The 62597-nt window shown below is 44.9% G+C and overlaps 1 protein-coding gene and 1 pseudogene across 2 annotated transcripts; one reads left to right on the top strand and one right to left on the bottom strand.

Moving 5' to 3' along the window:
• Positions 1–1936: 1936 nt before the first annotated feature.
• Positions 1937–37632, bottom strand: LOC148683052 (endoplasmic reticulum disulfide reductase DNAJC10-like). Of its 2 annotated transcripts, none has more exons than XM_088660214.1 (23): positions 37143–37632; positions 33477–33835; positions 33157–33322; positions 31392–31442; positions 28323–28405; positions 27078–27209; positions 25717–25810; positions 25403–25480; positions 23898–23941; positions 23480–23617; positions 21124–21213; positions 19999–20112; positions 19311–19425; positions 18061–18188; positions 14840–14956; positions 12934–13035; positions 11790–11945; positions 11432–11565; positions 9872–9925; positions 9313–9460; positions 6783–6902; positions 6399–6512; positions 1937–5084 (listed from the first exon to the last, which is right to left on the bottom strand). In XM_088660214.1, exons 2-23 carry the CDS (start codon positions 33681–33683, stop codon positions 5073–5075), a joined length of 2397 nt encoding a protein of 798 aa, XP_088516340.1. In that variant the 5' UTR covers positions 33684–33835; positions 37143–37632; the 3' UTR covers positions 1937–5072. The 2 variants fall into 2 exon arrangements, with proteins under 2 accessions (XP_088516340.1, XP_088516341.1); XM_088660215.1 differs by lacking the exon at positions 37143–37632 and adding an exon at positions 36968–37032.
• LOC148683053 (microtubule-associated protein 1 light chain 3 gamma pseudogene) lies at positions 6998–7384 on the top strand (annotated as a pseudogene).
• Positions 37633–62597: the final 24965 nt, after the last annotated feature.

Below are 62597 nucleotides of genomic sequence, written 5' to 3'. Positions count from 1 at the left end.
AGGCTTTTAATGTTTAATAGATTATTTTATTTCATTTTTCTGTTGGAAGCCACCCAGAGTGGCTGGGGAAGATTATTGTTCTGGAAATAAAAATATATCTCACCCTTGTGGAGAAGAAAGGGAGAAGACGTGTGCCTGTTCAGGTATTAACTGTATTAACAAGGCCCCTTACTGTAACCTTTCTGTAAGGTAGGACACATGCCCACCCTAGTTTTATTTGCACTAGCAAGTTATGCTAGCATACTAATTTCATCATTTGCGGGTGACTAATGGGTTTTAAATAAGGAATTATAACCTGCTTTTGGTGGAGAAACTCAACACAACTATTTAAAACTTCAGTGCTATTTAAAACTTCAGTGGTCCACATGATGCTTGCAAACCATTTCAAAACCAGCCCTTGCACTGCATTGTTGCAACCGAGGCAAAACGTGATGAACAAGTGTAATAAAAACTGTCCTCCTGTACCTGTTTTTGTTGGAAATGCATCAGATGCCTGACTTCAGCAGCACATCTGGCTAGAACATCTGCCCCCAGGAGTTTGGCTTTGGGGAGCATTTGTCCTTGCACAGAAGGAAGCCTTGGATTTCTTTGGCTGGAAAGCTTATTGGAGAGGACAGTATTCATTCCTGGATTTCTGCAGTCTTTGCCTTGAAACGAGCTTCTAAGACAACAGTAATTGCAATCTTTTGGTTGGTTATCTTAACTCCAGAGAAAGGATCAAACACCTCAGTCAGTTCTTTTTAAAGAACATTTTGCTTCTGCTTCCTTAGCAGAATATTTGTGTTTATTTTCATGTTTCTGCTGCTGCAGGGATCTGTTTTGGATCTGGATAACTTATGATTCTCTCTCTCTCTCTCTCTCTCTCTCTCTCTCTCTCTCTCTCTCTCTCTCTCTCTCTCTCTCTCTCTCTCGATGTGATATGGGAGCAATGGCATTCAGGTTTGCTGGTGTGTTTAAACTGCATCCCCCCCATGCTTAACCTGTATACTTGTAGACTCAAATATGACAAAATGCCAAAGTCCTGCAGTAACCACCTTTTGAAGGAAAGGTGTTGTCTTATCTGGAGAAGTTGGCTGAGCATAACAGTACAGCATTTATTATTATTATTTCTCCTTATTGCACATTCCCAGGTTGACTATAGGAGCTATTGCAAACGAAAATGGTTCTGGTCCAGTCCCCAAGAGATGACTGTTCCATTTGAAAGTGACTTGTCTCTTCAGCTAGGGAAACTAAAAAAGAAAATACAGTGGTACCTCGGTTTAAGTACACAATTGGTTCCAGAAGTCTGTACTTAACCTGAAGCATACTTAACCTGAAGCAAACTTTCCCATTGAAAGTAATGGAAAGTGGATTAATATGTTCCAGACGGTCCATGGAGTACTTAAACTGAAGCGTACTTAACTTGAAGCGAACTTTCCCATTGAAAGTAATGGAAAGTGGATTAATCCGTTCTAGACGGGTCCGCGGAGTACTCAACCTGAAGCATACTGAACCCGAAGTATGAGTGTAATTGATTCTAGAAGTCTGTACTTAACCTGAAGCGAACTTTCCCATTGAAAAGAATGGATAGAGGATTAATCCATTCCAGATGGTCCGCAGAGTACTCAACCTGAAACGTACTTAACCCAAAGTATGAGTGTAATTGGTTCTGGAAGTCCGTACTTAACCTGAAGCGAACTTTCCCATTGAAAGTAATGGAAAGTGGATTAATCCATTCCAGACAGGTCCGCGGAGTACTTAAAACTAAAAGTACTCAAACCGAAGCGTACTTAAACAGAGGTATGACTGTATTGAATGGGAATCTAATGTAGACATCATTTAACATTAGTTTGCTTTTTTGGGATGCTAGTTGCTTGTTTGTTTAGAGCTTCAGAAAACGGAATTTAAAGGTCTTGAACCCAGAACCACAACATGAAAGCTGAAGAGGAGGACGATGTACTGGATGAAACCATTTATTACTGTAGTATAAAAGTTTAAGAGGTAATTAGACTGCAGTTGAAACTGACACAGCAGCATCTACAGCTGCAATATTTTCAAAAGGAATACTGTGTTCTGATCCTATCCACTCCAGTGTTCTTGCATCTGCTAACGGGAAGAACCAGAAGGTTTAGTAACTCCCTGTGTTACTAAATTATGTTCTTACCTTTAGGGGGGGGGAAACAGCTGGTGATTCAGTAACAGAAATGTATTCATAGCTGAGCTAATTACTCTGGGCACTTGAACATGCAGGCTTCACCAAATAATCGTGGTTTGTGGAAGTGTCTCTCTGCTGAAAAATAAAACCTGTTCTCCACAGGTGCAGAATAATTCTTACATAAATACACAGGAAAAAACTGTAGTCACTCATAAAAGTGGGTGGTTGCAAAGTATATCTACCTTTTTTTTAAAAAAAAAACCCAAACAATATTCTAGATGCCCAGTCTTTAGCGAGAGGAGGGTTATTATTCAAAATTCCCAGCATGGGATTTTCAAATAAAAATTGGGGGCAGTACAGTACAGATACTAATACAGAAAAACAATTTAAGACTTTGGCAAGCGCCAACATTGGTTGGTTGGTGGGTGGGTGTTACATTAGGTTGGCTTCTAGAGATGATATATAATGAAGTCATACTCGGGAGTAGACCCACTGAAATCAATGAAATAGGAGCGAAGGTCTGCTCATACGGTAAGTGCACCATTTAGAGGAGAAAAGAGCGATATTTTTTTTCCAGAATCTGCTGTCTCTCGCCCTAGCCCATCCTTGGTTGGCAATCCCCTGGAACTGCATGGCTCTCCATCCTTTCCGCAAACAGAAAGGTAATTCTGGATCAATTCCAATGTATTTGTTAATTATTAAGTCCACCCCCCTCACATGGACAATCTAGTGAGAAAACTTAGAAGACTAGCACATTTTTCATGGCGCAAACTTTTCACAGGCGCAGTCGTCAAATGGACTGTGAAAATCTCTGCCATGATAAGTGCATCAAGTCTTTAATTTGCTTTGGCACTTTCATTACTGAGCAGATCAAGGTTCAGAAGGCACTTGGAATACTGAAAATAGAAAAAAGAAGAAGAAGAAAGCCAGTAGTTACGTTTTACAACTCTGTTTAAAGGGCTGGGAGCAGGCTAGTATCCAAACAGATGAAGCCGGTTGCTAGAAACCGCAGGAGCATAATCTGATTGGCCGCTTTGAGAACAGGATGCTAAACTAGCCGGGCTCACTGACTTCATCCAGCGGTTTCTTTTCACGTTTATGCCTCCAACAGTGACTCAAGTGCCCCGCTTTAAAATCAAACAATATTTCCTGTGACACAAACTAAAAAGTAAATAAATAAACTGTACTTTCAATTCTGCGGAAAATCACGACGGTGCAACTCAGCATCTTATCTGCTTGGATGTGGGAGAAGCTTCACCTGCATTTTATAATCATGTTTACCCGGAAGCGAGTCCGACTGAAATCAGCTTAGGTAGAAGAGCTTGGGGGTGGGGGGCTCATTTACCAGGAGTAAAGTATTGAGCGTCAACTCTGGGAGTGTCGACTTGATTCTGTCCAAACTAAGCCTATTAGAGCAGAATATACATCAGGAGGTTTAGTTTGGTCAGAATCAAGTGCACACTTGCAGAGTTAAAGCTAAATACCGTACTTTTCCGTGTATAACACGCCCCGGTGCATAACACGTCCCCTATTTTGGGGGACTCAAAATTAAGAAAATGGGGAGGGGGAATTCCCCAAAATTGTTGAGATTTATTGGGGGGGGATTGCCAACAGTTGTTGAGCTTTTTTGGGGGGGGACACAGAGTTGTTGAGCTTTTTTTCGAAAAAAGCATCAAATCACCCGCCCAATTGCCACAGCAACAGCCAATCAACAACAGCCGTTGCAGCAGCCACCAATAAGAATCTCGAACTCATGGCAGCAACCAATCCCACAGCCCCATAATGTACTACCCATGTATAAGACGACCCCTAATTCTGAACATGATTTTTTAATTAAAAAAACCATAGTCTTAAACACGGAAAAGTACGGTACGTCACTTCTCATAAATAAGCCGCCATAGCTGCGAGAGGGCCATGAAAATTTGTGTCTTCAGCTTTTTAGACTCGTCTGCCCATGTACTATCCGAAACCAAAGGGCATTGGTTGCCAGGTGTGACATATGTTGGCATGATTTTCAGCTCTCCTAGCTCACTAAGGTGGCCATTGAAGAAAGTCTTGCTTGTGTCGGCTCTCAGCTGCTGCAGTCCATAGCAAGCAATCTTGTGTACGCACTGCCACCTTCTGGTTACAGTTGCCTGTACATCACGAAAGACAAACAGCAGCGCATCGCTCTTCTGAGCACTTGCAGGGATGTTTCCAGTGTCAAAACCTGAGCATGGCGGCTTAGCACTCGCAACTGGCGGACCGCAAGTGGGGAGGCAACACAGACAAGGTCCCTTCCACCCTTTGACTGCCAAGCACTGAAGCCATCGTGCTTGCTCACAACCATTTGAGCGCTCTTCAAAAGCGGCTTAGAAACCGGGATGTAATGCGGAACATTCTAGAATGTAGGTGGGCTAAGAAGACTGAACTTCTTCCAACTCCTATGTTAACACCCACTGAATTCTGGACAAAGCTCACTAACTACAATAACCAGAGGTAAGATAGTTGTTCAGACCACAATTTTCCTTCCCCCGGGGAAGGAAAAAGAGAGACAGCTGTTTTAGTCTTTCTGTGCTGCTGAGTAGTCTATATACCTGCAGTACCGCAAGTGGAAATTAATAGTGTTCCTTTTCAGCACAAGAAAAGACTGTTTTGTAGACAAAGGTTGGGAGGATTGAATGGGAGAAGGGGTAGGGGGGGGGAAGCTACAGTTCCTCCGCTACTGATCAAGTCTCAAGTCCAGGAAAAGAAAAGCTCTCAGTGAGCATATCACTCATGGAACAAGCGTCTCCTCCCCTGTTACAAATGAGCACTTGGGATGCTTCGTAACATTCTTGTAGCATTTGAGGAGATGAAAGCTGTGTCCACGAAGCCTGATGTTCTCCTTTTTCCTCTTCGAGGAAGCATGATCTAATACTTCCATTGCCGCTGCTTCAGTTTGAATTCATTCCACGGCTCAGAGTTCATCCTGATTGTTGGAAAGGGACAAAGAGAGGGAGGAAAAGAAATTAAAATGACGCAGTAAACTACGGAGAAATGTTCCTTTCATGTTTGCGTGAAGCAGGTTTCGCCAACCCAGGAGTTTTGGACTGCAATTCCTATCATTCCTGACCACCAGCTGTGCAGGCTGAGAGTCATAGCCTAACAGAATTGGGAGAGGCTGTCATAAAGGATTGCCTTGGGAATATTAGAATAATTTGCCGCCACTGCCATGCAGTGCCAGATAAGCAAGATATTTCATATATAGGGACCTATATTTTCTCGAAGAAGGTCTTAACGTTGTACAGCCATAAAGTACGGGTATCTCCAAATTTGCTCTCCTCCTTTGGACTCCATGCCATGACACTGATTCTACCTTTCCTCAAGATGTTGGGGAGTGATACAGTACCACCAAGCACGGAAGGGAGGAGGTCAGCTACCAAATACCCTGGGGTAGACCGACGTTGCAATTTAGCTACTTGCTTGCCACAGCACATAGTCATTCAGCATCAAAACATCTCTTGTCAATTGCTGCGGATCCTTAGAAGTACAGTCGTACCTTGTTTGTTGAACGCCTTGGTACTCGGACGTTGTGGCTCCTGAAGCCCGCAAATGTGGAAGGGAGTGTTCTGGTTAGCGAATGTTTTTTGGAAGCTGAACGTCTGACGCAGCTTCCGATTGAGTGCAGGAAGCTCCTGCAGCCAATCAGAAGCCACGCTTTGGTTTGCGAACTGTTCCGGGGTCAAACGGACACCCGGAACGGATTATGTTTGACAACCAAGGTACCACTGTATTTGAAATGCTTCTATCTCGTCAAACTCAAATGCAAGAGTAGAGATGGTATTGCTGTTGCACACCTAATTTCAGATGGCTGTCTCCTACAGTAGTTTTATGTTTCCACTCCGATAAGACAGCGGCACCTGACAGTCACTGATTCCCCCTCCCCACCTATGGCCCCCTTCGTCCCATATCCCACATACTGTTCCAGAAGGTCTCTCCAATTCTCAGGATCATCTTTTGGGGAGGTGACACAGTGGGTAGGTGAAGCAATCGCAACAAATCCACCATTGCAGTGTTTCTCAACCAGTGTGCCTCCAGATGTTTTGGGACTACAACTCCCATCATCCCTAGCTAGCAAGACCAGTGGTCAGGAATGATGGGAGTTGTAGTCCCAAAACATCTGGAGGCACACTGGTTGGGAAACACTGCACCATTGGGTGCAAACCATGAACACAAATAGCCAGAGGAGAAATATGCTAAAATATCTGTGTCAAATTCAACCGTGGGGAAAAAGGAAACTCACCTTGTTTCTGGAAGATTTTCCCCTCTTTTTCTTAATATCTTCTACTTTCTCCATCAGGAGTTCGGCTATGGCTTTTGCATCATGGCTGTCTATGTGCTCCCCAAATGCATTTTTCTTAAAAACAAACAAACAAACAAACAAACAAACAAACAAACAAACAAACAAACAAACACAGAGGTAAGGTAAGGTCTCAGCTGGCGTACCAGATCGAGCTGGTAGACAGTCGCCCTGGACACAAAATTGACCTGCACCTCAATGGACAGCTGTGAGTCCAAAATGACTACCAAAATACACCCCTTCTTGCGAGCATAGCATGTGCTCCACGACAGAACTGCACCCCTTCCCGCATCATAGTTGACATGATGGAGATTTCTGTGCTTTTACCTTTGCTCCTTGGTAAGGATAGAACTTCACTGTTGGATAGGCTCTGATGCCAGCAGATTGACAGGTCTGGGCGTAAGCCTGGCAGTCAACTTTCCCAGCTTTCACTTTCCCTTTAACAGCCTTAAAAATTGAGGAGGAAGGAGTTAGTGCTGTAGAGTGGAAGTGGAAAGGGCCGGTGAGGGGGAGAAAGGGGTCTTTTGTGTTTTTAAAGAAAGATGTTGAGGTTCCAGAGTGACGACCGTCCATACAAGCAGAGGAAAAATTTAGCCTCTCGGATGAAGGAAACAACTGATGTCAGGACGAAGTATCCAAGCAAGATTCCGATTATCCTTGAGCGTTACCAGAAGGAGAGGACACTCCCTCCGTTGGGCCGGGTCAAATTCCTGGTTTCAGGGGATCTATCTATGTCTCAGTTTGTCTACAGTCTGAGGGCCCGCCTGTCCCTGACAGCCACTCAAGCCTTCTACCTGCTGGTGGACAACAAGAGCCTGCCCTGCCTGAGCCTGACTGTCTCGGAGGTCTACGCAGCCCACAAAGATGACGACGGCTTCCTCTACATTATCTATGCATCTCAAGATACGTTTGGTGATGTCGGCCCATGAGCCCAATCCGAGGAAGGCCTCTGCAGTCTCCCCCCTCCTCCCTTTCTCTTTGAGGCATAGTTATCACGACATGGATTTTTAAACTGCTTTTGTGTAAGAGTGGCATGGGAGAAGAGTATTCACCATCGGGCAGGCTCTGCTTTATTGTCATTATCCCTGAAGCAACTGAACTACCTTCTATGTTGTATCTGCCTGAAAAGGCGCCCAGGTGACAGGGTGTGTTTAAGGGTCATGTACTTTCTTAACCAACTCTGCAGGGCCATTACTTTAACCCACTGCCAGCTTATTCTTTTAAACTAATTTGTTCCCTCATCTCTTTAGACGAATATAGACATAGATACAAAAAAGAGCACCACTAATATTGCACAGGAAACTATTGTCTGGTTTTCTTTCTTATTTTAAACAAAGCCGATTGGCCTAATGGGGATCTGGAGGGTTCCACGAGTGGAAATTTTAACCGCACAGCTGTTTTTGTTACTTCATCTTTCTTCCCCCTTTTAAATTTTTTTTTAAAAAAAAAAAAAAAAAATTGAGGAGGAAGAGGAGACAGGAGTTAAAGCTCATTGCTAAAAAAATAAATTGGGGGGGGCACCCACATCTACTTCCATGATTGGCAACTAGTTTCATAGTGAGATACTCTGAGAAAGTGGATGTCAAATCCACAAGGCAGGGGCTGTCAAGGTTTTGGGGCCCATATAAACCCATGCGCAAACTGGAGACATTGTCCAAAGAATCATAGAATCATAGAGTTGGAAACCAAGCACACACAACTTCTTTTATATGGGTTACAGCTTTACGTGGGGTTCGAAAGCAAATAAAAATGCAAGTAGATAAATAGGAACCGCTATAGCGGGAAGGTAAACGGCGTTTCCATGTGCTGCTCTGGTTTGCCAGAAGTGGCTTTGTCATGCTGGCCACGTGACCTGGAAGCTATACGCTGGCTCCCTCAGCCAATAATGTGAGATGAGCGCGCAACCCCAGAGTCGGTCACGACTGGACCTAATGGTCAGGGGTCCCTTTACCTTTACCTTTGAAGGTGACCCGGAAACTGCAATTAATCCAGAATGCGGCAGCTAGACTAGTGACTGGGAGTGGCCACCGGGACCACATAACACCGGTCCTGAGAGATCTACACCGGCTCCCAGTACGTTTCCGAGCACAATTCAAAGTGTTGGTACTGACCTTTAAAGCCCTAAACGGCCTCGGTCCTGTATACCTGAAGGAGTGTCTCCACCCCCACCGTTCAGCCCGGACACTGAGATCCAGCACCGAGGGCCTTCTGGTGGTTCCCTCATTGCGAGAAGTGAGGTTACAGGGAACCAGACAGAGGGCCTTCTCGGTAGTGGCACCTGCCCTGTGGAACGCCCTCCCAGCAGATGTCAAGGCAATAAGTAACTATTTTACTTTTAGAAGACAACTGAAGACGGCCCTGTTTAGGGAAGTTTTTAATGTTTGATGCTGTATTGTTTTTAATATTCGGTTGGAAGCCGCCCAGAGTGGCTGGGGAAACCCAGCCAGATGGGCGGGGTATAAATAATAAATTATTTTTATTATTATAGTAGAATGGCCCTCTCAAGCCTTAATTTCAGTGGAGGGAGAAAACCCTTCAGGTGCCACAGAAGGCCTCACTGGGCATGTGTAGGGCTGCCATGCATCCGAGTTTTCCCAGATACGTCCAGGAATCAGGCAGCCATTTTTGCGTCTGGGCAGATTTTGGGCGAATCGTTCAGAAAATACTAATAATAACCCAAGAGGAAGAAAAAAGCTCAGCAACTTTGCCCAGATTTTCACCTGGGGGAATATGGCAACCCCAGGCATTGTGTGCAGGGGCCACCCTGGCCGCAATGCATCTAAAATAGCTCGGAGCGAAAAAAGGAGAGCACTGAACCGACAGTGACTTGCCATTCCAGGAAGATCAGGCCGTTTACCTTAGCTAGGATCTCAAATTCCGGAGCAAAATTTTGGCAAGGGCCGCACCAGGGAGCATAAAAGTCGACGACCCAATGCTCTTTCCCGTTCAGAACTTTGTCGGTGAAGCTCTGAGGTGTCAGATCCAGAGACACCCGAGGTAAATACCTTTGGAAAGGGAAAAAGAAAAGACGGAACTTGGGATTTCAGAGTCCCACAAACAATTCTTCCCAGAACTAGTGGCCTGTCACCAGGAAAGGTCCTGTTTGTGCCTTCTATTCACTGTTATCATCAACACCTGAGTGGAGGAGGCCTATTGAATAGTTTCTCCCCTCGCGTCCAAATATAGGATTGCAAAGGTCTGAAGAGCATTTCGGGGGGGGGGGGCTTCATGCATACAGCCTTCAACACAATCCGAACGTGAGACAGTCAGTGCAACAGCATAGATGGTGGGGGTGGGGAAGGTGGAGCTCACCTACATGCATGGCCCTACAGCCCCCTACATTGATTATTCTATGTGAGCCCCCCCCCCCCCCGCAAAAATTATACTGTGAATAAAATTTTGAGGCAGACACTCACCCTAGCGCCCATCTTCTCAGCGAATGTGCATCTCTGTTCCAGCCGTTGTAGCTACTGTTAAAAACAGAAGTATAAAAGCAAAAGACTAATCAAAATGGGCAGAAAGAGGCAACACTTCTGTAGTGCACTTTCTGTTCATTGGGTATTGATATTTAGCTGGGCACTGTATTCTCTATTTCAGCTGAAAGATTTTTCCCTGAAAATAGCCACATGGGGCAGGATTCATCTCATGGGCGCTGCCAGCGGAAGCCCTGAGCAAGGACTTCCACTTGCACGATGCCGTTTCCCACCACACGTAACACGCCCCCCCCCAAATAGACTCGGGGTCAGGGGAACCCCCAGGACAGCGCATAGGCAGATGAGGAGGAGGAGGAGGAGGAGGAGGGGAGATTCTTCTATCTGGCGAGGTGAAATGCTTGCTCAGGCGGAACATATGCCATAGCACAACAATGAATTCCATTTCAAATCTGGCGTGAGATTTCACGCATGCTTTCCTCCACAGGAATAATTCCGTTGGCAGGAAATGACATGCTGTAACCAAAACGAAAAGCTTTAAAACACCCCAAACACACCAATATTAGAAGAGATAAAGATGATAGGATATCAATTATCAAATGAGCCCATTCACTATACAGTCGTACCTTGGATCCTGAAAGCCTTGGTACTCAGACGTTTTGGCTCCCGAACGCCGCAAACCCGGAAGTGATTGCTGCGGTTTGCGAACGTTCTTTGGAACCCGAATGTCCGACTGGCCTTCTGTGGCTTCCGATTGGCTGCAGGAGCTTCCTGCAGCCAATCAGAAGCTGCACTTGGTTTCTGAATGTTTTGGAAGTCGGATGGACTTCCAGAACGGATTCTGTTCGACTTCCAAGGTATGACTGTATAGAGAACAACGGTTAATAAGGGGTGGGTAGAACTACTCCTAAAAACATATATTATTTGGGTAAACTGAAGACGCAATTGTCCCAGGAGATCAAGAAATGGTTACCCATCTTTTAACAGCAGCCTATATGATTATAGCGCAGAATTGGAAATACTCGGAAACATCTACGTTAAAAAATGGGTTATATAAATTTAGGATATTGCTTCAATGTTCAGATGAACAGGCAAGTTAGAAAGGGTGGCAATACTCCTGTTGCTTATTGGAGTAACTGGAATGCAAGACAATATTAATTCATCCACGCTTTTGGAAGGCATCTAATATTTGTATCAATAACGTTCTCAGGTAAAATGTAATGGTAAATTATTAAAAGTAATTGAAAATTTAACAATTCTAGCTATGAATAAAAAAGTGTAAAATCAGGTGAGTAAAAAGTCAATTTTAAATAAATAAGTAAAGAACACCTTATGATAATAAAAAATACAGCCCCCCCCAGGTTATAACTTGTACTTTCTGATAGTTTAAACGTTAAAAAAAGGGGGGGTTGTCAGATTTTGGTACAGAGGGAACTCCTGATTTAGTCTAGTCTGATTATCAGATCCATAGCTCTATTACATCACATAACAGGCATGGTTTTCAATAAGAATTTAAGAACAAATCCAAGCACTTGCATTACTCACTAGTACTGATAAGATGAAGCTGATTTTTGCGGGAAAAGTCTTATTTCAGGATAACCTTGAATGCTTTCTTGATGACAAAGGGAGAAATATTTTTGGCAGTCCACGCTACCGACTGAAACCAGCCCATTCAGCAACTGAAATAGAGAAGCAATGATTCAATTAAAATGGCAAAACCTAGTGCAATAAAAGACCCCTCCAGAGTAAAAATAAAAATCCTGTACTGATCATTGGGTATGCATGCTAGGGGTACGTGTGTCTCAGTATCGCAAAATGAAAACGAACAAGGAACTAAGCGTTTAGTAATCAGGTGAGCATGATTGACACTGGGCACTGAAAAGAAGTGATTGCTTGGTTTTACCCTGGCCATCCTCTTCCATTCGGGCATTAAGGCTTGGCAAGGACCACACCACGGAGCATAGAAATCAACCATCCAGATTTCGTTAGCCTTCTTTTTCTTCACCAACTCACTGAAGGTCTCGGGTGTGAGAGAAACTACTGACGGGTTCATGAGATCCTATAGCACAGAGAAGAGGAAGGCTCACTTAGTGCTCTCAGAATTTATAGGAGGAACAGCTCAAGTCATATGCAATTTGTTTATAGCACTAACACACACACACACACGAGATTGCCGTACAGTGGTACCTCTATTTACGAATAACTCTACTTACGAATGTTTCTACTTACGAACGGAGCTCCATCCGCCATCTTGGATGCAGTTTAGATAGGATTTTTTCTGCTTACGAATTTTTAGATAGGGTTGCTTCGACTTACGAATTTCTTCTCCCAATGCATTCCTATGGGATTCGACTTACAATTTTTTTCGACTTACAGTGCGTTTTTGACTTTAGTGCGTTCGGAACGCATTAAATTCGTAAGTAGAGGTACCACTGTATTTCTGTAACTGCCATCTGTTTTAACTGAGTTGAGAATTTTATATTGTTGAAACCCAGCGTGTGACCTGCTGATGAAGAACTCCACTTTTGGCTTCAGCTCCAACTACTTTTTGACCCTGCCCATCACTGGAATGTAACCCCCCCCCCAAAAAAAGCTTGTGGACAGGGGAAAAAGGTTCCCCACCCCTGGCTGAAGGCAAGCAATGGGAAAACAAATCAGATACTGAGAATGGCTTACAAAATCATGGGATATGAACAAGTCAACTGAGGCTACATGACCCAGCTTCTGCAATGAACCTTTTTCAACTCTACACTATCCTTTCTGAAGTGAGGTGCCCAGAACTGTACACGGTATTCTAAATGCGGTCGCACCATGGATTTTTATAACGGCCCTTTTACATTGGTTGTTTTCTTTCCAATTCCTTTCCTGGTGTTCCCTAGCACGGAATTTGGCTTTTTCACAGCTGCCACACACAGGGTCGAAACCTTCATCGAGCTATCCGCTATGGTTAGTATGGTAGGTTTCCTTCAAACTTCCATTCAGGAACTCAAAGACCAAACAGCAACTTTTCGTGGCGCAACAGAACGTTCACAAAATTCAAAAATTACCTCAATAAACTCCAGGATCTGCTCAGAAGAGTGATGCCCCTCGTATTCGTGAGTGTGAGACTGGTTGAATACCACCGTTGTTGGGTAAGCTCTAATGTTGTGCTGCGAAAGATCAAGATGAAAACATCTTCAGAAATCACAGGGAGAGATCCCCCTTTAAGCCTCAACTGATTTCTGCCTTTTCATTTAGTATTTGGGCAGGTCAAGTTCTCAGGGCTAAAACCTAAGGGCAGATCCATAGCCTTCATACAAACCACATCCAAGGACTGCCCTTGAAGCTGACCCAGAAACTCCAGCGGGTGCAGAATGCCACAGCGAGGCTCCTCACGGGGTCCTTGCCGCGGGATCACATTCATCCAGTGCTTTACCAGCTGCATTGGCTCCCGGTGGAGTACAGGATCAGGTTTAAGGTGCTGGTTTTGAAAGCCCTATGCGGCTTAGGACCCTCATACCTACGGGACCGCCTCTCTTGGTATGCCCCGCGGAGGACCTTAAGGTCCACAAATAACAACATTCTGGAGATTCTGAGCCACAAGGTGGTTAGATTGGTCTCGCCTAGGGCCAGGGCCTTTTCAGTACTGGCCCCGACTTGGTGGAACGCTCTTTCACAGGAGACCAAGGCCCTGTGGAATTTGCCATCTTTCCGCAGGGCCTGCAAGACAGAGCTGTTCTGCCTGGCCTTTGGGTTGGATTCAGTCTGACCCCTGTGTTTTCCTCCCTCATGGTTTTGATTTATGGACTACTTAAAAAGAGGCTGCATTTTAAATTTTAGTATTGTATTTTAATCTGTATTTTAATCAATTGTTTTCTTTTCTTTCATGTCTTATTGTAATTTTATTGGTGTTAGCCGCCCTGAGCCTGGTTTTGACTGGGGAGGGTGGGGTATAAATAAATTATTATTATTATTATTATTATTATTATTATTATTATTATTATTATTTCAGGCACATAACTTCCTGGTAAGAATCTTGAGAACCATAGCTCCAGCACCCAGCACCCTTAACAAACTACAGTTCTCGGGATCCTTTGATGGAAGCCATGTGTGTTCAATGCGCTTTAAATGTATTGTGTGGATCTGCCCTTTAAAGGAAATCCCCGTTACCCCAATAATTGCAAAAAAACCAACAACCACAAACCTGTGTGGTATAGAGAAGGTTTGTGCAGCATAACAATGAGAGGGATGCTGGCTAGTGTTTTTAAGTTAAAAGTTGTACAGATTTCTGTTTCCCGTAATACAGTGATAATGGGCTGTATCTAATATTAGTCATACTCAGAGTAGGTCCGTGGAAATTTACGGGCAGGACTAATTTTAGGCCCATTAATTTCAATTATTCTAATCTGAACAGAACTTAGTTGGATAGCACCCTATGGTTTTTAATTCTTCTAAAGTGCCTTGCACTCATTTTTTTTAATATAGATATAAAGAGGTGAAATATAATATGATGCAAGGAAGGAATCCCCTCAGCTTTTTAGATCTCAAAACTCAGGCCTTTACTTTAAAAACAAGTCAGGTTTGTGGTAGGCTTTCCATACAATGGTGCCTGAAAATCTAGCTCTTTTTTGTGTCTCTTTAAACATTCAGAAGCCAGTCTTCTAAGTCAGCTCAAATTCCATGCCTGCTTCCTATTCTATGAACTTTTATTTGCAAGACTCCCAAGTTCATGGAGTTTCATGTCTGTGAGAGCTGAAAAGTATGCAGGAGTTAAAGGGGCAGCAGCGAACGGCTTACAAAGAAAGTTAACGTGATTTATAGGTGCCATGAGCCAGCACACACAGCGGGGATTTGGTATGACTTGCGGTCCAATTAATTTCCATCACTTTGACTGCAAAACAATTGGGATATCACTTTTCACAACTGGAACGAAGCTACGTTTATGTGGGGAAAGTATTTATACTTGCAGTTTACCATGTTGCAAATCCCTTCATGAACTGTACAGTCTAGTGTCCCAACTTTCAGTTGACCGTAGAGTTGCTTTGATGCTTTCCTCAGTTCCGGCAGCAAAGCTCGACAAGGGGGGCACCACTGAAGAGAGAGAGAGAGGAAAAACAACTACAACCACCAAGTATAAATTAGTTCTGTTTGTGGGGGACAGGAGGCGGGCAGGTGTGGGGGACTCCCTGGTCCTGAATGGGGTAACTGTGCCCCTGAAGGACCAGGTGCGCAGCCTGGGAGTCATTCTGGACTCACAGCTGTCCATGGAGGCGCAGGTCAATTCTGTGTCCAGAGCAGCTGTCTACCAGCTCCATCTGGTACGCAGGCTGAGACCCTACCTGCCCGCGGACTATGTCGCCAGAGTGGTGCATGCTCTAGTTATCTCTCGCTTGGACTACTGCAATGCGCTTTATGTGGGGCTACCTTTGAAGGTGACCCGGAAACTACAATTAATCCAGAATGCGGCAGCTAGACTGGTGACTGGGAGCAGCCGCCGAGACCACATAACACTGGTCTTGAAAGATCTACATTGACTCCCAGTACGTTTCCGAGTACAGTTCAAAGTGTTGGTGCTGACCTTTAAAGCCCTAAATGGCCTCGGTCCAGTATACCTGAAGGAGCGTCTCCACCCCCATCGTTCTGCTCGGACACTGAGGTCCAGACGGTTCCTTCTGGCGGTTCCCTTGTTGGGAGAAGCCAAGTTGCGGGGAACCAGGCAGAGGGCTTTCTCGGTGGTGGCGCTCGCCCTGTGGAACGCCCTTCTCTCAGATGTCAAAGAGAAAAACGGCTTAGAAGACATCTGAAGGCAGCCCTGTTTAGGGAGGCTTTTTAATGTTTAATAGATTGTTTTATTTCATTTTCTGTTGGAAGCCGCCCAGAGTGGCTGGGGAAACCCAGCCAGATGGGCGGGGTATAAATAATAAATTATTATTTCCTATGGCTCTCCCAGAAGGTGTCCTGGAATCTCCCTCTTCATCCCCAGAGAAGGAAGCAGAGAGGCACCAAAAGGGGTTTGCCCTTTCTAATTTCCCTCACTGCAAGGGCAGAAACCTCCAATCCCTCGCCACTCAGCTGGTGATCTGGCAGTGGTATTGTCAAAAGGGGTGTGTGCTAGGGGCTGAATCCCAAAAGAGGGGTGAAGGGAAGTATACCAACCCTGGAGATGATATAGCAATTTCCCTTCCTACTGGGACAAATAGGAGGAAAGAATTTGGGTCGGAAACACATCAGCCCACAAAAGAAGATGAAAGCCCCACAGAGAAACACCAACAGCCCACTTTCTGCCTTGCTGGTGTGAGCCCAGCATATTGGTGGGCTGGGTGGTTCCTGCCCTTCCAAGATTCTCCCCACAACCCTGGTAGGAGAGCTATATATTATCTTCTCCCCATAACAAACCAACAAAAAACCATTTTCTGACTAAACTATGACGAAGCTTAGGCTACAGACAGATGTAGGGTAAATGCCAATGTAACCTTCCTAATTACATGAGCAGTTCAGAAATTCCCGGAGGTTGTGAGCTCTTTCCATTGAGTTTTTCTAAAGAGATGGAACAGGTAGCTCTCGGGGATGCCTTAGATTAGGCATCCCCAAACTGCGGCCCTCCAGATGTTTCGGCCTACAACTCCCACGATCCCTAGCTAACAGGACCAGTGGTCAGGGATGATGGGAATTGTAGTCCAAAACATCTGGAGGGCCGAAGTTTGGGGATGCCTGCCTTAGATACAGGACACATGGTCTTGCGGCAGGGTGCTGATGATAGCCATCTTCAAATATCTAAAGGGCTGTCATATGGAAGAGGGAGCAAGCTTGTTTTCTCTCGTCCGGACTGGAGGAGCCAAATCAATTGCTTCAAGTTACAAGAAAGGAGATTCCAACTAAAGATTAGGAAGAATTTTCTGATGCCAAGAGCTGTTCCAGCAGTGGAACAGACTCCACTGTCTGTTGTGGACTCTCCTTCCTTGGATATTTTTAAGCAGGCGTTGGATGGCCATTCATCAGTGATGCTTTAGTTGAGAGTCCTGCAATACAGGTGGGGGTTTTTTAGACTAGATGATCCTCAGGATCCCTTCCAACTCTAAAATTCTATGATTCTATGGTTGGTTATGTCTTCCATTGTATCCCTTCCTCCTCCAATTCTAAGTGCCCTCTGCTTACCAGGTAACTATTTTAAAGCAGGAAACACTGCTGTTGCAAAATACTGTGGAATGAAACATTTCTACATGCCAGCCTAGAATTGGACTGGTCATGTTGTCCGGATGCCTTGCCTGATTATCATCTACCAAAGCAACTATTCTATTCCCAATGTAGTATAAACACAGGCAACTGGGAAAGACTGGCTACAAGCACTCCAATTGGAGAACAGCCTTTACCAAAGAGAGAGCCAGTGTGGTGTAGTGGTTAAGAGCGGTAGACTCGTAATCTGGGGAACCGGGTTCGCGTCTCCGCTCCTCCACATGCAGCTGCTGGGTGACCTTGGGCTACTTCTCTGAAGTCTCTCAGCCCCACTCACCTCACAGAGTGTTTGTTGTGTGTGTGTGTGGGGGGGGGGGGAAGGGATAGGATGTTAGCCGCTTTGAGACTCCTTAGGGTAGTGATAAAGTGGGATATCAAATCCAAACTCTTCTTCTTCTTCTTCTACCAAAAGAGTCATGGACTTTAAAGATGCTCAAACTCAGGACGAAAAGGAGAAATGCACTAAGATGAAGGCATGTTTGGCAAACCCTCACTGTGATCAACTCCTGCCTGGAAAACTATGTCCCCTTTGTGGAAGGATGTGTGGATCCAGAATTGGCCTCCACAGTCACTTACGGACTCACTGTTAAGACCATGTTCATGGAAGACAATCTTACTCGGCTACGAATGATCACCAAAGAAGCAGCAGCTTTTAAAATACTTTCACAGTTATAATAGCACAGTGGGAGGAACCGCTACATTGTGAAGATGGACTTCCACTCATACAACAGGACTTCACCTTCTCCACCTCTCTCCCCTCAGCCCATTCTCGCCCCAAATCTGCTCCAGAACATCCCCCAACCCTTTGGAACAAATTCTGAAGGTGCACTGGAGATTGCAAGGCAAGGAAAGAAGGAAGGAAGGAAGGAAGGTGAAGTCCTTTTGTTCCATTCACAGCCAAATAGCTTTGGATGCAACACGGCCTACATCTCTATGGGAGAATGAGGTGCTGCAATAGTTACAGGTGCAAAGAAGTCGACAAGCCATGGTTCCTTCTCTTTGCCAGGAAAATTCTGAGGCCCAAGAGTGACGACATGGGAATTCACGCTTTCCTTGGCGAAAGCCACTATGTCGTACAGAATCTTCTTTCCTTCAAAAGAAAAAGAAAACAAAGCGTCCGTGAGGATTAGCTCCCTATTATTTGCTCAGTAAAGTAGGATGGAAAATAAGGGGAGGGGAGGACCAAAAAATGTACATATTTATTTTTCAGTCCAGTTTAACAGGCAATAGGGTTGTTGCATCCAACTAAGTCATACTTGGACTTAGACCCATTGAATTCACCATGGATTTCAGCAGGTCTAGTCCAAGGATGACTTTGCTGGGATTCAACCCAAAGGGCTGACCGAGTTTTACAAGATCTTTCCCCTCCCAAATGTGGCTTGGTATGTTTAAGTGGCAGTCAGCCATGTCAGATATTAATCACTCATACTTCAGAAATTCACAGGATTATCACAATAGAAATCGGCACTCTTTGTGAAAGGCAGAGGGGGATTTATTTCTTTACGAATTCATAAGCCACTCTGCATTTAAAGAACACCCAAGCAGTGTATAAAAACAGACTGCTAGTCATAAAGCAATGTTAAAAGCGTGAAGCTAGCAAGTATCAAAATTCTAGCATCAAAGGAGGGAGGAAAATAGAGGAAATATTGGGGGCGGGAAGTCAGCTTTAAAATTTATATAACATTTGTATTAATTTGTATCAATTTGGTCATAATTTGTTTTTGTTTTGTTTTGAACTATGGAAAAACCAATAAAAATAACTGGCCAAAAACCCCAAGCAAAATTCTGGCTCTGGAAAAATGAAAGAGCAAAACTCCCAACAGTATAGCACAGGGCAAAGCAAGGTAATTTGTTAGAAATTGATCAGAGTTGTACAGTGGTACCTCGGTTCGCGAACGAAATCCATTCTGGAAGCCCGTTCACCTTCTGAAACGTTTGGAAACTGAGGCGCAGCTTTCCATTGGTTGCAAGAGCTTCTTGCACTCAGCAGAAGCTGCGTCGCACGTTTGGGTTCCGAAAAACGTTAGAAAATGGAAACATTGACTTCTGGGTTTTCGGCTTTCAGGAGCCGAACCATACAATAATGGAGGCATTCGGGAACGGAGGTTCCACTGTGTGAGCAAGAATCCTTCAGGCTAAAAGTGTATCTAAGGGGCAGACATTACATGGGGATTGTTACAACCTGTAACTTTTCTACGCAAGAGTCACTTACCGTGGTGAATTTCATAGTCGTTTATTCCCCTTCCTTTAAAGACTACGACACACGGCTGGTAAACGTACAAATCATTACAAACGTTTGGGGCAGAAAGGCAGTCAAACTTGCCAACCTGTGAAATGAAAAGCCGTTTGTTGGTTACGACCCTAGGATAATTTATCCATTAAATATCACAAATGCATTTAAGGGTTTCATGAACGCTATTAAACCCGTCTATTCCCCCCCCCCATCGAAACAAAAATATAGCAACGTGGGTTAGGTCAGTGATGTGATACTTGGGGCCCTCTAGAGCAGGCACCCCCAAACTTCGTCCCTCCAGATGTTTTGGACTACAATTCCCATCATCCCTGACCACTGGTCCTGTTAGCTAGGGAACATGGGAGTTATAGGCCAAAACATCTGGAGGGCCGCAGTTTGGTGATGCCTGCTCTAGAAGTTGCTGAACTCCAGACTCCCATCAGCACCAGCCAGCACTGTTGTATTCCAACATCTGCATTCCAACATCTGTAATGCCACAAGTGTCCCAACAATAGCCTAGCCAGAAGGATGAGGTCTCAAGTGAAAGGAGACTACGTAGCTCTGCAGGTTGGGGGGAAGATATTGAGCCTGATCATATTCTTTTGAGACAAGTCCCCAGCTCCACCCCACCCATGTCCATCCATTTCACAGGTTCTCCTTATCTCACCTGAATATTTTCTGCTTTAAGGAGGTAGCTTAGTTTTTTAAGGTCATGGCCATCTGACTTGCCAGTCTCACCAAACTGAAAGAAGATCAGCCACCGGTGATGAGCAACGTGATCCTTAAAAAGGGAGGAGAAAAAGAAATTAAGAGGTAAAGACAAATCCATCCATCTGTTAGAAGAATAAGAAACTGGCTGGCTCACAGCTCTATAGAACTGCAGATTCTAATCAAAATCAAGCAAGAAAAGAGAGGGGGATCAAATAGATTCTTTGATTTTGCCCCAATTCAAATTGCTGAACTTCAGAATACAGCCGTACCTCGGAAGTCGAACGGAATCTGTTCCGGAAGTCGAACAGACTTCCAAAACGTTCAGGAACCAAGGCGTGCCTTCCGATTGGCTGCTGGAAGCTCCTGCAAACAACTGGAAGCCGCGGAAACCACGACAGATGTTCGGGTTCCAAAGAACGTTTGCAAACCTGGGACAATCGCTTCCGGGTTTGCAGCATTTGGGAGCCAAAACGTTCATCTCGCAAGGCATTCAACTTCTGAGATACGATTGTACTTGGGATGGCGTAAAACAACATTGATGTTTTGCTGTAGAGCTCCCTGTTATATCCCAGAAAATCCTCATGGCAAGATTGTGGTGAAATCAGAAACTAAAATATAATATATATGTATACACACACACAACAACAACAACAACAACAACAAAACAACAAACAAACAAACAAACACTCTGCCTTGTGGGACATCTTTGGCAGAAGAAAAGGCTGAGAAGTAAACCCTACACAAATCTGGAGTGGAGTCCCTAATATGTTTGCACACTTCCTTCTGGTAGCTCCTGTTGGTGCCAAACGTATTGCCCTGCTTTCCTTTGAACCACACCAGTGAGGCCGGTGTGTGTGTCTTGTAATCTGGACAGCCCAGCACCTCCATACCCACTGCCCAGGCTTGTTCCCCGGAGAGGTCACTTTGGTGCTGCTAATGCAGCAAAAACAATGCGGGAGGCAGGAGTTGTGAGTTACCAGTCTCTGCCGTCATATTTGGAGGACTATGGTTTCCTTTCTACTGTTCTGAACTAAGGTTCAGCATGACACCCAAATGCAGTCAAGATGAGAACGCTCTTTACCTGTAATGAAGATGCTGAGATCATTTGAAAATCTGGAAGGTGCTTCAGGACTTCCAAATATATCTCTCTTGTGTCCAAAGTGTTCAGGAACTAGAAGGAAAGGGAAATCGTCATGTGAGTTTTATCCTTTCTTGTGTTATATTTATAACACACTGCTTTATCCCCTACATACCCAACAGACCAGCGCATTCTGCAGGAGAGGGAATCCTGCAGAAACCATCCTATCAGGAGCTCTGTTTTGCATGATGTTAGAATCAGGCCTTTAGTGTAGTGGCACCTACCCTTTGGAACGCCCTCCCACCGCACGTCAAACAAGCGTCTTTGCTGTAATCTTATTGGTGCCTGCGAAAGAGATTCCTCTTTCCACAAGCCTTCTGAAATCTTTCCCCCAATTGGATCTGGGATTTGAACTGATTTCATTCACGTAGGCACTGTTTGTTGCAAACTGTTTCTCTATGTCTGATTGTTTTTTCAAGGGAATGTTTTATCTATGCAGTTGTTTTAGCTGTATATAAATGGCTTCATATATGCCGTTATATTGTACAGCACTTCGGGGTGCTTCACGGGGAAGTGATCAATAAATGAAATAAATAACAGAATTCCAGAAGCTTATCTCTGCGCTACCGTGAATGGCTTTGGAGGACGGCTTAAAAAGACGGAAGGAGTGCACAGAGAAGGAGAAGGAGGATTATGTCCTCATCTAGCCCAGTCTATTTCCGTCACTCTCCTATCCCTCAAAGCATCTCGTGCACTGCCTGGAATGACCCCGGGTAGGAGGAAAGTCTAGAAACAGCAGAACTGCTGCCAGCTACATGTTCCTCCTCATCTGCACCTTCAAACGGTTTCCGTATGGATGGAAGGGGCAAGCAGCTGCTAGACAGGCAGAGCAACCAGCACCGCTCAAGTTCTCCCCTGGAAGATGCCTGTTGCTGACTCCCTAGAAGAGGAAGGTGTCTTTTTCCCATTCGCCTTACGAGTTGACTTGGGTTATTCAGAGCCTTCTTGCTTATTCAGAGCTCATTTTGGTGACCCGGAGCAGTCTTGTGTCACAGCCTGCAGTTGGCCAACTTTGAACCCAAAGGCAGAACAAGACTCACTCTACGGCTGTGAGCCTCCAAGCATCTTAAACCCAAAACTGCCCTACCGATAGTCCTGAAAATGGACCACTGCAGAAACTACGTCTAGTGTTTGTAACAGGTCTACCCTCGAAGCAGCATTAATTTATGATGGAGTTCGCACCGACCTAACCCTTAAATATACTGCTTCCTCAGTTTTCTTTGGGATGTTTGGAATATTTAACAAAGCATGCCTATTAGCACATCATGTAATATTATTTCCCTGTTAGGAAGGAAGGAACTTGCAGCGATACACAGCTCTGAAGTAGGCAAGGAACCAGGTGGTTGTTGGTTTGGGGCACGACCCAGTCAGCGCTTAATTCTGACTGGTTCCGATCTGATTTCAGAATTGGTTTGTGTTCCTTGTTAAAATCAGTGCGACCCTCTGCTTAGACCATGCTCTTCCTTTTTTTAGGTTCGTTTTAAATAAAAATATAAGCATGAGAAGAAGCCCCTTTTCTTGTACCGATCAAGATCACAGCACACTCCCGCACAAGAAAAAGAGTCTTGCCTTATAACAAGAGACACCAATACATCTTCAGCTGAGGAGGCAACAGCAGTAACCTTAGCTGGTGCTCTAGATGGCAGATGGCTATGGATCACGGGGACGGTCTGAAGACACACAAGGCCATCACTTTGCTGAAACCAAGCAGGTCTGGGTCTAGTCAATGCCTGGATGGGTGGCCTCCTGGGAACCAGCTTGGGTTCCACGAAGGAAGAAGGTGGCACATAAATTAAGGAAATAAATGAACAAACTGCCTCGTCCAGTATCAGCAGCTGTCTATATTAAGTGTAAACGTGTAAGCATGCAGGTACATAGGGTGAATTCTGCTGCTTTCAGGACAGCATCAAAATGTTTCAGTGATAAGAGAACGCAGAGAAAGTACAATCAAGCATTTAGAGCAGGCACCCCCAAACTTCGGCCCTCCAGATGTTTTGGACTGCAATTCCCATCTTCCCCAACCACTGATCCTGTTAGCTAGGGATCATGGGAGTTGTAGGCCAAAACATCTGGAGGGCCGCAGTTTGGGGATGCCTGATTTAGAGATAACAGATAAAGCGTGGATGTTTTCTAAGACACATAATTCAATTTCTCTTCTGGGGGCCAGCAACATATGAGGAATTAAAATATAAATCAACTTCTTTCTTTTTTGGGGGGGGGGGGGAGAGGCGCTTTTCCCTTCACCACCGCCGCCACCTCACCGCACGGATATGCAAACCAATCGTAAAGCGACTCATACCAAAACACCTCCTCTCTCTTTATTAGTTAAAGTGGCTCCGGGCGGAAAGAATGCGGTACTGCTAGTTGAGATATCCAAATTATCACAAAGCTCACCCTGGGTGGCACAGTCCATCCAGCCTACATTAACAAGGCCGTCCTGTAGCAAGACAAGCAAGACAACATGAGATCAGATAGAAGGAGGCAGGTTAGCTTTCTTTGCACAGGCACCCCATTCAGTTCACGCTTTGCATTTTTCTGTTTTGTGACTCCCACCCTAATTAAAAATAAAAAAATGGGCATGTCCCAGTGTTAAACACTTTCAATGTTTGATGGAAGAGGTGTGCCTGTCCACCGGAAGTCAATGAGACTCGTCAGCATTGAACTTCGCCCGATTCACGTGGGCCGTTTCAGGAGTCATGAAATCTAATGCCGCTTACCAACATGCCAGCCAGTTTGAGGCGTGTTCGGGAAGTCAGACAATCTAGAAAATAACAATAGATGTCTGAGAAACGAGCTTTTCGTCAGGTTCATGTTTATCTATGTATATGCATCTATGCGCAAACAAATAGAGGCTTTTGGTTAAAAAAACAACAATTCTGGTGCTTCCAAAGACTTTTTACTAAAGGGCAAAGCTGGGACACCTCAGTCGGTAGAGACTCTTCATCTCAAAGTTGTGGGTTTGAACCCCATGTTGGAGAACAGGATCCTGCATTGCAAGGGGCTGGACTAGATGACCCTTGTGGTCCCTTCCAGCTCTACAATTCTGTGATTCTATAAAGAGGTTAAATTTGGCACATGCAGTCACAGACAAGCTGCCTTAGGTGCAGAATCCACTCCCCCCAACCAGAGAGTTTTGCCGATCCTCCCCTCCCTACTCTCCAAAAATCTGCACTGGGAAGTTTGGGGACTGAGGGCTGTGAGAGAATTGGAAAAAGCTGCCTCCTTTTCCAACAGGGAGAATCAAAAGCCGTCTGTAGATGGAAAAAAAAAGATCTTCCATTTGCAGAGGGCAATGTTTGGATCTAACCCAGAAAAATCTGGAGAGTATCTGTACAGTGGTACCTCGGGTTACAGACGCTTCAGGTTACAAATGCTTCAGGTTACAAACGCTTCAGGTTACAGACTCCGCTAGGCCAGAAATAGTACCTCAGGTTAAGAACTTTGCTTCAGGATGAGAACAGAAATCATGCTTCGGCTGTGCGGCAGCAGCAGGAGGCCCCATTAGCTAAATTGGTGCTTCAGGTTAAGAACAGTTTCAGGTTAAGAACGGACCTCCGGAACGAATTAAGTTCTCAACCCGAGGTACTAATGTATGTCGCTTCCTCTGTCTCTCTCTTGAAATGAGGAACATGAACTTTACCTCTTAAGAGATCAACACACACACCTCTGCCTGCTAGGGGAGAGTTTCATTTCCCCTTCACATCTGCAGAGAGGGGCAGAGTAGATGTGGAGGTCTGAAAAATGGCACATGCATTTGCTTAAAAAACAAACTTCAGAGCCTGTTGAATCCATTTTGCTGCCTGAGGCAAATGACAAGATGGCAGCTCCCTAATTACACCAGCTAACCCGACTGACAGATGACTCTCACTTCGATCCTGACAAAGGGGCAGCATCCTGCATGGTGCCTGAGGGCAGCAAGATAGGTGAGCTGTAAGGCATAGACACCTCCCTCCCCAACCCTTTGTTGCTACCCCTGCCTTGCAACACCTGCTGCTTGCTCGAGTCTGCCTAATGGTAGGGCAGGTCCAGATGAGACTGAGGGAACCTTCAGAGGCAGCCAGGAACATATCTATGCTTCTGAAAGATAAGCTCTATCAACTAGCATAGAGAAAAGAGGATGTGTTTTAACAATCTCAATAGGAAATGGGGCACAGCAGGCTAGCAACCAAGCATGAATTTAGATATTAATAGCTGAAAAAGGTACACATGTATATATATTCACCTCCTTGCTCAGCACAAAAAGTTATTAACCAGCCGACGCCAGAAGCAAATGCAGTTTCAACAGCACTGACAAAATTTCCTGAAAAACAGAAAACAAATAATTCCACATTCCACCTGTTTTCATTCATTCAAAAACTTTACTTAGCATAAACTACTTGTTGCATGACATTGAGAGTAATATGATCCTTTCTACACTTTTCTTAAGATTTGATTGAGGGAGGTTTAGGTTGGCTTATCTGTTGCCCACTATTGGCATTGCAGGGTTTGAAATAGGCGCAAAATTAAAAATAATTTGACATTAAATCAGCAGCTCACCTGCCCATAATTCTGTCACTGTGCTTGTGACAAACTGCATGGCAAAACTCATTAAGCTCTCCTTGGACCTGTCTCCAAAATATTTCACTGGGTTCTGCGAGAGAAACACATCTCATTTTAAACCAATAATGCAATGTATGTATTAGCCAATACTTAACACAATGAATTACATCATGCATCCATCCATCCATCCGAGTCCCAACATCCTTCATATTATACCAGGCATCCCCAAACTGCGGCCCTCCAGATGTTTTGGCCTACAACTCCCATGATCCCTAGCTAACAGGACCAGTGGTTGGGGAAGATGGGAATTGTAGTCCAAAACATCTGGAAGGCGGAAGTTTGGGGATGCCTGTAATATACTTTGAAAATCTGGGAATCTAACCTTAGCTCTTAGGTGTAAAAATGTATGTACCCTGTTTCTCATATTTTAAGACATACCCATAAAATAAGCCATAGCAGGATTTTTAAGCATTCAAGGAATATAAGCCATACCCCGAAAATAAGACATAGTGATAGGCGCAGCAGCAATGCCGGCCGCGGCAGGAGGAGGAGGAAAAAAATAAGACATCCCTTGAAAATAAGCCATAGTGTGTTTTTTTGAGGAAAAAATAAATATAAGACATGTCTTATAATATGAGAAACACGGTAATATCTACAGAGCATCCCTGCACCCCCCTGCAACCCCCCCCCCAGGGTGCTGTTGTGGCTACTCTTGAGTAACAATGTCCGAGTCTGCTCTGTCTTTAAGAGTTTTATTGTGCATAGTATTTCCAGTGCAAAGATGGCAAAGAACATGACCTCGCAGAATCCGGGAGTGGACGTTTCCGGTGATGGGACCAGCATAAGAGTTTGGGCACCCTGAAACGCCTCCTCCTGACCTTACGTTTGGCGGCACGCCTTAATTTGGGTGCCGGAAGGGGCTGCCTGTTCCCCTCCACCTCTTGGTCCTGGCGGTGCAGGGGCTCTCCAACATCGCTGAGCCCTGACACCTCCGTGCCGCTCACTTCTTGATTTCCCTCACCTGACCCACTGCTGCTGCTCTCACTGGGCGAAGTGCCGGTCAGCAAGAGGGGAGGAGGCTCCCTCTAAGCAGGCCCCTGACAGATTCAGAAAGCATACTGCCCTAGAGCCATTGCTGTCCAGGTTTGTGGTGCTAACGTTTTCTCTGGGCAACGCTGCTTTCTAGGGTCGTCCTAATAGAACTTACTACGTTTGGCCTCATGGGTGGCTGTCCCTAAATCTGAAATAAGTTTGGGTTCTCAAAACAACAACAACAACAACAACAATCCTCAATGGACTGGGACTCCTTTACCTGCCCAGGAGGGGTGCTGGAGGAGTACAAATATTTGCTTACTTACCATTCCAGTTTTAAACACATACAGGCTTGGGTAGCTATTGATTCCTTTATTCCGGCAAAGCATTCTGTTATCGCCACAGTTGACGGCTCCAATACGTATTAATCCATCCATTTCTTTAGCAAATTCTCTCCACTTCAAGTTGATTTGGGGGACGGGGGAAGAAAGCGAGAGCCCAGGTTTTTTTTTTCAACCAAAAAATGTGATTCGTTTTTGAAATGCTCCCAAGAGAAGTTTAAAATGCTTATTTACCAGGATGCATATAATTCTATCGCAATAGTTAAAAACCCATGCTCATGCCCAGACGCTGGTTGAAGGGCAATGCCATCTTGCCCACCATTCTGATTAGCTCTGCCAGGATCTCATTCTTTCCGCCCTCATGTTTTCCATGTCAGTGGGGAATCTCTGGTTCTACTCCTTGCAGATCTTGTTGAAAAGGGCTGTAGCTCAGTGGTAGAACATCTGCTTTGCATGCAGAAGGTCCCAGACTCAACCCCCAACATCTCCAGGTAGGACTGGGAATCCTGTCCCCTGTCTGAAACCCTGGAGAGCCTCTACCAGTCAATGTAGACTATACTAAGATAGACAGACCCATGGCTCTGTTGAGTATAAAGCAGGTTCTGATGACCAATGGATGGCCAATGTGGATGTCAATGTCCTGTAAAGGTAAAGGGACCCCTGACCATTAGGTCCAGTCATGACCGACGCTGGGGTTGCGGCGCTCATCTCGCTTTATTGGCTGAGGGAGCCAGCGTACAGCTTCCAGGTCATGTGGCCAGCATGAAAAAGCCACTTCTGGCGAACCAGAGCAGCGCACGAAAACACCGTTTACCTTCCTGCCGGAGCGATACCTATTTATCTACTTGCACTTTGACGTGCTTTCGAGCTGCTAGGTTGGCAGGAGCAGGGATCGAGCAACGGGAGCTCACCCCATCGCGGAGATTCGAACCGCCGACCTTCTGATCGGCAAGCCCTAGGCTCTGTGGTTTAGACCACAGCGCCACCCGCGTCCTGTAGTCCTGCCAAAGTGTGAAGATGTGGCTATGCTTGCACAGAATGGGAGACCAGGATGCAACGATTAGTGATAGAGCCACAGATAGGTCAATGGCAAGAAAACAATGCAGCTCTCTCATACCCTTCAACTCTCATGGCGTGGTAAGCGTCTTCCCCTTTCCCCACCAAGGCCTCTGCCCAAGGAATCCAGGGAATGCATTCAAAAGCAGCTTGCATGGGCTGACCTATACCTACCGTCGGTGCTAAATCATGGCAATGGGAGCATCGGGGGGAATAGAAATTGATAAACCACAGTTCTCCTGAAGTAACAGCAGCATCTAGAACAACAACATTTAAAAGGGTCAAAATTCTGCTCAATAGTTTTTATTAGTTTTCTGTTTTTTAAAAAACAACAAATTAATTCCAACTTCACACAAATTTTTAAAACTGACTCTCCACCCCCCTTCAAGGTGCTTCTCCCCCCCCTCCTTTGTTGCTTACAGCAAAATATTTTTTTCTTAATTTCTAATAGTTTCCCATTCATTCCCATTTCCATCGACAGTGCATGTTCAATTCCTGTCCAGGCGGTTACCTGACTATTTCCCCAATTAATCAAATGAAATTAATTTTTCTTTATCAATCCATATAAACCATTAAGCATAATCTTTAATCGTATTTCCTCCATTACAATACATTTTGTGTGACAGTCACAAAATGGCTGCTGTGGGGCTGTGGCATAATGTAAAATGGCTGCCTCGGAGGCATGCAGCAAGGGTCAAGCCAGTGCAAACAGGAACCATACCTGCCAAGTTGCTGTCAGAGAAATAAGGGACTGGGCAGAAGTAGCAGACCGGAAGTAGCGCTGCCGCCAATTTGGAACTGGGCGGAGCATGCTCAGAAGTGACTTTTGATGCTTTGCCAATTTCCAAAATGGCCGCCACGGCAGAAGTCGCACTGCAGCCATTTTGGAACTGGGCAGGGCAGCATGCTCCGCCCAGTTCCAAAATGGCTGCCGCCCCAGAATAAACTGGGGAAAAACAAAAAAATCCGTTTTTTCAGCTAGGAACAGCTGGAAAAACAGGGATTTCCCGGGGAACACGGGAGACTTGGCAGCTATGACAGGAACTGAGAAGAAAGAGCAAATAGTCTCTCACTAATTTTTGAGGGGCGAGTCCCCGAGACCTTTCATAGGTGCAAGAGCAGGTTGTGGTGGACATAATGGGACACAAATGGGGACCATTTGGGCACCCCTTGAGCTAGCTACTAGTAAACCCAGAATCTTGGGGTGTTTTTATGTAACATGAACGCTGGCGGAACACTCTTCCTGAAGAGATCATCTATAAAAAAAGGCAAGAGCACCCAACATTTCAAAGGGGTGGACATTGTGGAAAGGGCTCCTCTCCCTACCCCTAAAAGGGGCATAACAAAACTGCCTCTGCGTAAAACTGAGGGGAACTTGGGGGTGTGGGGAATCCTGGTCCTTAAAACTGCAGAGAGCTGAGTAAGTCATGCACAGGGAAATGACTGCCGTTCGCAGTTTCCAGTTGCCCGGCAACGAAGGAACAGTTCCGCCACATATAAATCGTGCCAATTGAACCCATCTTTTGAGTGTGCATGTACTTGTGCCTTAAAAATCCATTTCACCAAATGCATAGCATGGTCTGTTTGTGGCAGAGACGAACAGAGGTAAGGAAGGGGGGAAAGAAGCAGCATGTTTATATTGTCAACGGACACGTACATTTCACCCCCTAAGCCCACCTCAAATGGGCTGCTGAATTCCCTCACCCCTTCCCATTGCTGCCAAGTCTCCTGTTTTTTGCGGGAAACCCCCAGATTTTAATCCGTTTCCTGCTGTTATCCCGAATAGAAAAAAATTCCCAAAAATCCCCCGGATTTCCTACCTGCCAGGGATGCTCCATTTCGGGTGCCACTCTGCCCATGTCTGGGCACCGGAAGTTGCTTCTACGCATGTCCAGACATGCATGGGAGCGACTTCTGGTGCCGCGCCGCTGCTGATCCCGCATTTTTCAGCGGGAGACTTGGCAGCTATGCCCCTTCCACTGCCGAGAGGAAAACTGCTGAGGCTGGCGGAGGGGGCGGGAAGTGTGTGAGAGGGGAGAGAGTATGAATGGAAGATGAATGGATGGGGAGAGGGGTTGGGGGTAAGTTCAGTCTGAAGGTCCCAGAGAGAGACAGGCTGGGAAGGACGTGGGTGTATCTGTGGGTGTGTGAGAGAATGGTTGGTTGGACGGATAGAAAAGGGGGAAAACCCACCCACTTTTGGCTTGGGCCACACTCCCTTTTTGGGTTGGGTCCTGACCACTGCTGGGATGTGGCCCCCAACTTCCTTCCCCTGAGAGAATGTGGCCCTTAAAAGGCTCCTCGTCCCTGTTTTAGTGCAACGAGTTACAGCGGTGTAGGCTGCTGTAAGGAAAGGGTAAAACTGGGCCGCCTGGATTCCTTGGAGAAAGGGCAGGGCAAAATGATAATAACTGAATGAACGAATGAATGAAATACCAGCCAAAAGCTGCTTTTAGCAAAAAAATTGCCACTACTACTATTATTTATTTTTTAAAAGGGCCTATTTGGTTTCAGCAATATCACTTAGGATCAGAACAGATGCGGCATGACCATGAAATACAGACAATGTAAAAAGCATAAAATCTGTCAACTGCTCCAATACCAGGGGTGGGGAAACTCTCACTATGTGCACAAGTGTGTTGTTATCATGCTAGGCAAACACATTCAGTTTCTGCAAATAACCCTGGTCAAACATGAACAGGAAATGCAAACACGTAACTGATGTTTAGATATCTGCGAGTTGTTTCCCGAGGAGGAGAACCGAGTTATCAAAGTCCGATTTTTCTCTTTAAAAACAACAACCAAATGTTAACCCCCAATACCAAATTAGGAAAGTGGTCTCCACTGAGAAAACATATTCAAAATATATCTTAAGTAAGAAAAGCAGAACAACTGGTAAGTGGAAATAACTCAAGTGCTTTGTTTGCACCGCTAATCTTTCTTAAAGGAAATTTATGTAAGACGGCAGAGCGGAACTTCAGAAAAAAAGCAGGAATAATTTTCCCTTTTCGTCAAGGTGTTGCTGGCTTTCCACAGAGACTGAGGCAATGAGTGCTGTAAAGTTTCTACAGACAAATGACTCACAGGGAAGAAATAAAATGCTGCCTTTGAACATCAAGCTCTCATAGTCACTCTGGTTGACATTTTGCAATCCACGTAACGTTTTCTCCCAGGAAAGGATGAGGTGGCACAATTATGCACTCTGAATAAATTAAAAAGTGCCTGGAAACCATCATGACTTACCAAATTCTCCTCTGTCCAGCGTTATAATTTCAGGATCATCATCATAAATACCTGGCAAAGAAACACCCCATGAGCATTCAAAAACAACAAGAAGGGCATTTGAATAATAAAATGGCATTTGCTACGTCATTGTACATAAACTTGGATTGCACCAGATAGCAAATGGTGAGAAGGAATTTCGTGCTAGCGAGCAAAGGGGCTTCCACAGCATAAAACTACTATACAAAAAGGTGCAGTATCCAGAATAAGACGCTCTCCATCTGGTCACAACTGCTCAACAACTGATTCAGCTAAATTCATTTTTCTTGAAGCCTACCTACGTGAGGTGGCCGTAAGACTATATTTACTAATTTGGGGGAGAAGGTGTGGGATTGTATAATTATGACCGCCCAGAAAAAGCTAAACTTTTCAGCAGAGAACATTCTTCTGAACGATATACCTATTGTATGGAAGTTAACGGGACAATGAAAATGGATTCTATGTGCTCTAATGGTAGCCAAGATGATATTGATGAACAGAAAGAATAAAGGTATGATCCCCTTTAATAAATGGATTGACTACACGGTAACACTTGCAGCCTGCTTGCAGACATAGACTTTGTTTGGATAAATATGACAGTATTTGGAATGAGTTTATGCAAAACGTAGTAGGCTATTAATATTTGTATACAGTGGTAAATCGACTTATGAAGACGATGTTTTCGCAAATCGAAGTGCTGCTACGGAGGATGTGCCGACCGCGCGCGCGTGCCGAAAATACTTCCGGAGGCTTTGACTTCGGAAATCGAATTCTTCGGAAGTCGAAGCCTTTGTAAGTTGAGGTAGGACTGTATGTGTTAGGGCAGAGGTTTTCAACCTTTTCGGGTCCACGGCTCCCTTGACCAACTACATTCTTTCTGCGGCACCCCTGTGGGGCTCAGGAGCCTAGTTATGTCACCCCTTGCCTGCAGAGCTGGCAGCCCCTCACCGCTACCTTGTGGAGGGTGCCCTCAGCCTCATCTCCCCTCTCCTTGGGAGTCCTCTGGGCAGTCACAGCTGCCCCCCTGGTCTCTGAGCTACTCCCCGTGGTCCAAAGAGAGGTGCCTCCTCACATTGCTGCACAGGAGCCAGGAAAGCACCCACTGGCCAGCGCCAGAGGCACCATTCCCCTGGGGAGCTTGCAGGCAGGGCTGCTGCAACAAACAGCTATGCAAGCCTTTGGGAGGCAGAGACGCGAGAGGGCATCAGAGGAAGGGAGGGAAGAAAAGAGGGACGGAGGCCACTATTGCCTGTGGCACCCCTGAATATCATTCGAAGCACCCCAGGGTGCCATGGCACACTGATTGAAAACCACTGTATAATAACATCAGGATAATAACATCAAATTTATATAAGAATGTATAGGTTAGGGTATTTTTCATATATTTTCATATATTCATAGGTTGTTTCTTTCTACACATTTTTGAGCCTTTTCTCTGCTCTTTCGCCCCCTTTGCATCACTTCATTTCTTTATATTTGAAACCAATAAAAGAACTGACTCTAAAGGGCATTTAGCAAAAGAATGGAATACAGGCTGTCCTGTCCCTAAGAATCAGACTAATTAAGAAAGCCAAGGACACGCCGTGTACCTCCTTGCAGTGGCCACAGGCCAACACAGAGTTAAGTCCTCGTTGGGTCTTTTAACTGTGTGCCAGGCTGCCTACCATGTACTTTCAAAGCTACGCTAATTCCCGGCAGGAGAAGAGCACGTAACAATTGCGCCCCACTCACAAGCGTGTTATCTTACCAAAATCGTAGCGATAGTAGTGCCAGCTCTCATATCTGCCTCCTTGCTGCTGGTCGTCCAGGCCTTTCTCGCCATACTTGTCATATTTCTTTCGCAGATCTTCGTCTTTTAGCACTTCGTACGCCCTGTTTATTTTCAGGAAGTTTTCGTGGGCCTCCGGATCATTCTGCAAGAGAGAAAAACTTCCTAGCGTTCACTTACCAAGCAAACAAGCAAGCAAACAAACATTGCAACCCAACACATTTCAGTCTTGAAATGTTCTTGGCTTTGTTCTTGGCTAACTGGAAAAAAAAACACCTTTCCATGACCAGGCAACCTACCTGATTCTTATCAGGGTGCAACTTCAATGCTAATTTTTTGAAAGCCTGCCTTATTTCTCTACTTGTTGCTTCTTTGGATATTCCGAGTAAACCATAGTAGTCTTGATCCGGAGAAACCAAAGCTATCAGATATATTAACAATAGTGACAGCAAAAAGAGTCTTTTCAAGTCTGAGAGGCACTTTCCTCTGGGTAACAATGGCTCCATGTTGAGTACTTGAGCGAGGCAAGCTTCAGAGACCAATAGAATTCACAGTGCCGTAGCCAAATAACTGAATATATTTCTGAAAAAGCTTCTCATAGGATTTTTGCTGTCATGGCCCAGAGACAGCCCACTTGGGTTCTTCAAAGAGACAGCGCCTAAAAGGAAGACAGAAGTTTTCAGGTGGTCTGTGCTATACGGTAAATGCAGAGTCCTAGTCACTTCACAGTGACACTTGCAGATGAAGGCAGTTTTGTTTTGTGAAACCTCATTTCCTAGGCAGTAAATAGCCTTCCATTTACAAAGAACTCGTTTCATATACTGCTATTAAAGGCATAGGAGCATGTGGTGATATTCTTACTCGCTAGTAATCACTGAGAGACACTAAATGTTTCTTGGGTTTCCACAAATGTAGTCTTATGACCTTCACCTTTTAGCCCACATATTTATATCTTGAAATCAGGGCGACCTTAATCTTTAACTACGTAACAAATATCCTACTCCCGTTACAAGGCCGCTTCCAAAGTAATAAATTGTTTCTGGGAGGGAAGCAAATGGGGTAGAAGACAGTCGACATTTTACATTAAGAGTTTTTAAAGCACATTAACTTCATTTTGTATTTAAGTACTAGCCTGGTCAAGCATTAATTTGATTCAGTGTTGGGCATTACTTCTATATTATACAGTTTTATTACATTTCAGTGATTTTACTGTGCACTGCCTTGGTACTTTGTTAAAAGAGTTGGCAGTTTATAAATATTATTGGGATTAAAAATGCATAAACAGGTGACAAGGATATTGCATGCAGGCGAGTGAACTAGTACAGTAACTTTGTGGCGCTATTTAAAAGGCTGCCTTAACTTCAGAGTCTTGTTCCCTACAACCTAGAAAATACACAACATTTGTATTTGGCAATTGTTACTTTCTTGCTACAGATGTAGGTATTTGACAACAATGAGCAACTTGGATAGCTTTAAAACAGGATCGGAAATCCATGGAGGCTAAAGCTATCAGTGGCTACATGCTATGATGGCTATGCTTTGTCTCCTTGGTCAGAGGCAGAAATACTTCTCAATACCAGTTGCTGGAAACTAAAGTGGGGGAGAGTTCTCTTGTGGTCGAATCCTGCTTGCAGGTTTCCCACAGGCACCTGGTTCATTTCTGTGAGAACGGGATGCTCGACTTAGACAGGCCATTGGCCTGATCCAGCAGGCTCTTCTCACGTTCTTCCCCAATACAATCCCCTTGGGAGCATTCCTGCTGGCAAGATTCATGCTTCAGACAGGACAACATAAAAAAGTGAAGCTTTTCCAAGGGTGGAATCTAAAAACAACCACAAACACCGCTGCCACCACTTGTTGATTTCTGCTATTATAAAAGCATAACCAATAGCAAAGACACTAATCCTACCATTTTAAGCCCAGAAGAGGAGGTGATTGCAAGGAAATGAGTATGACCATTTAGGCTTGGGTCATTTGGGGGTGAAAAGAAAATCCTGGCGAGGGAAGAAGGAAGAATGAGTGGAAAGAAGCAAAATAAAAAAATTCATTCCAGTAGCACCTTAGAGACCAACTAAGTTTGTCATCAGTATGAGCTTTCGTGTGCATGCACACTTCTTTGGACACTTCTTCAGATACACTTCTTATCTGAAGAAGTGTGCATGCACACAAAAGTTCATACCAATAACAAACTTAGTTGGTCTCTAAGGTGCTACTGGAAGGATTTTTTTAAAATTTTGTTTCAACTAAGGCAGACCAACACGGCTACCTACCTGTAACTGGAAAGAAGCAGGTACTGAAGGAAGCTGAGAGAGCAAAATGAAATTTTAAAAAATGACAGGAAGAATACAGGAGCAATAACAGAACCACCGCAAAACTATCCACTCCCAGTTTATGGTGTGGGAGGCCACCTGGTCACTTTGTGAGCACCACCTTGAATTCTATTATGGGAAGGCAGGTGAGGTTATAAGTGAAGCAAAATAACTGAAAATAAACTCAAAGGGCGTGCCTCGGGGACGGTGGAGATAACCCTGAAAATAAGCTCAAAGGGCGTGCCTTGGGGACGGTGGAGATAACCCTACAGCCTCCAACTGCGTTTGATCTAAGGAGGGAAGGGGGGATCGCTGGATGAGCTGAAAGAACGCATGAGAGGGTCACACTCAATGCCCAGCCTGCTGCTGGCTGCACATTCAACGGCTGCGCAAAGGGTTTCTATGCACAACAGCCAGTGTGGTGCAGTGGGCAGAGTGTTGCCCCCTAGGACCTGGGTTCAAATCCCCACTCGAGTCCCAAAGCTCACCGACTTGGTGACCCTGGGCCAGTCCCCCACATCTCTCAGCCTCAGAGGGCTGTTATCCTCATAACAAATACCATGCACGTCACCTTACAGAATTATAGAATTGTAGAACCGAACGGGACCACAAGGGCCATCTAACCCGACTGCCTGCAATGCAGGAATCTTCTGCCTCAAACCCACAACCCTGAGATTTTAATAAGAGTCTCCTGCTCTACCAACTGAGCCAGTCTTAACCCAGGTCTTCTCCAGCTCCTTGGAGGAACGGCAGAGCAGGTTCTGCACGGTCTGAAATGAAAGCTGCAGCTATCGGGTGAACTTGGCTGGACGCAACACCCTCTGAAAAACCATGTCAGAGGCTGCTGTGAGGTTTCAAAGTGAAGAAGGCTGCAATCTTGATATACCAACCTTTAGAAGACACCTGAAGTTTTTAAAATGTTTAAAGTTTCATTATATGTTGGAAGCCGCCCAGAGTGGCTGGAGCAACCCAGTCTGATGGATGGGGTACAAATAACAGAACAACAACAACAAGCAAACAAACAAACAAACAACATCAACTTCACGACAGTTTGCCAGTGCAAGGATCTCTCCTTCCTTGGAGGTTTTCAAGCAGAGGTCGGATGGCCATCTGCCGTGGATGCTTTAGCATTGAAGGGGATTGGACTAGAGGACCCTCAAGATCCCTTCTTCCAACTCTAGAATTCTATGGTTGATGATGCCTTCCATTGTATCCCTTCCTCCTCCATTTCTAAGTGCCCTCTGCTTACCAGGTAACTATTTTAAAGCAGGAAACACAGTGGGGTCCGGGGAGAAGAGGCAGAAGAAAGGGAGTTCACTGAGCGAGGGAAAGAAAGAAAGAAAGAAAGAAAGAAAGAAAGAAAGAAAGAAAGAAAGAAAGGAGGGAGGGAGAAAGAAAGAGAACGGGGTGGGGGGTAGCCAAATATGTGAGGCCATGAGAGCCCAGAGGATGCCCCGGGTGACAAAGGAAATGGTGCCTACATAAGGAATGCAATCCCTGAAGTTTTGGGGCTGCGCAGCATGCTCTTGGAACACCAATGGGATGTTGCTTGGAAGAGAAGGACGGAAGGAAGGAGGCGCCGAGAAAAGCGCTTCCTTCCCCGTCCCTGGTCCTCCGTCCGCTTCCTCTGCGCTGGGGGCCCCTCCGGAGTCTTACCGGGTGGCGGAGCTGGGGATCCTTCCCTCCACAGGCCGGCGCGGAGCAGGAACCGCCAAAGGAGCAGGAGCCGTGGAGCGAGCAGGCAGGCAAGCAAGGCAGGCAGCCAGGCCTGCGCCGGAGGAAGAGAGGCGCGGAGGATCCGGCTCACAACCGGAGGCGGCGGGAAGGCGGGCGGGGCGCAAGGCTGACGTGGCCGCAGCCCCGGCGCCCCGGGGAAAGCGCTCAGCCGCCTGGCCGGGGGTGGAGGCGCTTTGGCGGGACTAGAGGTGACGCCGTGTTCCGGACGCGCGCTCTTGGCGCACCTCTCGTAGGCCTGCCCTGAAACAGATCGGGCAGACGGGTAGGGGGGAGCATCGTCTTCCTCTTTCCCGGCGCTTCTTAACGTTGGCTTGCTCACGAGTAAGCCCGCGGGCTTCAGCCAGGCGCAGCTGCAGATGCGGCGCGCGGGGAATAAACCTTTGAGCTCTCGCTCTCTCTCTCTCTCCCCAATGTCATATAGGGACCACAAGGACCATCTAGTCCAACCCCCTGCAATGCAGGAATTTTCCCGCCCAGCATGGGGCTAGAACCCACGACCCTGAGATTCAGAGTCTCACTCAACCACAAGGGTCATCTAGTCCAACCTCCTGCAAGGCTGGATTTTTTTCTGCCCAACATGGGGCTCGAACCCACGACCCTGAGATTAAGAGTCTCCTGCTCTGTCAACTGAGTTATCCCATTGAACTCTGGCTCCCCTTGGCAGAGCCACGCAGTCCAGGAGCATCCCATAAGTTCCCCATCCCTTATAAGACGCACTCGCTTTGGAGTCAGCCCCACTGAACTGTGTAGGACTGACTTCTCATTTGAAGAGGGGGTTGGGCTAGATGGCCCTACAGAATTCTATGATTCTGTAGAGGGCAGGCCCAATCCAGCAATGCAACCAAGTATTGGGGCAGGGGGTGGGTCTTAGGCACCGTTTTAGACACAGGCATCTCAGTAGTGGGTTTGTTTTGGTGTGTGTGTGTTTCTTACCAATTTGGGGCAAAGTCTGTCTCACTCTTTACTAGCAAAAACTGTCAGATTAGATGCATCATAGATTATAGAATTAATAGAGTTGGAAGGGACCACGAGGGTCATCTAATGGGTGGAAGACATGGGGTGTTTCTGGTCATTTGACCTCGCCTCCTAGCGTCACACGTTGCTGCTCGTCATACCCAAAGATGAAGTTGGCAGGGCCACCAGATTATAAATTTGGAACCCTCTTCCCAGAGCCTTAACAGAGCTTTTATTACAATTCATGTAGGAGCCCAGCCCAGGGAGGAAAACCTTCCTCTAGGCTTCTCCAACCTGGTGCCCACCAGATGTTGCCCAACTCTCTCAGGTGCTCCCATTGTCTCTGACCATTGGCCATGCTGAATGGGGCTGATGGGAATCCGACATCGTACTCCAGCCGTCCTCTCCTCCTGTCTCTCGCAGCAGCACCTGAGAAGTGACCCTCCCAGGCATTTCAGCTGCACATCTCACCTGATGGACTTTACATGGCTGTAGGGCAGAGCTTCCCAAACTGTGCGTCACGACGCATCAATGTGCCGGCTGCAGTGTGTAGGTCTGTCATGCAAGCAATCCCTGCGCTCCTCCTGGGGCTGGAAAGGGTTTAGTTTAACCTCTGCTTTGCTAGTCAAAATGAATTACTGTGTTGCAAAATGTATAAAAAGTGTGTCATCAACAGGAAAAGTTTGGAAAGCTCTGCTGTGGAGGTTTCTTGCTTTTCTCCTTGCAACAGCACCCAAGCAGTGCAGTGAGGCGAAGGATTCGTGAAGTAGCCTTTGATACCTGTAGAACAGTTGCTGGAAACTACAGGGTGTTGCTGCCTTTAAATCCACCTTGTGGGATTCCCTTAGGCATCTGGTTGGTCACTGTAAGAGCAGATTGCTGGACTAGGTGGGCCATAGAATCTAGTCCAGAACCCTGCAATGCAGGAATCTCAGTTAAAGCATCCATGGCAGATGGCCACCCATCTTCTGCTTAAAAAGCTCCAAGGAAGGAGAGTCTAAAACCTCCCGAAGGAGACCGTTCCACTGGCAGACAGCTCTTACTGTCAGAAAGTTCTTCCTGATGTTGAGTCGGAATCTCCTTTCCTGCAACTTGAAAGCCATCGGTTCGAGTCCTGCCCTCCAGAGCAGGAGAAAACAAGCTTGCTCCAACTTCCATGTGACAGCCCTTAAGATATTTGAAGATGGCTGTCTCCTATCCATCTCCTCTTCTCCAGGCTAAAAATTCCCTAAACCATTCCTCCTAAGGCTTGGTTTCCTTTATCAATCTTGGTTGCCCTCCTCTGCACACCTTGTCAACATCCTTCTTAAACTGTGTTGCAGGTGTGGTCTGACCAAGGCAGAATAGAGTAGTACTATTAGTTCCCTTGATCTGGACACTAGACTTCTGTTGATGCAGCCTAGAATAGAATAGAATAATAGCATTGGTTGTAGCCTGATGAAGGAGAGCTGTTCTTCTGTTCTTGTACATTCAGGCTGCCCTGGAAATTTCACTGGAATTGCAGCACTGCAGTTGTTGTTCACGCTCCAGTGTTATTTCGTGAAGCCTAGAAAGTCGCAGCCAGCATGGCCAATGGTCAGGGATAATGGGAAGTTGGAGTCAGCCATCACCATTCCTGATCTAACTCATGATCTAAAACATGAGTTGGCAGAAGGCACATTACTGTGTATTTTCCCAGAGATGGCCAGACATTTCTGATTCCCGGCTGCTTATCAACACCAACGACAAAATGACACTCTCTCCATATGGAATTAAAAAAGCAAGGCAGGTGGGGTAGCCAAAAGCAGATTTAAAAAAAAAATGTGGAAAGGACTGTGAGTTCAGTTTTGGGATTCAAAACAAATTATTCCATTTATGTTTCTTTAATTTTAAGTGTGTGCCAGGCAGAGGGCCTTCTCAGTAGTGGCGCCCGCGCTGTGGAATGCCCTCCCATCAGATGTCAAGAAAATAAACAAATATCTGACTTTTAGAAAACATCTGAAGGCAGCCCTGTTTAGGGAAGTTTTTAATTTTTGAAGTTTTATTCTTTTTTTAGTGTTCTGTTGAAAGCTGCCCAGCCAGATGGGCGGGGTAGAAAATAATAATAGTAATAATAATAATAATAATAATAATAATAATAATAATAATAATTGCACAAGGCCCCGATGGGTGGGTTTTGAGGCTTTGATTTAAACACAAAGATTCCAGAAATCAGAAGTTTGCCCACCCCTGATTTGGAACACATTTCAAATTCCTTCTCTCCCACAAGTTGGATACAGTTGTACCTTGTACAGTTGTACCTTGGAAGTCGAACAGAATCTGTTCTGGAAGTCCGTTCAATTTCCAAAAGTGCGGCTTCTGAATGACTGCAGGAAGCTCCTGCAGCCAATCGGAAGCTGTGGAAGCCCCGTTGGACGTTTGGCTTCCAAAATTGGTTCGCAAACTGGAACACTCACTTCCGGGGAGCCAAAATGTCCGAGTACCAAGGCATTCGAGAAACAAGGTATGGCTGTATTTATTATTCTGTGATGTATGGTCACTTTCAGAAGAGCTGTTTATCAAACATTCATCCTGATTTGTGCGCACAAAGTTTGAAGGGAGGTTATGGGATGTTGACTGTTCATTGTGTATTGTTTGCAGGGGCGGTTATACAATGTTGCATCAAGCAGTTGCTACCCCACACTTCCAGTGCATTTCCTTGCTGCAAAAAAGTTGGTTTTTTCCCCATAGGTGGGGGTTGTTGTTGCACATGAGCATCAAGCCCCCTTTAACTGTACAACCTTAATTTGCTGGCATGCAGTTGAGTCCCAGTGTGCAGAATAGCAAGTTTAGAAATGAGCTGGCGAAAAAATTAAGCAAAGAAGTACGATCTGTTTTCATTTGGCACATAGATACTTCCTATTGAAATGAGTTTTGCATACAAGAGACCTTTGAGAAAAATAAATTCCTTTTTAATGATCTGCTAATGTGTCTTGCATGCTTATAGGAGCATTCAAAGCTATAATTATAGCCAGTCCCAGAGAATTTGAAGACCCAGGAGCTACTTACTGTTGACCCATCTGTTTTTCCTCTTGCTATTGGGATTTATGTGTGTCTTCCGAAGTGATAATTGTAGGGTGTTCTTTGGCAAAGCATGAGAGATTTCTCTCTCTCTCTCGCTACAGGGGTATCCCAGACATTAAGCAAGCAAACAAAAAGGTTATTCTGCATTTCCCTCCGCCCCCGTCCTCCTCTCTCTCTTGAAATAAAGATGATAAATACATTTTGCAGATGTCAGCTAAGAGTTTATCTTAGCTGTTGCATCTTGCTGAAAGGTGCATCTTCTATATTATGTAGTACCAGTGACTGGACACCAGAGGGTGGTCTGCTCACATAATTTTCCACTGAAGAAAGAAAACCATCTTTGTATACAACAGAGCAAATGAATAATTTTATCAAATACATGGGATGCGTCCGAGCTACTGATGAATCGTATATTTTATTGTAAATATAGCCCCCCACACCATCTTGTTATATTGTATGACTTGGTCAGTGTTCCAAACTCCCAATGTTCTAGGCGCATTTTGTGACGGGGAATTTCATTAGCGCGAGCAGTTTCTGAACTCTGGGCAAAGTACTATTTTCTGAACACTGGGCAAAGTAAAATTTCAGATAAAAACTGCAGAGTGGAAGGAAAGGAAGACCTTTTTCTGCCTCCCCACTTCCAGCTACTCTGAAGACTGGAGAAGAGACCTTCTTAAGAATATTAGGGGGGTGGGCAGGGGAAGGACTAGGCCATGTGAAAAATGAGCATAATATTTTAGCTGCAGTTCATTCATTTTCAGCTTGTATTCTTGTTATTAAAAAAGCTCACCTAGGCATTGCACTGTTGTGCTCGTAATCTAGATTTAAGGTGCCATTCAGCTCCTAGCTTTCATATCTCAGTTTCTAACACTGGAATTCGTGGCATATAAATACATAACTAAAACAAACAAGTCTTGCTGCAACTGAAGAGTACAGCAGACTCGAATTTTAGAGAACGACGGGATTCTGAATGCACGCTAACATTAAAAGACAAACCACATGCAATTCTGTTAGACTTATCAGTTGTCATCACTCTTGGGATTACATTGTGTGTGGGTTAAAACGGTCTGGTGCCAGAGCCCTGAATATGCATCAAACTCAGATGCAATATTTAGGGTGGTTGTGGTGAGAGTTCTTCAATCAGAATTTGATAGGTTGATTCAACTCAAGATGTGAAATTCACTTCATTTTTGACCTCGGGTTACAGCTGCTTCAGGTTGCGTCTTTTTGGGTTGTGCTCCGTTGCAAACTCGGAAGTACCGGAACGGGTTACTTCCGGGTTTCGGCGCGTGTGCATGCGCAGAAACACTAAACCGTGCTTTGTGCATGCGCAAAAGCGCCAAATCGCAACCCGCACGTGCGGGTTGCGAATGCTGCAGGTTGCGAACGTGCCTCCTGCACGGATCACGTTCACAACCCAAGCGTCCATTGTATCTACTTTCCATTGGCCAGTGTATTCCCGATAACAGCTCTTTATCACAGACCGCTTACAATATACCATACTTTTCCGTGTAGAAGACTGGGGTTTTTAAAATTAAAAATTACATTCAAAATTGTGGGTCGTCTTATACATGGATACAATCTCCCCCCCCCCCATTTTCTCAATTTGGAGTCCTCCAAAATAGGGAGCATCTTATACATGGGAGCGTGTTATTCATGGAAAAATATGGTGTACACACACACACACACACACACGTATATATTTACTATGCCACAGTTTTGCTTGGCCTGAGGCATGTCTAGCTCTTCACCCCAACTCCAGGTCTCTGCTTCTTCCTCTTATTCTGCCCTCAAGTCCACTGGCTATTTCCCCCTCACAATGTTGTGCATGTCTACCCAGAAGTAGGGATGTGTGGCTATGTTTGGCTTCTTTCATTTTTCCATATCTCTTCCCCCTTCACACACTCTCTCTGGTGAAGGAGAAGTGTTGGAGAGTAAAAGTCCCTGAGCGCCATCTTCTGGAAACAACTTGCCAGGCAGGTTTGGAACTGCTGTGGTAATGACGTTGTGGAGAATGTGGCAAGATTTTTGAGTGACGCCATGAAATCACCGTAGGTCCCAAGAGCCATTTTTTTTACCTCACAATGTCTGGACAGTTTTATCGTAAAAGTATCTCCTACTACCCCTGTTTCTCCTATTTTAAGACATAGTCATAAAATAAGCCATAGCAGGATTTTTAAGCATTCAAGGAATATAAGCCATACCCCGAAAATAAGACATTGTGATAGGTGCAACAGCAATGTCGGCCGCGGCAGGAGGAGGAGGAAAAAAATAAGACATCCCCTGAAAATAATCCATAGTGTGTTTTTTTGAGGAAAAATAAATATAAGACGGTGTCTTATTTTCGGAGAAACACGATATGTTTCGTTAACTGCGTTGTGATCCATGTATACAATGTGCTTTTTCTATGCCAATAAAGGAGATTCATTGATTGAACTGCCAGAGTGTCGTGTTCCAAATAATGTCAGCAACGAAGTTTAGTTTAGTTTTTGTTTTTTTCTTAAGGCAACCATTCTCACAATTAGTGTGTTGGTTGCAAAGAGTCGCCATCCCAAAGCACTACCTGTAACTAAAAAATTTAAATGGGAGAACATTTGGTGCAGCGGTACCTATAAAGATTCATATCACGCTTCAGGAAAGTATTCAGGGAGCAATAACATATAGTTCTTGGCTCAGATTGCCAAGGCATGTTCCTTCTCTGAGAGAGAAGACATGGCTTTAGTTTAGATAAATACAGATTATCTAAACAGCAGAAAAACCTGTTGTTTTGACACGCTTTTATTTGCAGTCTATTTATCTTCTCAGGGTGAACTGGTCATTTCTATGCTTTATGCAGTTATCCAAGAGGCATTTATCACAGAAGGAATTTATTTTGCTAGCCTGAATGTTTAGTCTCTGGATGTACAAAACTGTATTGCAAGATCTATCAAAAAAATCACTTATTGTGCCATTATTCAGTTAAAACAACAACACTGACAGATTCAATTATTGATGCACATTGTTCATTAGGTCTTTTTTTTTTAAGGTAGCTTCTGAAATAATGCTGGCAAGTATCTTATAATAGACTACTTGAATGGGCTGGAGGTGCCTAGTGTACTTCTGCCTTTGAAATCAAGCTGAGAAAATCTGTCAATTTCAGTTTCTTACCCTTCCAATAATCAGTTCTCCACATTTTCATATAAGTTCTTTTTGGGGGGGAAGCCCTGAAAATCCAGCATTTTGGTGTGAATTTCAACCGATACATGTTTCTCTCTATTTGCAATTTAATATAATACATCTTGATATTTTCACTAATATGCACATTTATATGCAGGTTCTATGCTAGTATATGCATTTTTCTGCACATTACTTGGCTAAAGAATTTCTTTGCAAAACTTGGAGAAGTGCCACGTCCAAAGGATGGCTGTGTTTCGGTTCTCATACACATTTTGGAAAGTGTAAATTTTGCAAGTTAACATTTAAATGTGAACGGGATCAAATTTCTTCCCCCATCCCTAGTTTGAACTTACGCTTGTTTGGGCCTGGCCAATTCGAAATGGGAATCTGCCAGAGAATCTCATGCATGCATTTTTTAGTTCCTTGTAGGGCGGGTGGGATATAATAATATTAATAATAATTTCCCCGGACAGTCTGGGCTGCTCGTGCTCTAAGTCTTTTTCTACTCTTAGATCTGCATCAGCTCTAGCTTGGGGGGCAGGTTCCGTTCTCATTTGATATTGCCAAATTATGAAAGCATTTGGACTTGCTAGAGAATAGACACTTGCCGGATGTGCTTATGAAAGCCGGAAAAAACTTGTAAAAAAGAAGGACAGCTGCAGCGTCTGAAACATTCTTAACCAAAGGCTGAGTTGTTATGGCAGGAAAGCCTGTTGGTCACAGAAACTTGACTCCGTAGCCATTGGCTGAGTTGCTCTGGTGTTATGGCATGTATATGACTGCTAAAGACTGTTGGTACAAATGATCTGGGGTCAGTACTGACTTTGAGATGTCGGGGTGGGGAGTGGGGGTGGGAACAGAGAAGCAAGAAAGTAACACAAACCATTTTCACTTACCCTGGGTTTGTGTGTGTGTGTTCAAAACAACAAAGTTTGGCTTGCTTTTAGGTGCATCTACTGAGGCTACATAAAAGACACAATGTACAGCTTTATACATGAAATGCACAGCACAGTTGTTTTCAGTTTCCTGAAGGTTTCTTGCAGAACGCTTCTGTTTCCGTTTTTTAAAAATAATTGTTTGTTACTTCTTAGATTGTTGTACTGTACGCTCTTTACCTGGGAGTAAGCCCCACTGAATTCAACGGACTTATTGTGGGGGTAACTGTAATGAATTTGCAGCACAATCCCAATCACTTCTGTTTGCAAGTGGGTTCTATTGAATTCAACAGGGCTTACTCCCAGGCAAATCGGGTTAGAATTGGAGCCTTATTCTGGATCCATTCCAATGTCTTTAATTCAGGCTCCCTTCTCAAAATCATAGCCGAGCTTGTTCCTAGGTAACAAATTAATAGATTAATGTCTTCTGACAAAGAGGAAAAATGTAATAATAGTGCCATATGTTGATAAAGATTCCTTTTTTCTCATATGCCAATCAAAAGCCAAGACGCAAAACTTTTAAAATGCTGCATATATAACATTTCAAATGTTGAATCTTCCTTAGCTGCAAAAATAATAATTCAGAACTGTTATGAGCTCATTGTGATTGCACCGCAAGTGAAAGTCTCAGCAATATATTGGTAAAAAATGTGATCCTTTTTATGATGAGAGGTGGGATGCAAATTTTTTGAGTTTGTGTGCCAGACACCTGAGATCATAGATCGGTCATCCCAAATCGTGACCCTGATCCAGAAGAAGATAGTATGCCTGTTGCTACATTTGCAAAAAACCTCCTTCCACTTCTGCCTAAGAACTGCGTCACCACACATAAATACAAATCATTAGACTAGGCAATGTTTGATAAGGCCCAGATGAACATGTGAATTTTTTTTTAGCGTAAAGTAATGCATTCTGGCAAATAGGAAAGTTCTACCAGTGGTGATTGATCTTCTGAGCACACATTCACTTGTGCAATTTACCACTCATACAGATGGGCAAATGTGTCAATTTTAGGTCCTCGTTTCCCCCCACTTTCAAGTCCAGTTCTCCACATTTGCAGCCCTACCTGGACATACCTGGGATTGGACCTGAGACTTGCCCTACCACTGAACGATGGCCCTGCCCAGGCCACCAAACAGAGATACACGCAGTGGCGGCTCCTCACTTCTCCCTATGCCTTTTCCAATGGCAAAGTAACGCTTCTTGGTGCATATGCTCATGCCCAGTGTCACGGCTTGAATGCTGAGACCTAGCACAGTTCAGCGAAGTTGAGAGAGAGAGACAAAGCCACATACCTGTAGTGAACTTGTAGTTAACCGTTTTATCATAAAATCAGAACAGGAATATATGGAAACTCATGATATATGCTTTCCTGTAAGCTGTTGCTCAGAGTGGCTAGCTCCTCCTTTTCTAGACTATTTTCTAGGGGCCGGATCGCTCCCTCTGAGGGACCTTTCCTGTCTCTTGTTCTCTGTTCTGTTACATGGAGTAAACACCTTGTTCTAGGAGTGAGAGGAAGAGTGTCACGGTCCGGTCGGCGGGCGGTTGAAGCCCTGGTTTAGGACGTCAGGACCAGAGGCAAGATGGTGGTGTAGAAGCAGGAACAGGTGCAGGGCTGAGGGTCCAGCAGCAGGCAGTCGCAGGGTCAAGGAGCAAGGTAGAGGCGAAGGTCTGGGAGTCAAGGAGCAAGGCGTCGGCAAGGCGAAGGTCCAAGGACCAAAGGCGTCGGCAAGGCTAGGGTCCAAGGAGCAAGGCATCGGCAAGGCAAGGGTCCAAGGTTTGAGGATCAAGGCGTCAGCAAGGCAAGGGTCCAAGGAGCAAGAGGCCAGGTGCAACCAGGCAGGGATAGTGTTGCTGTGGCAAAGAGCTGAAGGGAAATGCTGAGCTTTTATCCCTCCCAGCTCCTGCCACCAGGTGCAGTGAGGTATCAAGTGGCCTCACCTGAGTGGCCACTCCATGCTTCTCCAGCACAAGCTGAGGCCTCACCTGAGTGGCCACTCCTTGCTTCTCCAGCACAGTCCTGCAAAGCACTACAGGCCCCAGAGCCTGACTCCTGCCCATACTTCTGACAAAGAGTTAGCAGGCTTTCGGCAGACACATTGTCATCTGGTGCCAAGTCTGACTTCTGTTGCCCCTGTTCCTCACCCACCAGTATCTCCCAGCTCCTCTCCTCCTCTGGGGTGTATCTAGTTGTCCACCGGTCTGAACCTGTGTCCAGACTGTCATCTCCTTCTCTGCAGGCATCTTGGTCGGGCGGCTTCCAACACTCCTCATCTAGCCAAGCCCTGACATCCAGTCAACTGCTACCACTTAAATCAGCCCATTGTGCGCTTCTGGTTGGAGACTGTACATCGCCACAGAAATTTGAGTGAAACTGAACCAGAACAGCTCAAAACAAATGCCATCATGGAAACACCAGTGGCCATCAATACAGCTTCCAAGTTTTTGTTGTTGTTTTAGTCGTTTAGTTGTGTCCGACTCTCTGTGACCCCTGGACCAGAGCATGCAGGGCACTCCTGTCTTCCACTGCCTCCTGCAGTTTGGTCAGACTCATGTTGGTAGCTTCGAGAACACTGTCCAAGCATCTCGTCCTCTGTCGTCCCCTTCTCCTTGTGCCCTCCATCTTTCCCAACATCAGGGTCTTTTCCAGGGAGTCTTCTCTTCTCATGAGGTGGACAAAGTATTGGAGCCTCAGCTTCAGGAGAAGGTGCCAATTCACTTTTTGCACGAGTTTTGTTCAGCTGTGGCTCTGGGTTCCTCTGGGGCATTTATTGGGTGGGCTGAGGTTGGAGGAGGCAGCAATGTCACTCGCTAACAGGGCCAACATTGGATTCTAACGTTCCTGGGTCGTTGCTGTAAAACTGATGAGGAATATGCATACAGGCGCATTTAGTGGACAAAAGAGTGAAAGGGAAAAGCTTGCGGCATAGGAAACACTGTCTAAAAAGGAATTATGGCCCAATTATCTTCAGCTGGGCCACAGATTTACGGGGGTGGGGGTGGGGATGGCCTCATAATGGCTGTTGTTTAATTTTAATAAAACACCAGTTTATTATCAACAGTTTTATGAGATGCTTTCCTTCTGGGTAGCGAGGAGTCCATTCAGGGCAAAGAAATGTGATTATGCCAATAGGCTCTTCAGATTCCAAAAGTACTTTGCAATGATGAAAATTTCTGTAATGAGAATTTTGGAGAAGTCAGCTGAAAGTAGCTGACTTTGCTCCGTCTGTTCCAGAATTTGTTGCTCGCTCAATGCACTTTGCTTTCCCTAAGCAAGCTCCACCTCCCAACATGAAATAAGCAATGCAGGTATTTCATGCAGCTGCCTGGTGGTTTATGCGTCAAACCAATGCCTTCTTCTCCCCACCCTCCCAATTTCTCAGCCGCCACCGCCATCTTGAAACCAAAATCATGTGCCACCATCTTATAGGGAGATTCATGTTTGTTTGCTAATGATTCCCAGCATGAAACTTACCTTTTTCCACAACTGCTGTGAAGATCGTATGCTATCATTTAAAGAGCAGTGAAATGAAAGTTTGAAATCAATTTGTTCCCATGGTTTGTGTAACATTTCCTTCCGGAATTACAGGCTTTGTCTTATAAAAGAATTGTTTTTAAAAGGACCTGTCTTTTAAAAAGGTAAAGGTAAAGAGACCCCTGACCATTAAGTCCAGTTGTGACCGACTCTGGGGTTGTGGCAGGAGCAGGGACCAAGCAATGGGAGCTCACCCCGTCGCGGGGATTTGAACCGCCGACCTTCTGATTGGCAAGCCCTAGGCTCTGTGGTTTAACCCACAGCGCCACCCGCGTCTTTTAGGTGATCACAAAATTCTCTTCAAAAAAGAGGGGGAAAGAAAGCAAAGGTATCTTAGGAATGATACTTGGAAATAAACACACACACACACACACACACACACACACACACACAGGTTAAAGGTTTAAGCTGTAATAAACTAGTGCTCTGCTAATGGCGATGGAAAGATAATAGTACAGTTGAACTATTTCTGAAGGATATAACAGCACATTAATTCCCAGTACTTGTGAGTATTCGGAATACGTAATGGTTGAAAAATCTCAGGTATTCTGGAATTTAGCTTCGGTTATAATATAGCCATATGTGCATAAGTTTGTAATTAAAAAAGCATTAGATGAGAAGCTTTTAAAGCAGCAAGAATCCACCAAGCAGAAATAAAACCAGGCTGGTTCTTATTTGGCAGTATAGTGCCAAAACCACAATGTAATTAAATGATAACAATCTGAAGACCTTTTCATTTTGGTACTTCATATATTGTGAAAGGTTCCTCACTAATTGATTCCACGGCTTCCCGTGATTCATCCTGTAGCAAATCCACCAAGTGCTTTAGCAATCTGAAACATTTAAAGGACTGACGGCAAAGAATCTCATTTCTCCACCCTTAGGAGAACATGCAGCACGCTAAATAAAAGTATATTTCACTATCATTAGAAGATAATGTGATTCAATTTTCCCCATCCAAGGGAAAAAAAAGAGATGATGGTATGTATAAACAGAAAAGCGATGCCCCAAAGGCCCTTTCGAGCCAGTCACACATATTTATAAGTATGTGTAGAAATCAGCCAGTGCTGAACGATATCTGAAATTCAATTTATTAACTGCACTTGCAAGGTCCAAGGTTTGTGTTGTCAAGCAAGTTCGCCATTCTGCGCAAGCCATTGGGATAATTTGGCCATGTGCACATAAGTTTGCAAACAAACAAACAAACATCCTTTTAAAGCAATCTCTCAAGCAGAAACAAAATCAAACTGGGGTCCCATCGACATTATACAGTGGCACCTTGGTTTGCAACCGCTTTGGATTACAACCATTTTGGATTACAACAACCATGCCAAACCCAGAACTGTGTGTCCCTTTTTTTGGACTGCAACCCTTTTTTTGGGGGGGGGGATTGCAACCAATTTGGGGTGGAGGTCCCATTGGCGAAGGCGTGCCTTGGGTTACAACCTGTTTTGGTTTACAACCGGACCTCCGGAACGGATTATGGTTGTAAACCAAGGTACCACTGTACGTGGAAAGTACTTGGCTGCCTCCGAAAGACTCCTGGGAGTTGTAGTTTGTTAAGGATGCTGGGAACTGTAACTAAGACTTCCCCCCTTCCTTCCTGGACTGAGCACATATAACTACTGATCATTTTATATAACTCAATTACGGTACTTTCACTAGTTTGAATCCAGTTTTTATAAAAGTTTTTTTTTATTGTAAGTCATTCTGGAACCTTATGGTGAAGAGTGTGAAAGAAATCTAATGAATACTACTACTAATAATAATATTAGCAAGATAGGATATGGGAGCTGTTTTGCTGGCACAGTGGTGGTACTGGGTACATCTCCCATACTCCCCAAGTAGGGGATTGCTTCATAAAATTTGCCTACGCTCCATCTTTATAGATGGCAGTCTCTGGGTATTCTCTGCAATTGGCAGCTTTTTCTCTCTTCCCACCTCCCAACAACATCTAGAGAGCATCGTATTGGCTGCTCCCGGGCTAAGGACAGTAATGGGTGAGGGTTGTGTCCAAGTCTGCATCACGTGTGGAGTTCCCCCCGTCCTTTCCTTCCTCCATGTGCCTTGCCAGATCTGCTCTGAAGGGTCCTGGAACCACCTGGAGCAGATTTTGAGGGTATACAGGGGGCTGCAGGGGAAAGAAAAGGACAACGAAGTCCCATTGCGCAGGTGAAAAACGTGCTTCAAATGCAGCGATAGTGTGCATTTTCACTTATTTAGTGATCTCACCGTATTCTCGTGTGCGGTTCTGTCTGTATTTTCAACTTCATTTCAGAATGAAATGTCATGTACAATAATAATAAGAACGGAAAATGATGTGAGTGGTTGTTAGTGTGGAGCCAAGTGGATTTGGGAGGGTTTAAGCTGACCCTTGCAAGCCTATTGGGGGGGGGGAGCTGTTTTCCGACAACAATCTTTCCTTTTTCATCTCGTATGTTGTAAAAGACACAGAGCGCTTAGAACACCTAAGGTGTCCTGCTGTTGATAATGACTCACATCCTGTATTTTAAAAAAATAATAATATAAAAATGTACAAGACATTGAGTTCCTGCTATTTCTGGCAGAGACCATTTTAAAAAATCCTTTTCATGAGGAAAAATGCAGTCCCTTGCTCTTCAGAAGCTGATGTGGGAAGGCAGCTAGCGTGCTGCAGAAATTATTGAGCGAAGAACACAATAATCGCACAACAAGGGAGAGGGGAAGAAATCCTTCCCTGATGAGACAAACATCTTATTTAGAAATGCCAAACAAGCAGCAACTTACTCCTCGGCGAGGTTTCTCTTATACAAAATGGGCTCCCTACACAGAGAACGAAAGTCCACTCTCAAAAACTATGCAGCAGATGACCTGCATGAGATTAGCAAAAAAACAAAAGGGAGAAAAAGCTCTGCGGTCAGAGTATTTCTGGGGCTTGCAATGCCCCAGGTGTTTTTTTCTGAAAAGAAAAATAAGCGGAACATGATGGGACTAATCAGTGGAAAGGAACACAATTTGCCAAGTGTTCCTCAGTATTATCTTTAAGATTGCTTTCAAAAGGAAAACGCCAGTCTTCTTGGGATCACAAAAGCTATATTTTACTGTGAATGCTCACACATGTTCCATAATGTCCTGTCCTACAGATAAAGCCCATTAGGGAGATTACATTACGGGCAGGCCGGATTTAGGTTTCATGAGGCCCTAAGCTACTGAAGGTAATGGGGCCCTGTGTATGTCCAGCTGTCCTTTGTCAACAACAAATTGTCGCTGTTTTGTGTGTGTTGAATATATGCTATATGGTAATTTATGGACCTAATAGGTATCTAAAGCCATTTGCACATTGCCAAATATGTACTTTATCAAAGTAATTGTGGAACGGAAATACAACTAAGAAGTATATTAATACTGAAATACAATTAAGAAGTATATTAATAGTGAAATAATTATTAAGCTCTAACTTAAAATGATTTTTTATTCATAACAAACTTAATAATGCAAAATAAAAAAAAATCCTTCCAGCAGCACCTTAGAGACCAAGTAAGTTTGTCATAGGTATGAGCTTTCGTGTGCATGCACACTTCTTCAGATACACTGAAACAGAAGTCACCAGACCTTTATATATAGTCAGATGGTGGGGGGGGGGAGGTATTACTCAGAAGGGTGGAGGGAGTGGGTGATTGACAGACTGATAGCTGTTGATGACCGTTAATGACTGCAAATATATTAATAATGCAAACACACTGGCATTTGGCAATAACAAAAGTTCCTTTAGAAATGAGCAAACCAGTGATATTTGAGGGAGCAGGCTAGCAGGCGGGGCCCTTTACTTACCGGTACACCCTAGAAGCCTACACAACACAAAACACTGTTGCTGTATGTAGGTTTTATTTTATTTGTTTTTTATCTTATATTTTGGAAATGTACATCCAGTTGTTTTTTTCCTTTACATTTTTTGTGGGCCGCCAAGAGAGTGGGGTCCTAAGCTATAGCTTGTTTAGCTTATTTGTAATTCTGGCACTGATTACGGGGCAGCACATGTGGGATAATGTGTTTGTGCTCCGTTAGTTTACACCAGGAGGGGTGTTTTCAGCTTTAAGAAACATTCCAGAAAACAAATAAAGGGAGGGAATGATCAGGATTTGTGGGGCAATTGTGCTGCAAGTGAACATATTATGCTGCAGATCACTAGGAAAGGGGTTGAAATGAAGACCGTTTATCTTCAAGTCTTATCTCAAATCTATGGTGCACGTGGGTGGCGCTGTGGTCTAAACCACTGAGCCTAGGGCTTGCCGATTGGAAGGTCGGCAGTTCGAATCCCTGTGACGGGGTGAGCTCCTGTTGCTTGGTCCCTGCTCCTGCCAACCTAGCAGTTCGAAAGCACGTCAAAGTGCAAGTAGATAAATAGGTACCGCTCTGGCGGGAAGGTAAATGGCATTTCCGTGTGCTGCTCTGGTTCGCCAGAAGTGGCTTAGTCATGCTGGCCACATGACCCGGAAGCTGTACACCGGCTCCCTCAGCCAGTAAAGCGAGATGAGCACCACAACCCCAGAGTCCCCAGCGACTGGACCTAATGGTCAGCGGCTCCTTTACCTTACTTTACGGTGCAGCTGCATTTAGAATACTGGACACAGATTTGGCTGCATGGTATCGAAAAGGATATTGCAGAGCAGGGAAAAGGTGCAGAAAGGTGCTACAGTACTAAGAAGCAGGGGTTGATTCAAAGAAAACAAAGAAATCCCACTTAGCCTCTTAAGGCAACAGAGGGAGGGTGTGTGTGATAAAAATTAATAAAAATTATAATGTGGAGACAGTGAATAGAGAGAGTTTTTTTGATGCCTCATTTGTAATACTAGTGCTCCGGACCATTCAATTAAAATGATTGGCATGAGATTCATTCAAGTTGTTTTATATACAGCATGTTGTACCGTATATACAACATATATAAAAACACAACAAAGCATCAAACATTAAAAAACAAAACCTCCCACCCACCCACCCCAATTAAAATTTTTTTTTTAATGGAACCTCTCATATGGGATTTTGTATATAATTTTTCCCTCGGCTCTTTTTGCTGGCCCATGTAGGACCAGCATAGATAGTTGGCCCCAGTGAATACTTGACTTTTTCTCCCCTTATGGCTTTGATCTATAGGCTACCACTAAAATGAGGCTGCATTTTAAGTTGCATTTTAAACAGTATTCTAACTTATATTTTAATCAACTGTTTGTTTTTTGTTTTTTAAAAAGGTTTTTACTGTATTTATATTCGGTGTTAGCTGCCCTGAGCCCGGTCTTGGACGGGGAGGGCGGGGTATAAATAAAAAATTATTATTATTATTATTATTTATTATACCTGACAGATGGCCATCCGACCTCTGCTTAAAACACCCTGACACTCCAAGGAAGGAGTGTCAAAGGAAGGATGATATTTCCTAGAGTCTAGACCAGGCATCCCCAAACTTCGGCCCTCCAGATATTTTGGACTACAATCCCCATCTTCCCCGACCACTGGTCCTGTTAGCTAAGGATCATGGGAGCTGTAGGCCAAAACATCTGGAGGGCCGCAGTTTGGAGGTGCCTGGTCTAGACCAAAGGTAGCACTGGAACTCATCTAGAAATAGGACCTGTTGTTTTTTATTCCTAATCTCTTAGTTTCTGAACTACTAGTCTACGTTTTGGCTTAGCTCATGAATGGCAACTTTCCATAATAATATTAAGAAAGAAACCAACTGTCTGCATTTCAAACATCTTTCGGAGGCAAATTTCTGCCAGCCTGGAGGCATGGCATTTGCCACACACAGACCCAAAGTGTTTTGCCCTATGGCACAATTAACATAGGGCGCTCACGGAATTATATCTGGCAGCTCAGTGAATGCACCAGTCCGACAAAATACGTTGATATACACCAAATGTCAGTGCGGAAGGATTAAGAATATCAGCTCTGAAGGATGTTTATCCTGTCATCGTTTCTGAAAAAAAGGAGGACGTGCCAATCAAATTTGTGCCATAAAGTGGCAAGGCTTCCACTTGCTTTTCAACTTCCATTCCCTTATTTTTGTCACCATAATTGTAGGGCTGTCAATCATTCACATGAAAAAAGCCTGTATCTTATGCAATGAATACACAGCTGCCGACAGCCGAAATTTCAAATCAACCTTTTCTTAAGAGCACCAAAGAGAGCTTCTTTTCCAACAAACCTTAACACAAAAGTTTTGGGAAAGCTTTTACAAAAATTAATGCTTGATTGTGATTTCTTTATTGAGCTTGGCAGAAGGTTTCTAATGAGGTTTTACACAGCTCCAGGCTGAAAAGGAGAGTTGTTGACGGCTTTTCTTCATTTTCAAGATGTCACATTTTCCGGTAAATTTGTCAGAATTTGCAGTGCCTATGCTAGGGTGGCAGAGGGCCAAGTCTGCTTTGGATTCCTGCTTTTTTCTTCATTGTTGATCCTCGCCAGGAAACAAGTATGAGACTGGAGCTTCATTTGACTTGCTGCAGATGGAGTGTGTGTGTGTGTGTGTGTGTGTGTGTGTGAGAGAGAGAGAGAGAGAGAGAGAATTTTCAAGAAGTGTACGTAAGGATGATGTCTAATAAGAACTCTACACAAACTCCTCCTCTCCAATATCCACTTATTTTTGAAGCCACTCCCCTCTTCCATCGCGAAGCCCCTCTTTGCACCCATTTTCACCTTCACCCCATGATGCCTCTCCCAACTTTTGTGCACCCCCTTGCACACAGACTAGCCCCACGGTGACCTCCTGCAAATATGTTATGATAAAACATCAAGGAATCACAACCGGTGCTTCTAAATCTCCTTTTCTCCATCATTGATGCATTTTCTGAAAGCCAGGGAATGAGCGCCTGGAAAATGGCCAACTTGGCTCTGCTTAGGGAATAGCAGAGGGGGCTGCATATAATAGAAACATTGTTCTTTAATTCATGCTTGTGCTGAAACAATGTAGTGAAGAGTGTGTTGGATATGAGACCTAGGAGCAAATCTGCTTTCAGAGGTAAAATTTACTGGATGACCTTTGATCTGGGCCTCAGCCAAATCAGGTGCACAGTCCCAATTAAAGTGGTGCCTCGCTAGACGAATGCCCTGTAAGACGAATTTTTCGCTTAACGAAGAGATTTTTCAAGCGGAGGTTGCCTTGCAAGACGAATTCGTTTTGTGAAAAATTCGTCTAGCGAATTGTGATTTCCCATAGGAATGCATTGAAATTTTATTAATGCGTTCCTATGGGAATAATAATAATAATAATAATAATAATAATAATAATAATAATAATTCAATGCATTCCTATGGGATTCGCTAGATGAATTTTTCGCAAAACGAATTGACTCACAGAACGAATTAAATTCATCTAGCGAGGCACCACTGTAGACTATATGATGACAGTAGTCAACAGAGAACTATTTAAACCAGAGCTTTTCAAACTTTTTGACTCCATGGCTCCCTTGATCAACTACATTCTTTCTGTGGCACCCCTGTGGGGCTCAGGAGCCCAGTTATGTCACCCTTTGCTTGCAGAGCACCTTCCAGAGAAGCCACAGCTTGAGTTCAGCACAGAGCAGATATGCCTCTGTGTCTCCAGCTTCCAGCACCTGTCAAAACTCATTTCTATCCCCCCCCAAACCCTCCCCTCCCCCCCCAATTTAGGATGATTGTGGCATGCAGTCCGAAGAGGTGGGAAAAGTCTCGCCTATATGTCTCTGCACGAACAGAGCTCACTCTTTTAAAATGTGCACAGCACGTACTTAGATGAGCAGCTAAGACCATTATTTTATTTATTACATTTATTTATTAAAATTACACACCACCCTTCATCAAAAGATCTCATGGTGCTTCACAGAATAAAGTACACAATAAAGCACAGTAAAAAATTAAATGAAAAAATGAAAAATAACTTCCCTCCCCACAGATATATTTTAAAGGCTGTAGCCCAAGGCCTGGTTGAAGAGGAACGTTTTTGCCTGGTGCCAAAAATATATATAATGAAGGTGCCAGGCGAACCTCCCTGGGGAGAGCTTTCCACAAATGGGGAGCCACCACAGAGAAGACCCGTTCTTGTGTTGCCACCCTCCAGACCTCATGGAGGAGGCACACAAAGAGGGGCCTCAGATGATTCATGCTCAACCATTACCATGACAAAGGAACTGTCCAGACTGGTTCAGCAATATTTCTGCTTTTGATTAGGACCTCAAATGATGCATGACCACAGGAGGTACATTAATACTAGGGATGTGGGTGGCACTGTGGTCTAAACCACTGAGCCTCTTGGGCTTGCTGATCTGAAGGTCAGTGGTTCGAATCCCCGTGATGGGGTGAGTTCCTGTCGCTCTGTCCCAGCTCCTGCCACACCTAGTAGTTTGAAAGCACCCCAGTGCAAGTAGATAAATAGGTACCATTGCGGCAGGAAGGTAAATGGCATTTCTGTGTGCTCTGGTTTCCGTCACAGTGTTTCGTTGCACCAGAAGTGGTTTAGTCATGTGGCCACATGACCCAGAAAGCTGTCAGTGGACAAATGCCAGCTCCCTTGGCCTGAAAGCGAGATGAGCGCCGCAACCCCATAGTCGCCTTTGACTGGACTTAACCGTCCAGGCGTCCTTTACCTTAACTTTACCTTTTACATTACTATACTGAAATAGATTTCATGGCTCAATAGAAAACAATTCATAGAGTCCTTTTTGTACATTCTGATTAAGATGGGAGATAGCTGTGGTCGATTCCCTCATATGGAGATCGAGTGCCAACAGACAGGGCTTTAATGAGAGTACCAAAGAAGCCCTGTGTCCTTATAAAATCTGATGGTACTGATTGTACTCAAAGCAAACTCGCCAATTAAACAAAAGCTGGCCAGGGACTTGACCACCTGCATTCCTTCTGACGAGAAATGTTTTGAAGTCTCCTTCCAAATGCTGCGTAAATCTGGGTTTTCAAAGCAGGAATGGGTGACTCTCAGAAAAGAGTGGGCATAGAATATGGGTTAGGGCAGCCATCAACACTTTGAAGGAGAATGGGGATGGGTGGGAGAGGAAACACACATCCAGAAAAGAGATCACAGATCTGTATGAAATTTGCACAGGCTAATTTATATTTAGGGGACCCAGGTGGCGCTGTGGGTTAAACCACAGAGTCTAGGGCTTGCTGATCAGAAGGTCGGCGGTTCGAATCCCTGCAACGGGGTGAGCTCCTGTTGCTTGGTCCCAGCTCCTGCCCACCTAGCAGTTCGAAAGCACATCAAAGTGCAAGTAGATAAATAGGGACCGCTCCGGCGGGAAGGTAAACGGCGTTTCCGTGCACTGCTCTGGTTCGCCAGAAGCAGCTTTGTCATGCTGGCCACATGACCCGGAAGCTGTCTGCGGACAAACGCCGGCTCCCTCGGCCTATAGAGCGAGATGAGCACCGCAACCCCAGAGTCGGACACGACTGGACCTGATGGTCAGGGGCCCCTTTACCTTTACCCCTTTAATTTATATTTATAGAAGCAAACTTAGATATAATTAAGTCTTTCCCCATCTCTGGCTTTGGGGATTGAGCATAGGACTTTCTTTATTCAAAGTTATGATTGCCCTTTCCAGGGGTGCCAACTTGAATAAAATACCGGGGGGGGGGGCTCAGGTAAGCCCCACCCTGCATAACTGATTACATGACACTATTTGAATGAAAATGCCCGTCAACTTTGAGGGCCCCCGGCCCCCTCAAATATCTTGGGGGTTGATTCTTGTTGAGTTGAGTTGATTCAGAACGCACCGCCCATTTTGCCAGGGGGGGGGTGAAGACCCCCTCAGCCCCTAGGAGTTGGCTCTTATGACCCTTTCCTCTGATCTTGCATAGTTACTTCATGGGGTATTGTAATAATATTTGCCTTTCCAAATTTATATAAAAATTTAAGACAAGAGAGAAAGAAATGTTAGCCCAGCGGATTTGATGATATAGAATTAAGCTTGATTTCCTTCCGCTTGGATTCGGTGGAGCAAGTGCATTTGTGCAGGTGAAGCCTGACACCGTGCTGTGAAGCAGAACCACACATCCACTATCCAACCTTTTATTCAAAGGGCAATCTCAATGTATCTCTGTATCTCTCTCTCTCTCTCTCTCATCTATCTATCTGCAAAAAGAATGTGTTGTAGTGAAATATCATTTTGTAATTCAGTCTGACTGTCATCCTGCTGCCTGGCGTTCTCAAAGCCTTACATGAGAATTGACAGAGGTGAATCGACCTCTCGAAGATGAAAGCAGTACGCCAGATTCTGAAATAAGTGTGGAGAGGATGGCTTTTATAACCGCTGAAGAGATAGTAACATATTCCCACATATCTGGCCCTCTGCCGTTATGTGTCCCCAACACAGAAAGATAAAAACACCTGTGTATTACAGATCATGCAAAAATAGAGCAGTAATAACAATAATTACTACGCATTCAAAGGGTGTTCAACTAAGTTATACTCAGAGTAGACCCATTGAAATTAACAGATGGAAGTCACATAAATTCATTGATTTCAATAGGTCTACTCTGACAAGTGTTCTCCATCACCCAGGGAGGGAAGGGAAGAAATGGGCACATAGCACCTGGCTTGTGTAAACCAGAGACAATTTTGCAAGATCCAGGACTAACAAGACTATGACTATCCTTCTTTTGGATGGTCATCTCTTTATATTTATTTATTTATTAGATTTATACCCTACCCTTCCTCCCAAAGGAATCCACTTAGGTGAGAATGTTATGAGTCCTTGAGTCCTGCCAGGAAAAAGGTGGCGTATGTATAAGTAAGTAAGTAAGTAAGTAAGTAAGTAAGTAAGACGATTTATTGGTAGAAAATAATGCTGCTTTATGCCTGAACTTGCTTCTAAGCACTTTATGAAAGACTAGTGTCGTTCAGCTCGTTAAATAAACAGGCACTAGAACATATGTTAGCGCTGCGTGGAGCACCGGATCGAGGAGCCGGTCTGCAGAGTCAGCGCCCAGCAACGCCGTGCTGGATTGAGGATGTGCCCCAGGGACACAGGGATTGGAGGCAGAGACAACCGCCAACCGCCGCTCTGCCAACCGCCACACGGCGCTTCCTCGGCGAACGCAAGCAGGCAGACAGCCCGCCTGCTTGCCTTCCCCAAGGAAGCCGAAGCGGCAGCGGGCGCCGAGGGAAGCCGGCTTTGGCTTGGCAGCGGCGGGAAGAAGGGGAGGAATTCCTCCCCTTTTTCCCACCGCCGCCAAGCCAGTCCCCGAGCTGAAGTGCGGCGCGGTGGGGGCTTTTCACCGTTTGCCTTCCCTGAGCTGCGCGGAGCACCGGATCGAGGAGCCGGTCTGCACAGTCAGCGCCCAGCAACGCCGTGCTGGATTGAGGAGGCGATGCTCTGTGTGTCGTTGCTGGGCACTGACTCTGCAGACCGGCTCCTCGATCCGGTGCTCCGCGCAGCGCTGATCAGATCGAGGAGCCGGTCTGCACTCAGCGCCCAGCATCGCCGCACGGAGCATCGCCTCCTCAATCCAGCACGGCGTTGCTGGGCACTGACTCTGCAGCATAGCTGCCAAGTTATCCCTTTTTAAAAGGGATTTTCCCTTATGCTGAATAGGCTAAGGGAAAACTTGGCAGCTATGCTCTGCAGACCGGCTCCTCGATCCAGTGGGACCTCTCCTTCCTGTCGGCGGCAGGGGGACAGGAACGAAGGAGGAGAAGCAGCCCTTTCTCCTCCTTCCTTCTTCTCCCCCAGCCGTGCGGAACAATGGGAAAGCTCAGTGGAGGAGAGATGTAGGCAAGGGCTCCAGGATGCTGGAGAGCCATTACATTGCATTGACCAGGAAGAGGCTGAGAGGGCATTGCTCCTTCTGGCGCAAGAGTAAAGGAGAGCACTGCGAAGCAGGTCAAGGGGGAGGCGTTTTGGGGTGCCCCGACTACTTTGCTGGTGTAGGAACAGATGTACGCCATTGCCGGATTCTGGTTCAGACTGAAAGGTCATGTTTTAAGCTATCTCTGCACTGTAAATACTATACTTTAAAGACAAACTGGACTCAAGTGGAGTTACTCTAGAGTAGCCACAACGACCCTCTGACAGCTGTCAAATATGTTTAGTCAATGGCCAGTTCCTGCGCAATGTGTCGGTGGCTCCTGTATCCCCACTTTCCAAACCTCGAGCGAATGAAGGAGCTCCTGGTGTAGAAGGAAGAACTGAAATGCTGAGCGCCAGAGACGTCAACGCAGCGCAGCACTTTTGCGAGCCTCTATTCAGATTATTAAAAGACTGTGACTGTATCTATGGAAACATAAAGAGGGAAGCTTTGGCTTTTCAAAAATGTTCAAGGATTTTTTAAAAATACATTTTTTTTGTCGTATTCTTTTTAATTAATAATAATAATAAAAAACCCAGCACTGATGTCATGGTAGGTGACCTTGTAGTATGAGCAGGTAAGGTGGGAAGGAGAAGGGATGGCAGATGGAACCAGATCCATATAAAACGTGACTCTCATACCAATTGAACATATTGCATAAGGCAGTTGGTGTGTCTGCCATATGATAGCCTCTAGTGGGAGTGGTATGTGCAGTGTAAGGCTGTCCCCCAAACCAAAAATTGTTCTAGACACCCGAGGACTTTAAGTGGGGTGTGTCACTCTCTTCGTTGCTGCTGTCACCAACCGTTTTCTCTCCTGCCTGCTAACCCTTGATCCGTTCCCGCTCACTCCCATCTGTGTTATGTGGCTTGGCGACCTGCTCCAGCTGCTCAGCCAGGCAGATTATTTCGCAGCAATGACAGAGATCAAGAATGGAGGACACCAAAAGTTTCATTTATCATCCAGGGATCAGAAGAACTCAGTCTAACTCTCTTTGTGCTCTTATCATTGCAGCCACAGTTTGGTGCCATGGGAGTTGTTCTGTTGGGTTCCGAAACTGCTGGGAGCCGTTATCGGCAGATTCGGGGAGAATTGTCACCGGGGTGCCAACTTGAATAAAATATTGTGGGGGTCAAGGTAAGCCCTGCCCCACATAATTCACCACAAGAAGTGATGCACAAACACCAGTTGAATGGCAGTGCCCATTATTATTATTATTTGGGGGGTCTGGCCCCTTCAAATATTTTATTGGGGGGCTGAAAGGACCTTGGCCCCCAGGAGTTGGCTCCTATGATTGAAACCAATATATGGATGATTTGAAAGAGTCATCTGTTGAAAGTTTACATGGTTTAAAGCGCTGCTTAAAGATTTTCTGTTTTACAATTTAAAGTACTCATTTTGACATCCTTAAAATATCAATGACTTCCCTTCTTCTCTTTCCATGGTTCATTTTACATATCATAAATCCCTGCATATTTTACATAAACTAAACCATTCAGTATTCCATTATTACATCCATCAAAACTTATTTACACTGTTGAATTTATCTTAATGCTGCCAAGTGTTTTCAGCTGTCCACAGTTATTTCCCATATATTCAATAAAAAATTTCCAATCTTCTCTAAACGTATGTTCTTCTTGTTCTCTTATTCCATATGTTAAGTCTGCAAGCTGCACATATTCTGTCAACTTGAGTTGCCATTCTTCTTTGGTTGGGACCTCGCTCACGTTCCATTTTTGAGCCAACAAAACACGGACCGCAGTAGTAGCATACATAATTAACTTTTTTTGACACCTGGGAATTGCAGTCTGAATTATTCCCAACAGAAAGGACTCTGGGTGTTTTTGAGGAAAGAACTTTTAAACGTGTCCCCCCCCCAATTAATTATGGATCATTTCCCAATACTCTTTTACCCTTTTACAAGTCCACCACATAGGAGCAGATCAC

The sequence above is a fragment of the Zootoca vivipara genome, unplaced genomic scaffold (genome assembly GCF_965207765.1).
Source record: "Zootoca vivipara unplaced genomic scaffold, rZooViv2.hap1.1 HAP1_SCAFFOLD_39, whole genome shotgun sequence".
NCBI classification, from domain to species: Eukaryota; Metazoa; Chordata; class Lepidosauria; order Squamata; family Lacertidae; genus Zootoca; species Zootoca vivipara.
This window is presented reverse-complemented; position numbering and strand designations above follow the sequence as displayed.

Bases quoted from the DNA above. Each gene is read 5' to 3' on its own strand.
- LOC148683052 (XM_088660214.1), bottom strand. From the start codon at position 33,683: ATGGAGCCATTGTTACCCAGAGGAAAGTGCCTCTCAGACTTGAAAAGA. The intron at 33,323-33,476 runs GTAGGTTGCCTG...TCTCTCTTGCAG, and splicing joins TGCACCCTGATAAGAATCAG to AATGATCCGGAGGCCCACGA. The intron at 23,942-25,402 runs GTGAATATATAT...GTTATTTTCTAG, and splicing joins TTTTTGTGCTGAGCAAGGAG to ATTGTCTGACTTCCCGAACA.